General features: G+C 40.7%; 2 protein-coding genes and 1 long non-coding RNA gene across 3 annotated transcripts in view; 1 reads left to right on the top strand and 2 right to left on the bottom strand.

The window, feature by feature from the left end:
- The first annotated feature begins 223 nt into the window (after positions 1-223).
- zgc:154058 (uncharacterized protein LOC795538 homolog) lies at positions 224-47,885 on the top strand. The gene is given in 10 exon segments (XM_034184276.1): positions 224-456; positions 3,172-3,447; positions 20,792-20,839; positions 21,814-21,900; positions 23,071-23,138; positions 30,275-30,402; positions 44,350-44,373; positions 44,375-44,528; positions 47,640-47,683; positions 47,685-47,885. Coding segments are annotated over 9 exon segments (819 nt in total). The 5' UTR covers positions 224-456; positions 3,172-3,382.
- A 340-nt stretch (positions 47,886-48,225) lies between these two features.
- On the bottom strand, positions 48,226-52,204 carry LOC117522870. The gene is made up of 2 exons (XR_004564357.1): positions 49,989-52,204; positions 48,226-48,716 (listed from the first exon to the last, which is right to left on the bottom strand). It is a non-coding gene; the product is annotated as an uncharacterized LOC117522870 (long non-coding RNA).
- Positions 52,205-56,509: 4,305 nt separating this feature from the next.
- mat1a (methionine adenosyltransferase I, alpha) overlaps positions 56,510-60,948 on the bottom strand; it is a 24,318-nt gene continuing 19,879 nt past the window's right edge. Inside the window, 9 exon segments of the mRNA XM_034184277.1 lie at positions 56,510-57,341; positions 58,944-58,993; positions 58,995-59,078; positions 59,155-59,337; positions 59,422-59,496; positions 59,498-59,515; positions 59,620-59,724; positions 59,726-59,746; positions 60,519-60,662. Of these exon segments, the coding sequence (XP_034040168.1) occupies positions 57,239-57,341; positions 58,944-58,993; positions 58,995-59,078; positions 59,155-59,337; positions 59,422-59,496; positions 59,498-59,515; positions 59,620-59,724; positions 59,726-59,746; positions 60,519-60,662 (783 nt within the window). The 3' untranslated portion in view covers positions 56,510-57,238.

The following is a 60,948-nucleotide window of genomic DNA, read 5'->3' as shown; positions in this document are numbered from 1 at the left end:
CGTAACCCCCAACCCTTAAAACAGCAAAACACAACAAACCTTTTGAGTGCGTCTCAGAAAAGAACGGGGGACATAAAATCCAGTTCCCGTTTATGCCGTTTCATAAACGGGAAAGGTTTGACGTGCCGGTCCCGCCCCTTCGGTATGCAGTGAAGACTAAATGCAGCGGACACGCAGCGGCGGGGGCTGTTCGGGGGCGGAGTCGGAGTGAACAGCTGGACTGTCTCGAGGCGCCGACAGATTTTCAGATTGACTGCATATGAGCACGAGCCGACCCCCACCCGGAGTCCAGACCTGTTAACGGGATATTAATGTGGAAGAGAGGGGGAAAAAGGCGTTTTTTTGGCGTAAAAACAGGAGATAACACGAAGATAGCGGGGAGGATTCGGGCGACCAAAGGTGGACGCTGAAATACGGAAAAACAAACAAACTTGTGCATCAATGAAGCAGTAGAAAGTGAGTACAGGTTTGCTGCTGCTGTTGTTGTTACCTCACAACATTGTTTAACCGTCTAGGTGTAAAATAATTAAAAACCCGTTATGTGGGACCGCTTAATATTAAGGGCAACTAACAAAGTTTTTTTTTTTCTTTAAAAAAAAAAGAAAGAAAGAAACTCGCCTCTTAGGAGGTTCACAAAACAGTTTTTCTGATTGTTTTTGCAGGTGTTGTTTTCAAAGTAACCACATGGACCTTGTCCATTCAGCTAATCTGAATGTCACCTAAGACTGTTTACCTTTGATGGATGATTGTGTTCAAAACATTAGTCAGCTGACAGAAAATTAATATTGTTTTCTTTCTTTTTTTAAATAACTAATCATTCAGATCAGATGTTTTATTGAGTAGTTCTGCTCAAATTTTGTGGTTGCAACTGCCCAGGGGCGTAGCTAGGATTGTTTGTTTGTTTGTTTGTTTTAAAGAGGAGATCTCAGGAAGAACACCCCATACAGACCTTCACATTAGCTGCACAGGAGCTGTTATGATCCTTTTTGTGCCCCACACCTGCCTCAAAAAGAAATGGACTCAACCAACTTTTTATATTCATTAGACAGCCTCAAAAACGTGCTCAGGATGTTTGGCCTCCAAGCTAGATATTCAACATTGTGTCCAAAAGGGATGCAAAAAATATTATATTATTTCCATTGTTTGTTGCTGTTCTGTGCAGGATGATGTGGGAATTTTATTATTTTATTTTTTTAAGCTCTCATTTCTGCCCACCATTTCTGGAAGGGTGCAGGATATGGAAGTAAATCTGTGCCATCAGAGTTTGAATTTGAATTTTTAAGGTTGAATGTTTCCAGTATCAAAATATTCAGCCTAAAAAACTTCAACCCCCAAAAAAGTAACCTAAAAAAAATAAATTCAACCTAAAAAAATTTCAACCTCAAAAAAATTCAATGTCAAAAAATGGAAAAGCAGGGAGAACCAGTCAATCTCTGTCTCAATCATCCAACGTCACAGATTTACTTCCATAAACGTTGGATGATTGAGACAGGGATTGATTGCTTCTCCCTGTTTTTCTATTTTTTGAGGTTGAATTTTTTTTTTTTAAGGTTGAATTTTTTTTAGATTGAAGTTTTTGAGGCTTAATATTTGATGCTAAACAAATTAAACCTTAGAAATTCAACTTCAAACTCTTAGTTTAGTTTATTCCAAGCCAGCAATATAAAAAACAAAACAAGCTATCATATACATCATATACAATATTCACACTTATAGCAGTAGCGAGAGGAAAACGAAAGAAAAAAAAAACAGCTTGGAAGGGAGTGGGATGAAGACAAGCTTATTTACTCCCACCCCCAATCCCACTCTGATTTTGATGCTAAAACAATTCAACCTTAAAAATTCAAATTCAAACTGATGGCACAGATTTTCTTCCATAGCAGTGCCCTTCCGGTTTCAGAAAGAGACTCTCAGCTGCCGTGCAACCTTGCATATTCTTTGATCTCAAATAGTTTAGGGTTAGGATTAGGGCTATAGTTTAATATTTGTGAAATGCATAAAATGTTTGGAAATTTGAATCAGTTTTCTTTTGAGACCACTGCTTGGAAGTCTTGCGCAGTAGCAGAAAACTTATGCTGCGTTCACATGTTGGCTATAAGCAGCAGATGGTAAACCGGATGTTGCATTGCATTCAATTCAAGGTTGATGGAAAATTCATGCCACATTTGATTGTGGATGCAGCAATTTCAAAGTTTTCAGCTGTTGTCGCTTACCGCTTAACATTACTGAGGAAAGACTCATAGCAAGAGATGGATTATTTAAGTGCATAGACTTACTTGGTTTTAATGAGGTAAACATGAATAATTTGTGATATTGCAGAGAGGAATTAATATGTAACCTCATGAAAAATGAACCTTTTAAGCTGCCATCAGAGCCAGAGCTTTCTGTTTTTAATAGAACACTGTGCAAAATGTTTTTAAAGCTCCATATCTTTCAGTTAAGTAAATAATTATCCATGTCATTGGCAGCGTGGTAGCCAAGCGGTTAGTGTGCTTGATTCCAGAGCAGAAGGCAAGTAAGATTAATAAATGTTGAACTATCCACTAATCCAAACTCAACAGCCCAGTTCTATTATTGGTGTTTGACAGCAAGGATAACGTTGCTTGAGAAGATGCCATTGCAAAGTAGTGTTAGGTAAACATTACCTGTCAGTTGCTTTCACTAGTGTTGTCTGACATTTCTGGGTGCTTGTTGTGAAATGTTACATCTCTGTAACGAATATAGCAAGCTAGCTTTTTATTTGATTTCAAAAAAATGTACTTAAATATGCACCACTTTTTATTTTATTTCTTTAATGGCTTCAGTATATGCTTTTTTTTTCAATTTTGTGTTTCTTTTTTCAGTTCTGTCGAATTATCTATTTTTTGTGGTTGTGACTTTTTGCCGTGTCAACATTCATAGCTACGCAACCAGCGTCTTTATGATTTAAAATACAACTAGAGTAGATTATTGTTTAAAAGAATCCAAGGCTTTTCATAGTTCTAGACTCTTAATTTTGCTCTCAAATTGCATAGAATTGCCACATTTAATTTTAGAATCTTTTGGGGGAGAATGCCATGCACCCTTTCCTCCATAGTGTCTTAAAGATTGCAGTTTATTTTATTCTTGATGACTGTGATGATTTACATTTGCTGCTTTGTAATTTTTTCCCCTTGCTCTATCATTCATCAGCTAAAAGGGCATATTTGTGCTGCAAGAGCCCCATCTGCCATTCTTCAACTTCGTGAGAAATGAATCTTTCCATGGCAATGCAGATGTCACTTACACTCAGTTAAATGTTAATACCGCTCGAGCCTATATTGCTTGGCTGGCCAAAGAGGAAAAAGAAAAAAGTGGCTTTGGCAGGAACTGGAGGAGAGGCTGGTCACCGAACTTATCAAAGATGTCTCTCTGGATGATGCTGCCTGTTAGCCTCCCAGTGCTGACCATCACTGGGATCTGGGTGGTGTAAGTGTTAACCTTTTTATTAGCTTTGCTTACTTGAAGAATAAGGCTTGTATGGTCACTTTACATTGCATGCAGCCTAATTTTACTGTGTAATGAAATGGTGGGAGTATACATTGACATATAAAGGAACCAAGCATTGGTGTAATTGAACCTTGTACCTTCTTGCTTTGGAGCAAGTGTACTAACCACTGTACTGTGCCATGGTATGGTTGGCTACAAACCAGAATGGATTGTAGTTGGAATGTTATCCACATGACATTACATGACTGTAGTAAAATTGATCAGATGCACATGCGTATATGCGTAGCACAGTAGAACTGGATTTTCTATCTTGCAGTGGCGGCTGGTGGAAGAAAATCTTGGTGGGGCTGGTGTGCCAATAGATTTCCCTGCCTAGTTCAGTACAGGCATTGAAATGAACCTTCGGAAAATTACTACAATTCCACAATAAGCATTTAATGTCCTTCTCAAAATCAGCAGTTTCACAGATGAAGTTAACCATTTACAGCTATATTAGGCCTCATTTATACTTTGGAAAGGAACAGTATCAAATACAACACTCAAGTTCTTGAGCAAGGAGCATTTCACCATTTGACGCCAATTAAACACATAGTACACCATACTGTACTGCAGTGCCATTATCTTCAGCCAGACAGGTCTTGGGTTTCACAATGACACCCCCTTAACAGAATAGAAAATATCACCAAATGTAGACTTTCAAAATATGAAAAAATTCCTCAGTTGACAAAAGAACATTATGTACATACTACAATGTTCACATCACCTTCCAAAAAAGAGAGAGGTGGTGTGTGTGTGTGTTGGGGGGGGGGGTGGGGGGGGGGGGGGGGGGGGGGGGGGGGTTCTAAGGTGAGTGAGGGACTGTGTGTGTGTGTGTGTGTGTGTGTGTGTGTGTGTGTGTGTGTGTGTGTGTGTATGTGTATATTAGGGCTGGGAAAATTAGTGCGTTAACTTTTTGCATTATTTTTTGCATTTTAGTGCATTAAAAATAATTAACACATCGATTAAATTTACAAATAATCCCTTCTCATGGCGTACGATAACCTCCGAAGTGCACAGTGGCAACAGTGCGCCATAAACTCACAATGCGCTGCTCTAACAAAAGAAGAAGAGACACTTCCGGTCCCTGAGGCTAACATTGTAGCAACGTGAGCTAGCAATGGAAAAGAGAAAAGATACGCTTATAAATGGACAGTTTTGCTAAACTAGCACTCCTTGCACACAAGTATCTCTCTTCTCCTGCCACCACAGTGCCCTGTGAGAGATGGTTTTCCCTCTCGGGACATGTTATTCAGAAAAACAGGGCCTCTCTGTCTGCTTCTAATGTGGAGAGACTGGTGTGTCTGAGCAGTTGGCTCAGTGTGAAAGAGGTTTGTTTAAATTAAACTAGCACAGCTGAAACAGTTGTTTTTTTTTTTTTTGTTAATATTCATTGCCTATGGTCCAAATAAAATGACTGGGTTTTGATTCATAAGGAATACCTAAATAAGCTATTTGTGGCAGCTTTACAACTAATACTAATGTTCATTGTTTACATTACAGAATGGTACATCTATGTTTTGAATAACAAATGTTTTATAAAAGCTTTGAAGTTTAAAGACGTTAAATTATTTTTATTTATGTTACACAACAAGTTTAATGCACTTTATATGCGATTATAGTTAATATTTTGTAATCGATTCCAGAGAGAGAGAGAGAGAGAGAGAGAGAGCTGAGACTTGAGACTTGATCCAGAAAACTTATCTCCAAATCCTCACACCGTGTCCCCGTTACTACAGTCTTCCCACTCCGAACTATTCAGCGAAGCAGTTTGCACTTTTTTTTTTTTTTTCTCGCAGACCTGAGCGCAATGTGCGACCACACACCTCCGTTAAAAAAAACTAACTCAAACAGACTTGGCTCCATTGTAAGAAGTGAGGCTGGGAGCTGGTTTTAGTTGGCGTCTTGCTGCTTCTTTTTCACTACCTACCGAACTCTGAGCCGCCTACGTGAGCGCAGCCAGTGTGCAGCAGTTTGTGATCACTCCTTTATCTCAGGTTCCCCCCTCACCTCCCAAAAAACTGTGTCCCAAAGTTCTTCAAATTACTCCAGCAAAACACACGGAGACAAAAAAATAACGCAAATGTCGGTGGGGTTTTTGTTTCCCCCGAAACAGCACCACTTTCAGGGGTGACCCAGGCCATTAAATTTAGCAATTCTGATTGGCCAAATATTTATTTTTCCTTAGCAACCATACACAATTGGTCATTTTGCTGCACTTCAAGGGGCTCTTTGAGTGATCACCCAAGAAGAGAAATGATACGTTCTGTCAGTGGAAATACACTGTTGAATGAGAGTCATTTGGTGGAAATGTTGTTTTAATAATTCAGATTACATGTAGGCACATGCTATTAAGTAAACTAACTTACATTCATAATACTTTTTTTTTAAATATATTTTATAATTTTTCTCCTCCACATCTGGGAGGGCAGCGCCCGAGCGCCCTCTATAGGCCAGTTGCCACTGCTATCTTGTGTGAGTAAGGGCTATACTGTACTTGTGTAAAGGGCTTTGGGATGACTTATATTATGATTTGGTTTTATATAAATAAATGGAATTATTGTGAGATGCATAGAACGCAACCTTGCATTTGAATATTTTGTCTTATTTTGTTATGAAAGAGTAATTTTTAAATTTTTCAAAGCCCCAACATATAAAGTGCTAAAAGTAAAAAAAGGCAGCTATGGCGGTGGGGAAGAAAAACATCTCGCAAACAAATTTGCCTCTTCATCAAACAGTGGTGGTTCTACACTGAATTACTCCCTCGGTGAGACCCTGCCGAGTGCGCCCCCCCCCCCCCCCCCCCCACACAAAACTTTGCACAAACAGCCATTTTTCAATTTTTTTAATATTCTGGAAGTGCCCCTGAAATTGCAATTGAAATGAACAGTCTTGTATAATGTACCTCAAAGTGATACTTGAGTGAAAATACAAGTATCTTACCATAAAATTACTTTGGTAAAAGTTAAAGTCTCCTTTAAAAATATTACTTGAGTAAAAGTCTTAAAGTAGTGGACATTTATTGTACTTAACTATCAAAGTAAATTTCTTATATAAAATGCACTTTAAGCAAAAGTATTGAGTAAAAGTAAAATCCAAAACGACCGGAGAGTGAAACAGCAACACAAAAAGAAAGCCAGTGTGGTGTCTGGAGAAACCAGGAGTGGGGCTCAGCCCCTATAAAATGCTGGATCTGCCTCTGGCAGAGCATTTGGTGTTGGTGACAGGATGCGTGAGCAACAGGTGGATGTATGTAGCTGTAAATAAAGTTGTTGTTGTTTTTCCTGGAAGACCCACACACACTTTTCTGTTAAACACAACAGCCAAGCGCTTGTGAAACACAACAGCCATTTATAGCTACACAGTTGTGCCAAATTTAAGGAAAAGTAATAAACAATGCAAGTGTCACTACCACCAATCACTGCAAAGCAACCAAACGCAGCACTCTTTGTGCTCTTGAATCCAAAACACGGCGCTGCTTTTACGCAGTGCTTGTCTGCGGACATTTCAAATAAAATAAATGAAATGAAACTAAACAGCCACGTCGGCCAGTTTTGTCGCTGTGGAAAACTCCGATCGTGCGCTTGACTCCAGCAGGAGACGATCCGTGTGCATGTGTGTGTGCGTCAGCGTGCGTGTGTTTGGCGTCCAGAGTGCAGGTGGTCCCTCCACAGTCTTCCTCAGTGGGGCTTAGATTCAATCTGTCTATTTTATATATTTTTGTCTTTTAAACTTGTTTTATGTCAAACACAGCACTTGATGCTGCAGTTGGTGGAAGGCGCTGCACTCCAGCTGTAGAGGACTGTATCTCTTCCTGGCGTACATCTGTGCTGCAGCTTACTTTCACCTTTGCAAACAGACATTGCCCAATCAAGTTTCTACTTTCAGATTGTAGTAAAGAGTAACAAAGATGTTTAAGAGAAATGTATCGAAGTAAAAGTACACCTTTTATTGACAAAATATAGTGGAGTAAAAGTGAAAGTCGCCACAAATGTAAAGTACAAATACGTCAAAATTCTGCTTACGTACAGTAACAAAGTATTTCTACTTTGTTACAACACTGGCAATTAACATCAAAGACCGCAGACTACAATATAACTCTTATGCAAAACATCCATGAATTGCAAATTTGAATGAACATGCACTGCTAGCACTTAATCTAGTTCTGTCAACCAGTTCCACATACCTCGGTTGTTTAAATATTAAACAGCATATACTGTAAAATGCAATACAATTAATTGTATATTTTGTTAAATTATATTAAAGTGTTGAATTATATTAAAGTTATGTTAAAGTGTACACTGCATGCATGCAGGATACAAAAAAAGGGTTAGATTCAAGTCACTTCAGCTAGTAATGTGAATGCAGCACAAGTTCTAAACCCTCCTTACAAATGGATAGCCTGTCCTTTCTGCAAATTTTTTTCCACAAGTGGTCAGTTTGTCCTCTCCAATGAGATTCAAACCCATTGTTACACCGTGTCTCTGCTTTCCAATGCCTTTTATGTCATAAACTGGCTGCCTGCCCCATCCTTCCTTTGTTTTGACACTGGATGATCTGCAGAGAAATGTGGTGCAGAGTTCTGGTTTGGTTTCTGTGCTGCGTCCTAAGTGGACTTTGCCCTGCCAGAGGAGAAGACACTGTGGAGCCAGCAAGATCTCACTGAGCCAATGCTCCGTCCGGAGCCAAAGCGGAGCAGAGCGCCCAGGGAGGAGAGCACCTGTCCTCGGGGACAATGCAGGAAAAAACTGCGTCTCCGGCCACAGGGAGTGCCAATTTGCAAAATTCTTCACACAGTGATATGATAACCACTTTGTGGCGTAGATGATTTTTTTTTTTTTTTTTTTTTTTAATGCTGTGCCCCCCCCAATGTGTCATGAAACAGTGCCGCCCCAGGCAGCTGCCATACCAGTTGCGTGTAAAAGACAGCAAATAAAATCCTAACATCCTCACTAGTAATTATTTTCATTATTACTCTGATTACTACAAATTCTGGACTATGTGTCACACCTGCATGGCTAAATCTGTCCAGAAATGCATTATGAAGGTGAAAAAAACATAAGATATGCTAGTCTGTAAGTCACATTTATTTTGAAATGTGGTGTTGCTGCTTTATGCAAAAAGAAGTACAATTAAATTAATTGGTGCTTTATTTATAATGGGCTAATTAATGTTACAGTACAAGACACAAAGAACTCTGGGAAATTGCTTTCTGAACAGATGAAAATGTTTGTTCAGAGCTTAACCTGCATGATTAGTTCTCTAAATGTAATTCAAGACTTTAATTTTTTTTAAAACATTGAAATTAGTCTAGCTGTCCTACTCCCTGTTGCTGTTCTATAAAGTGGAAACATTGAAGTGCTGAGTATTATGAAGGTTATTTCTTCTGTTAATTCAAGGGTGTGGTCTTTCAGTTGGAGAGCATGATTTATTAATTTCACTCATTCTCTGAGAGCCAGCACATCCTTCTTATTTAGATAGTCTTCGTGTTTTATGATGGTTTGACATCCAGCTTAATAGTGTATTACTACCACATTCTGCTCTAGAGTGTGAATTGCAGTTCCTCAGTCAGATCAGTATACAGGAGCAGCTTGTCATACGTGTAGCCCGTGACACCTCATGGCATAGATGATAATGCAGAATTTTTTTCATATGCCACTTTGACTTGTAAGTTGCAGGACAATCCAAAGAAGTAAAAAAATAAATAAATAAAAAATAAAAATTGTGTGTTTTGGCATAAAGGACACAGAAAATATTCACATTTAAGAGGCTCAAATAAGAGAATTTGGACACTGAAAAGGAAGACTCAAAACAATGAATCAATGACCGAAATAATTGGTGATTAATTTAATAATCAATTAATGGTTGCAGCTCTAGATCAGTTGAGAGATCAGATGTCTCTGTTCAGATTCACAATCATTGAGGTCATTTATGGGCTATTAGGGTCCGTGTAAATGTACAAAGTGCCACTTAAAAAAACAAACAAACAAAAACATCAAAATTCACTGTCTTAAGTGTGTAACTACAAACCTAAAGAAAACAAAATGGTTCAAAATCATAACTCTGTCCACCGCCTGTACCAGGGACAAAGCAAACACTTTATCTTGAGATTTACTTAAAAATGTCAAACATTGATTGAATACTTTTATCACATGTAATGCTTATAGTGTCACGCAAGTCTGTTGTGTATAGTAAAGCAAAAACCCATCGATGCATTAGCCTCCCGTCTCTAAAGTAGATCAGCACTGCATATTTGCCCTGAATTCCCGGGAGCCATGGAAATGGCATGCGGATTAGCACTCTCGAGGAAGTCTGAGATTATACCCTTTCACTTAAATTGGTCAGACACATATCTTAATAATCAGCAGTGCAGTGTCTGAGGAGATGCACCACACAGAATGGTACCTTTTATGTTTGAACTGACAGATCTCCTTTTTGCTGTACTGCTCTTGAAGGAGGAATGCAAACCCCCAGGGAAGAGACAGATGGCTCAATTCCAAGTTGTCATAGTACTATATCTAGGCTGTGTGCTACATTTATGATTGGTCGCATGGGGAGCAGGCATCCTCTTCTTGCCAAAGCTGGGACTTGGTGGTGATTAGTTTCTGAACCAGGCAGCTTCACAGTCCAACCAGCTGTGTGTATTCAGGTGTACAGGGAAGCAGCAGGAAAGAAGGGCCTCAACTACAAATGCTGCTGCAGCATGATGAAGGTGCTGAAGGTGCAAGTGAAGATCAAAGGAAAAATGTGTGTGTGTATTCCTAAGATGAAACATAACTCAAAATCTTTGTCAGACATGTTTATCTGGTTTATTTACAGTTACCTTGATATGATTGTATTGGTTTCAGTGGTTTTTCTGAAGATGGAGATGTGGAATGTGTGATCATTAGTTACGTGGGCACTGGGTAAGTAGTTGGAGGGTTGTAAGGGAATACATGCAGGGCTTTCATGTAGCAGTTTATGGACCTACCCAGTGCCCACCTGAGCCAGAGGAAAGCATAGGCTTGTGCCCACCCAGGAGTCTTGGCTTAAATTCCTCCACTGGGCTTTATGGGTTTAGCATTCATTTTCAGTGGTGTCAAAAGTACACACATTTGTTACTTAAGTAGAAGTATAGATACTGCAGTTTAAAAACACTCTGGTAAAAGTTGAAGTATCAACTTGACCTCTTTACTCAAGTAAAAGTGAAAAAGTATGTGCTCCAAAACCTATTTAAAGTATAAAAGTATAAAGTAACCTTAAAAAAAAAAAAAAAAAAGGGGGTAGATGCCACTATATGAATTGAAAGCTTAATTTAAAAACTGATTCGTTCTACATGTGGCCCAAGACCCAAAACCCAAAATTACCCCCCAACACCACCTGCATGAAAATGTTTCAATTCTGGAAGCTCTGAAATGCAATCTGGGACTATTCCAGACAATAAACTGCACTGAGTGCAGCATCCATTTAGTAAAGAAAAAAACAAACAACTTATTCAAATTCATTCCAGTAGTATTCTGCTCTTACAAGGATGCAGCAGTTTTCTAGTTTGGCAGATAGTTCTGGAGGAAATCACTGAAGAAATTAACACATTGAAAATATGGTTTGACCAAAACAAACTGTCATTAAATGAGACAGGGATGAAGTGGAGGTGTAAGAGTCACTAGGTGTTCACAGGAATTATGTATGTTCATTGTTAGTTGCTTTTATATTTTCTGTTGTGTTTCTATTCAGGTTCTTTTTGCCTCTTTCTCTAAAATTGTATATAATAATCATTAGATTATTAATATGTAAACAAAAATAAATTTAAGAAATATTACAATTTGAAAACAAATGCACCCGAACGTGATGAGAGCTGCAATTGCTTAATGCTAACTTTTAACATTAAAAATGCCATAGACATGCTAACGCGTTAGCGTCACTCCCGTTTTTAAGTTATAAAATACATCTATCAACTGTTTCAGAAGACCATAACAGGTTGGTTTAACATAGAAAAGGTAAATAATACTCACAGAAGTATGCTCTTTAGGGTTTTAGCGGCGGAAAATTAAGCGAAAGAAAGAAAGAATAAACAAAGCAATAGGTCGAAGCGTTGCTTCAATCTGTGAACCACTGCTTCGATTGGTTCACGGTTCAAAGCAAAGCCGTGCTGCAGAAAAGTTGATTACAGGCGCACATGACGTGAAATATATATATATATATATACATATATATATATATATATATATATATATACGAGGTCTGTCCATAAAGTATAGGTCCTTTTTATTTTTTCAAAAACTATATGGATTTCATTCATATGTTTTTATGTCAGACATGCTTGAACCCTCGTGCGCATGCGTGAGTTTTTCCACGCCTGTCGGTGACGTCATTCGTCTGTGAGCACTCCTTGTGGGAGGAGTCGTCCAGCCCCTCGTCGGAATTCCTTTGTCTGAGAAGTTGCTGAGAGACTGGCGCTTTGTTTGATCAAAATTTTTTCTAAACCTGTGAGACACATCGAAGTGGACACGGTTCGAAAAATTAAGCTGGTTTTCGGTAAAAATTTTAACAGCTGATGAGAGATTTTGAGGTGATACTGTCGCTTTAAGGACTTCCCACGGTGCGAGACGTCGCGCTGTGCTCTCAGGCGGCGTCATCAGCCTGTTTCAAGCTTAAAACCCCCACATTTCAGGCTCTATTGATCCAGGACGTCGTGAGAGAACAGAGAAGTTTCAGAAGAAGTCGGTTTCAGCATTTTATCCGGATATTCCACTGTTAAAGGAGATTTTTTTAATGAAAGACGTGCGGACGGGTCCGCGCGTCGGGACGCAGCCGACGCAGTGCGGCGGCACAGGAAAAACACCTCCGTGTTGATAACCATTTGTAAAATCCAGGCGGCTTTTGATGGCTTTCAGTGGAGTGAGTATATGAGAAATTGTTTAACAGCTGGACATGTTCCAACTTGTCCTTAAGGCTTCCAACAGAGGTGTTTTTCTTGTGGCGGAGCGTCGCGGCGGCTGCGAGCCGACGCTGCAATCCGCCCGCATATCTTTCATTAAAAAAATCTCATTTAACAGTGGAATATCCGGATAAAATGCTGAAACCGACTTCTTCTGAAACTTCTCTGTTCTCTCACGACGTCCTGGATCAATAGAGCCTGAAATGTGGAGGTTTTAAGCTTGAAACAGGCTGATGACGGCGCCTGAGAGCGCTGCACGACGTCTCGCTCCGTGGGAAGTCCTTAAAGCGACAGTATCACCTCAAAATCTCTCATCAGCTGTTAAAATTTTTACCGAAAAACCAGCTTAATTTTTCGAACCATGTCCACTTCGATGTGTCTCACAGGTTTAGAAAAAATTTTGATCAAACAAAGCGCCAGTCTCTCAGCAGCTTCTCAGACAAAGGAATTCCGACGAGGGGCTGGACGACTCCTCCCACAAGGAGTGCTCACAGGCGAATGACGTCACCGACAGGCGTGGAAAAACTCACGCATGCGCACGAGGGTTCAAGCATGTCTGACGTAAAAACATATGAATGAAATCCATATAGTTTTTGAAAAAAAATAAAAAGGACCTATACTTTATGGACAGCCCTCGTGTGTATATATATATATATATATATATATATATATATATATATATATATATATAAAACATTAAACTGAAACCAAGAGTAACGAGGCTGTTTGTTTTAAAAATGTAAGGAATAGAAAGTAGAGATACTTGTGTGAAAATGTAATGAGTAGAAGTCAGACGTAGGTAGAAAAATAAGTAAAGGAGTAAAGTATAGATACCTAAAAACTGTACTTAAGTACAGTAACAAAGTATTTGTACTTCATTACTTGACACCTCTGTTCATTTTGAAGGAGCCATTATACCTATAAGTGGTACTTGCTGCTCTTGAGATTTTAAATATTTTTCTAAGTACATGTATTATTTTGAGTTTTACAACAGCTTTTAATGGATTACTACAGTAGACTGTGTGTATATATACTGGACAAAGGATGTGTGATCTCACCCATAGGTTTTCTATAGAGACCTGGAACAGCTGATATGAAGCCCGTAGCTGAGCGTCGCCATGTTAGCCGCGCTTCTTCACAGTGAACTTTTTAATGCATAAAGGGGTGGAGCATGGGTGTCTCAGTGTGTGATGAAAGAAGCCTCATCATGTCTTTGTCAATGTATGTCAACCACCTTAGCTAACAGGCTATCCCGTTTGGACCCCCCTCCCCCCCCCCATACAGTTCTCATGGAAGGGAAACTATCTATGGAGAGCAAAACCATTTTTTTTTTGTTGTTGTACACCGCACTGTTTATTTCTGCTCTAACGTTGCACATTTTAACATGTACTTCTATGAAAATAGGCTCTGTTTTGTAGCCAGCCTCAAGAGGCCAGTCAAGGAATTACAACTCTTTCCTCTTCCGGTAGGGCTTTATCTGAGGCAAACCAAGCTTCTTGCATGGTTACAACACCCAGCCAAAAATGCTACTAAGTGGAGTTCAACCATTGCTGCCAAAATTAACTTAGTGTATAACGTACAAATGGCTCTCTTCTGTTTCAGCTATGATTTATAGTTTTTTCATAGCTTGTATTCAAATATATTTTTGTTTATGATTCTTTAACTTTTAAGTTATACTTGAAAACTAGACCTGTATGATATGAGGAAAACCTACAGTGTGCAATATTGCTGTTCAATGTTGATGATAATATGACTTGCAATAAATGAACAAATGTCATTTCAGGCTTTTTCATTTCCCCTGACACATGTCAGTTTAACCAAAACACAAATGTTTAAGTCCTACCTCTTTCCCACTGTTCTCAATGGGAAAAACATTGAGGGCCTGATTTACTAAGTACGAGTGCCATTTGGGCAGTCTGGACTTCAGCATGTTGGGGTGGAGCGTGTACAGACATGTATGTGCCTCATTCCACATAGATAGCTGTGTGTGCTGAGTCTGAAGGATGAGGTACAGCTGTCTCACACACAGGTAGCTGTACACAGTGATGGAACACACAGACAGCTGCCAGCAGAACCCACAACTCTGTGAGCACAGTGCTCACAGACATGGATGCATTGGCCACATAGACCCTGCAATGTGCGTGTGTGTTTTATGTGTGTGGCGTAATTGTAAGTCCCTTCGGGTGCTCCCTTGTTTTTTCACCTGGGGTCACCACAGCAGATCCAAGGTGGATTTGCATGTTAATTTTATGCCTTCTTCCACAATACATGGGATTTTAACCTCAAACCTTCCGCACTGAAACCAAGTGCACTAATTACTTGGCCACCACCCCTGCCTGCTAAATTTCCTTCTGACCTTGATGTGGCATGTGCAAGCATCCCCTATTTGCATGTTCCCTGCCAGAATTTTGCACTCTCATGTGGACAAACCCCAAATTGTAGATTATTAAAGGCAAATGCGCAAAACTGACAATACGTGCTATTTGGCACATTTCACAGATGCAATCCTTGTTGCGCGCTATAAATCAGTATGCGAAAATTTAGCAAATTAGGCCCCAAGTGTCAGAACTTTAGGGTCAAATCCTACCTCTTGTCATGACGTGCAAATAAAATTACTTTTATTTTATTCATTGCATCTTAGGCAGTCTTTTGTAATGTGTTTATTGTGTGTCCTTATATCTGGATGACTGTGGAAAATGTGATTTATTATGCAGCACTACTAACAGTCCATTTGTGTGTGTGTATACGCATGCATGTATGTACATAGTTGCGTAACCACTGCTGAATCTTTACGTTTTGTAAACAAACTGATATAAGCAGTCTATTTCCAGCCCATAATGCACTTCTTCAGTTTCACTCAGTTAACAAGAAAGATGAAGATTGGGGGAAAAAAATGTTAAAGTGAAACTGGTGTTTACTGAATGTTGTTGTATTGAGCTCACGTGTTCCATATCTACATTTATTAATTAACTTTTTTGTGCTGTTGGTGATTAAAAGCCTCAAAACTGCAGTTTTACCCACGCCATCGGGTTTCCTCTGCATTATGCAAGAGCAGTATGCGTTAGTGGCAATATGTCCACCATCTGCTTTACATGACTTTCACATAGGAACTCGGATAGAGTAATGCCAACCAATAAACTGCTTACCAAATGGTCCTTTTCACTACTGTATGTCAGTAGCAGACACTCATTTTTGTCTGTCAGATTGTTGGAATTAGTTGTACTGATAAAGTGTCTATATGATGCACACAAAGTTTTTATAGATATTGAATTTCAGAATGATCAGATGAGAGGTTCCCTAATTATTTTCAAATGGTAAACAGCAACTGTTGCATAAAAAGTATGTTTCATGTTGTTTATTTTGGAAAGTTTGGGATTTAAAACTATACTTCTGTCTACCCCACTCCTGTCCCAAAGGTCGGAAGATAAATGTGAATGGTTGCCTTTTTTTCGGCTTTACTACTGCTTGCAGGAATATGAAGTACTTTGTATTTCAATTAAAATGTGCCATTGAAAAACATGTATCCTTGCACACGTGTGCTCCTTGTTTTCTGTAGGGTAGTAGCAGGTATGTGTGTGTCTGTTTAAAGGCTGTGACTTGTGATTACTAGGATACTGTGCTGGTCCTGGAAACATGCTTAATTGGTACTTACCCTATTGCTGACCTATGACTGGGCACTCACATACTGTATTAGGAGGAACAGTTTCTCAAAGCCTGGTTCTCTCCTGTCTCAGTTTTACATCTTTTCATAAGTTGATAATATTGTTTGTATCAGTGTTTGAGAATGGGAAGGGGGGATGATTTGAGAGACAATGAGCACCATAGCTTCTTTATCCATCTTGGGTTTCACTACCCAGTAATTAATAAAAAATTCTGTCTGGATTTTACCAAATACAGAGATTGACCTCAATTTATACTGCTCTTCCTTTTTCTGTACTTTACATCGTGGGCGTTGCATTGGGCTGTTGCCACTTAATATGCATCATTCAGCATATTAGTTTAAGGGGTGGGACCAAGTGGTTAGTACGCTTGGTTGCAGTGCAGAAGGTTCCCGGTTCAAACCCTGCCCCTGCTACATTTTTCCATGTAATGTGGAGTTGCGTCAGGAAGGGCATCTGGCATAAAACATGTGCCAATGCATCATGCAGATCTACCTGGGATCTGCTGTGGCAACCACGAGTGAAAAATGAGGGAGCAGCCAAAGGGATTTACTTACAGCATATTAGTTTAATTTAAGCTGCGTTTATACATAACAGCGGCAAGGCATGAATGCCACGAAGTATACATTCTTGGACGCTGATCACGAATGTGATGATTTTGGGCAGAGGCGTCAGGTGTCCTCAGGAACTGCTGCAACCTGTTACCACGCATTACGACTAATGGCACGTGTTGCTGGAGAATTAACAGGAACATTACGCACAGTCAAGAATAATGTTCCGCTCTGTTGCTCGCTATTGCGCGTAACGGCGCATTGTTAAGTTCTGTCACATTGTGAATGAGGTGAATTGTCTCCACACACACAGCATATTCATCTAACCATCAGTTGCTGAACAATTCAGATCGCTCCAGTTTGCTCCTCAAAATCCACAGCAGAAGAACTTTGTGACTGCGTGCTTATATGGCCCAAGCAGAGGGTCACCCCTTTGAGTCTGGTCTGCTTGAGGTTTCTTTCTCAGAGGGAGTTTTTCCCTTACCACTGTTGCTCTGGGGGTTGGTAAGGTTAGACCTTATCTGTGTGAAGCGCTTTGAGGCAACTCTGTTGTGATTTGGCGCTATATAAATGAAAATAAATTGAAATTAAATTGAAATTGAAATGCTTAGTTGGGCTCTGTGCCGTGGAGTGGCACAGAGAGGAGGAGGAGACGGGGAGAGCCAGATGTGTGGCTCCACATGGCTCTCGTCTCGCTCATTTTCCCAAACATCAGGCACATGCAACAGGTGGAACACCTGCAGGAGCGCACTGAGGAGCATTGAAACAAAACTTTTAGCCGACTTGGCATCACTGTCCTTCTTCAGCATACTGCAGCAATGAAACTGAATGTGGTACAGCAGGGTTTAATTGTGCACATGTCAGAGAAGAACGCTGTCACGCTCTATTAAGGATCACCACTAATCAAGCCGGATCAACACGCTCAGTTGCGACCTCCATGACATGAGGCGAAATGAGGGTGGTGTGTGACATTGGTGGAAGATTTTTTTTGACAGCTAAAAACATGCTCCACGAAAATCACGAATATCACGCACCAACACGCACTACTAAGAAACCTATTCAGATGCGTTAAGTCACATTAAGAATGTCAGGAATGTGCCAAGAATGATGCAAATATGACATTTGTGATGCGTCTTGCCTATGTGTAAATGCACCATAACATCCAGTGTTCATGTGACTTGGCCATGCATGAAAATCTCTTTTCTGAGCATGCTGAATGTATGAAAGTAAACCATTAGCTAGTAAATAATCATCAAAGTGTCCTATTGTTCCACTTATCTAAAAATATAATGGCTACTTGTAAACCCCAAGCTGTATGTTCATGTGACTTAAATCTAGATAACAATTGCAGGTGGTTGGGAGGTCAATAAGCAGCCATTAGGTCTTTATGGCTCTTTCATTTGTATGGTAACATACGAGGTCTGTGAGAAAACTATCTGACCTTTTTATTTTTTTCAAAAACTATATGGATTTGAATCATGTGCACTTGCATCAGACAAGCTTGAACCTTCGTGCGCATGCCTGAGTTTTTCCACGCCTGTCGGTTGCGTCATTCGCCTGTGGGCAGGCTTTGAGTCAGCACTGGTCCACCCCTCCCGTCGGATTTCTTTTGTCTGAGAACTTGCTGAGAGGCTGCCGCTTTGCTCCATGAATTTTTTTTCAGAAACTGTTAGAGACAGCCATTTGGAAACCATTCGAAAGATTCAGATGGATTTCGGTGAAGATTCTGTCGGCGTCACATGATTTAAGGACTGTTAAAACCTTTTTAAAGACAGCCCACAGCGGCGGAGGGCGCGCGGCGCTCCGAGCGGCCATCGACAGGCTGGAACAACCAGATCATTTCTAAACTGAACGCTGTGTTGATCCGGGACGTCGTGTGACTACCACAGAAATGGCAAGAGAGCTGGATATAGCACTTTTGTGGCACATTCCACTGTTACAGGAGATTTTGTAATGAAAGACGTGCGGAGGATTTCATGCATCGGCACAGAGCTGTTCATTGCGCGCAACAAAAAAAACACCTCCGTGTTGGAAACCATTCAGAAGATTCAGATGGCTTTTGATGGCTTTTCAGTCGAGTGAGTATCCGAGAAATTGTTTAACAGCTGGGCATGTTCCAACTTGTCCTGTGAGACTTCCAACACGGAGGTGTTGTTTGTCCAGCGGCTGTGAGCGGCTGCGTCCTGACGTGCGAATCCGTCCGCACGTCTTTCATTACAAAATCTCCTTTAACAGTGGAATGTGCCAATGAAGTGCTGATCCCAACCTCTTCTGAAACTTCTCTGCTAATCACACAACGTCCTGCATCAACAGAGCCTTAAATTTGGAAGTGATCTGCTCGTTCCAGCCTGTCGATGGCCGCTCGGGGTGTGGTGCGCCCTCCGCCGCCGTGGGCCGTTTTAATCCAGTTTTAATGGTCCTTAATCCGTGTGATACCGACAGAATCTTCACCGAAATCCATCTGAATCTTTCGAATGGTTTCCAACTGGCTGTCTCTAACAGTTTCTGAAAAAAAAATTCATGGAGCAAAGCGGCAGCCTCTCAGCCATTTCCCTGACAATAAAAATCCGACGAGGGGGGTGGACCAGTGCTCACTCAAAGCCTGCCCACAGGCAAATGACGCAACCGACAGGCGTGAAAAAACTTGCGCATGCTCACGAAGGTTCAAGCTTGTCTGATGCAAGCGCACCTTATTCAAATCCATATAGTTTTTGAAAAAAATAAAAAGGTCGGATACTTTTCTCACAGACCTCGTACAAGCTGCAAATCACTTCTTGGGTATACAAGCTATATGAAGGGATTCATTTACCCGCATTATTCTTGTTTAGAATGTGTATGGTGGCAGATGTAAAACACCCTTAAAAATTCTGTCAGTGCAACTGCCAAAAACTAGGAAGACTTAGTGCTTGTTTGCACTGATTTAATCGAGCACTGTTGACCTGAATTCTGTGACTGTAATGGGGTTTTAAGGGCCACAAAGAAATGCAGCCATGGGCCCCATGGTCACTATAATCTGCCCCTGACCACAACTCTGTATGAAAATGTTCATGTCCACCTACCACACAGACTATCATAAGGAGTTTAGACAGTCTGAGTGAGATACAAAGTCACTGACAGGCTGCAGTGCAGAGTGTGAACCAGCACTAAAAGCACAATAGTTGTTTTTAAGCTGTAGTGCTGTTTAGGATTTTTTTTTTTTTTTTTTAATAGGGTTATCGACTTCCCATGTGGATAATTGAAATTGTCACAAATAGGCCACTGTGGCTAACAGTTTTTAATCCCCAGAGAGAACACTGGTTAATGTAAAAATGTATTTTTCACACTTCATCAACTTTTTTTTTTTTTGTTAACTGTTCCAACGGCCCTTGTGTCTAAAGACCCTGGTCAGTGGCTCACTGGTAACTTGCGTTTTAGAGCTGTTGTAGTGGACAATACACAGAATGTTCTTCATGTCTAAAGATTACCTGGCCACTGAGCACTTTTCTTCCTCTTGGTTAAATGGTGAAATATCTGGTTGCTTGAATCGATAGAATGAACCAGTAGTTGTATTTGAGATAAGTGAAGGTGGCCACTTAAAAACGCAGGCTTTTGAAATGAATCTATTACAGACCGAAAAAGAAAAAAGGTCACCATTTCAGGCCCACCCATGCCCCATTCTCTTTGGACAGCTAAAGCTGAACCAGGAAGGCATTCTGGCATAAAAACCTGTGCCCAGTCAACAATGTGGATCCATAATTGATCCACTGTGGCCACCACAAGCAGAACAGGAGAAGCTTTGCCTTCATGGCTTGAATGTCAGCCAATTATGTATGTGTGACTTCAAAAAGTATCCACGCTGTTGCCATTATGGCCCATTTTTATGCATTACTTCCTTGGTAACTTTGAGGTCATTATTAGGATACTGGATCAGCTATAGTGTAATTACTACACTGCCTGTTGTTGAATCCTTCACATATGTTGTCTGTAAAGTTGGTAATTTATTAAACATTATTTTTATTACATTACATTTTGCATTATTATTATTATTTCTCAGTGAGCCACAATGATGTCACCTGAATATACAAATTGAATTTTAGCAGTTAGAAAGTTGTGTGTGGGGGGGGGGGGGGGGGGTGCAGAAAGTAACTTCTTTTTTGCTCATAATTATTATTCTCTTTCAGGTATGCAATGGCCCTGTACAACCAGCATGTCTGCCCTGTGAATAACTGGTATGTTGCTCAATGCAATCGGTGTACTAAATGGCACATAAGCTCATTTGTACTCAGGTGTCACTTAAATGGTCAAAAGAGAGAATACCAAATGAAAACATTGTAAATCATGTGGACATTTCTAGTGCTTCTAAACCCATGTGGTATCAGTAAGTGTTTTTTTTTTTAAGCGAGGTCTTTGCCATTTAAACACAAAAGCGAGTTTGTCAACCAGCAGATCTACTATTTCAGTGTTTCTCTGCCTCTTTAGCTTAAACAAAATAGTCTGGTTGTGGTCCCACAATATGGCAGCTGAATGATGTACTGTACTTATTTTGAATTCCTGCATGTGCTTAAATTCAATTTATTTCATTTATATAGCGCCAAATCACAACAAAGCTGCCTCAAGGCGTTTCACACAAGTAAGGTCTAACCTTACTAACCCCTTTACTTTAGTTGACCTATGAAAAATGTATTGCAGGTATTGTAATTGTATGTAACAAGACAAAATTGTTTATAGGAAATTGAAATTTGTTTATACTTTTTTACATCCTCCAAGGATGTGATAAAATCATTGGAGTTTATTTATTTATTCATTTGCCTGGCTGTTAGCAGGATTACGTCAAAACTACTGCAGAGATTTTGATGAAGTTTTCACCACAAATAGATATTGGGCCTATGGAAGACACCATTAAATTTTGGAGGTGATCTGGATTCTGGCTCAAGATTTCACTTTATATAGGCTTTGAAGGATTATGTCAAACTACTAAACAGATTCTCACCAAATTTGCACCATACATAGATATTAGGGCATGGAAGACTCCACTGAATTTTGGAGGTGATCTGGATCTGGATTGGTGGACGTCAAAAATCTCTGTTGGCTCTTTTGTGAATTGTTCCACTGTGATTGAAGTTGGGCTGTTATTTTATCAGTATTCATCTAAATGTGTTTTGGGTAACATTGAGCTGTTTTGTGTGTATACATGGTGTTCCAGGTTATACAACCAGTCATGTGAAGAGGAACTATATTTGCAGAGTGGACCAACTTTGTGCTGCACTCTGGACAATGTACCTCTCATCAGGTTTGTGAGCTCCCCACCCTAAACCTAGCTCTACCTCAGTCTCATTGTACTTTGTGCCTGACTGTTAAAAACAGGAACAGTGTTCCATTGTTGTTGCTGACCCCTGTCACAACATTGTTGATAGAAAGTAAATGTGCTTGAAGGAGACAGTTACATGAGAGAGTCTGCATTCTGAAAATAGCTTGGGTCTGAAATATCCTGTCTGGCACTGTGGCATTTGGGTTGAGAGGCATAGCATGGGTCTGTGTTTATCCATATAAACACACACACTCCATTTTCTATTTGGGGGGAAGGATGACACCCTTCCCGTTTGTTTGTTTATTTGTTTTTAACTCTCATGAAGTCTTGCTGCAAAATAAGAGCTGTTGTTTACTGAAAAAGCTGAAGAAAAATGTAGTATTTTTGTCTAATCACAGAGATACCTAGAAATAATATGTGACTGACTTCTCAGATTGCTATATTGTGAAATCCTTATGTTGCAAATGTAATCTTGGCTAATGTAGCATTGTTGCTGTTGTAATAATCCACAGGGAAGACTTGGTGCAAGAGATGTACCTGTTTTGTAGTCACCAAGGAGCTTAATGACTTTGTCTCTACTCATCTGTCATGTTTATATATTTATTTTAAATGAAATATGCTTTAAATATTGTTTTGTCCACAAAGCAGGGAAAACATGTTTATGATCTGATTGGATCCAGGTGGTAATGCTTATTTTTGTAAATATTGTGAAGTATTTTTGACATTTTGGAGAGCTTTGTGTTCAAAGGCACTTGTTAAAGGTTTTGTTTGTAAATATTCTACATTGTTTGAGTCATTTGAACGATATGAAAAATCCAAAATTATGAGTCTGCTGTGTTTTGGGCTTTTGTTTATGCACAGAGGAATGTCAGCTGAGCAGGCTTTGGTTTTGTAGGCAGTGGGAGCACAGGAACAGACGGCTTGTGTCGGTCGGCTGTCTCCGGCTCTCTCCCCCTACAAACACTTCCCACTCCTAGGAGAGAGGCAGTGCATATTCGGTGAAAGTTCAAAGGTTAAATCATGGGATGAGAGAAAACAATCTCAACCCTCTAAGTGTCTGTTTCAAAAAAAGTAGGAGTGGCATGGTAGTGTCACTGTGTCTCTTGATTTATAGAATTCCTGTGATTTATTATTGTATGTTGTCTTTTACAGTAAATGTGGAACTTTCCCTCCTGAAAGCTGCTTTTTCAGTCTCATTTGCAGCACGGGCTCATTCATGGGTAAGAAATTGCACTTACAAAATACTGTAATCGTGGATGCTATCTTTCCCAATCTTTGTGTTGTGAGATAACGCACTACGAAAAAAATATTTTTTTTTGAGTGGATAAATAAGTTTAAGTCCCACTCTTCACTATCAACTGTAAAATCATAATTTTGTCCTTTGTGTTTCCTTATTAGTAGGTGCTAGGGATGGGTTCCCAAACCTGGGACTAAACAGGCCCCGGGGGTAAATCATTAAACAAAGGAGTATTTATAAGTGCCACCCCTTAACTGTACTGCTTTCGGTACTGGAGAAATAAAGGACATAAATTTATTATTGCTATGTAGTGGAGAGCTCACTCTGTGCCTTTTTCACTGGCACCTGTGTGTGTACAGAGAGCAAAGCCAGCTGTTCTTGTCGGCCTGTCTGTCTGTCTCTCGCTCTCTCTGGTGTTCTATCACAAGCAATGATGACAGAGAGAATTAAATGCTCAAAAGTGTGGGTGTACTTGATTAATTTAAATTGTATATAGAAAATAAAGCAATGTTGAGTCTGTTTTTAATTTAATAATCCCCCCCCTCCAAAAAGTGTCAATAAGAATGCCGTTCAAGTACTAAATCAGTAAGCAGTACCATCATGAGTAATAATACCGTTAAACTCTTAACTATACCCATCCCTAGTAGGCACCAAATGTTGCTTTTTTTGAACAGTAGTTTTAATGTTCTGGGTAAAATGGGAGCAGAGTGTTCAGTTTACACCCTGTGCACACTGTGTATCCATACTGACTTACATCTAGCTGAAACCTTGCATGTGGTAATTTGAAAAGAAGGCCAAAGTAAAAATGTCAGATTTTGACTGATAATGGTGCCTCGAAATGTACATAAATATGTATTTAGGCATACAATTACAAATTATCTATGTACATGGGTAACATCAATGACATAAGGAATGAGGTTCCACGGTTTGTTTGTTAGCAGGATGGGGGTACTTCTGGCTGCCCTAATCTGGTTAATGTTTCCCAGGTGTTGTTTAGATGTGTACTCTGCACGTGTGGGTGATTGTGTATGAGAATTTTTTGTGTCCTATTTTTGTTTTCATTACGAGGCACCATGCCTTTAGCAGTTCTTTAAAACCTGCATGTTTGTCTGACTCTTGTTCCATGTTGCACTGAAGAGGAGATCCAAGTTGTTACATGTGTATTTGCCCATTTGGAGAGGCAAAGACCCCACATATACTGTGCATCACTTGACATAGATTATTGCTGTTCAACTGACATTCTGCTCAGGTAGCAGTGAACGTCTACCCTGTTTCTTACCAGTAGTTTTGGTAAACACTGTCTTTTGAACCTTAAAAAGGCTGTCTGTTGACACATGTTTGGTGAGAGTGGAGAGGACTGGCTAAAATGCATTTAATTTACTGTGAAATGCAACAAACAAACAAAAAGTTGACAAATGGTTCACAATTTGGTAAACAAATGAAGACAGCAAGCTATTCGGCACCCTGGAACTTAAGTTCAGCAAAAACAACATTATTGATTTGTATCCTCCTCTGGTGTCACCATTGCTCAACTATGTCTGACTCAGGTTAACCAGCCTTTTATATGCAATTCTGTTGCAAGCTTCTCAGACACAGTAGTTGTATACAGAGTGATGCTCTTTTTACCTCTTGCACAGAGCACCTGAAATTAAGCTATTAAGTAAAGCCCAACTGATATATCGCTTGGCTAGTAATATCAGCTGATACGAGCCTTTCATAAACATCTGTATCAGCATCATTTTTGCCAGTTATGAAAACTTTTATTTTTACAGAATAAATGTTCCAGGAAAAAAACTGCCTCCTGGAAATCGTGTCATTACAGAGTTTGTCCAACAGCTATTTATTGTTAATCTCAGGGTCTTGCTGGGTTAGACCTGCTTGTAATTGTCCTGCCCGAAAGTATATTAAGTTGATATGGTGACATGCCTCACAACAGTGAATGTCTGCATTCAGCTCCTTAGCCTTTTTATTTGTGTCTTACTGTGTGAATTAGTCCTGTAAGGTTCACTCCTGTGTGGTATAATGTGGACCAAACTTTGCTTATTCCTCTCATTGTTTTTCTAATCCCCACTTTTACTCCATTGTGTGTGCATGCCGTTCTTCACAGAAAGAAGTGATGATACAGCAGTGTGTCTGGGTAGAATTCAAATCCTTTTGTGGGAGCAGCAGTTACATAATTTTGAAGTTTTATGTGCCTGTGACTTCTATATGTGCATGTATAGGGTAGAATAGTCTTTATTGTCATTGTACTCTGGGAGGGTATAACGAAATTAGGGGTGCTCCTGCAGAGCTGCTGTATGCCACAAAAATGTTTAAGAGCAAGAAGAACAAGATCACAGGGGAAGAAGGTGTTCTCTTAAAACACACTTGAAGAGTGTAGATATATTATACATTATTATCACTTTACTGAGGCGTTGCTAGGCCAGTAGCGTAGATTACATCAACGCTACCTGGCTATACCCACCCGCAGTAGTGAACGAGTATCAGCATACCCGCCCGCTGTGTGTAAACAAATTACGTCATAGTTGGGCGCGCAGCCCAGCAACTGTCCACAGAGGAAAAGATGAAAAGGTGAGAAGTGTGTGTTGGTCCCAATATGGATAGTCCGGATGATTTTCTTATGGCTAGCATGACAATGAACAGCAGCCAAAGCAGCCAGCTTGATGAGGACGCCCTGCCGAATTTGGAGAGCAGCGCACCCCAGCCGACACGACAAAAGTTAAAGTGAGCCAACTTTTTATGTCCGCGTTTGCTGGGTGTCGTGCATTTTGAAATTACATTAAATATTGTTAATGTGATTCCACGTGTTGTGTATCTCAGTAAGTGATAATAATGCAAATAACATTCTGTTGTCGTGCGGTATGCGTTTTCTGAGTCCCTCCGTCCATGCCGTCGCCCGCAATGACAGATATTGCTTGTAGAGAATGCCTCTGGAAAATGTTTTTCACTGCCAAATATTTCAGAATAACTGACACTGCCAAAGGCTATACTTGGGTAATTTCAATGATGGAAAAGTAATCTGAATGGGGGTAGAGTTGCAGCCAGACAGTCTGCAGTAATCGGACAGATGCCATAATCTAATGCAATAACCTGTCTCTTTCACGATGTGTTGATATGTTATTGCAATCATAAATGAATACAACAACTCTGGGGCCTAATTTTTTACTAAGCATGTACATTGTGGTTTTTCCATGCTAGTAATAGTCACAAGAAAGAAAGTAGCTCACATGTCTTCATGATATAAACAGAAATGATGTTGGAGAATATTTTTTTCCCTTAATTTTATGAGATCATTCAATAAAATGATTTACCATGTTAAATGGAGGGATATTTTTAAAAATGCATTAAATTGTTAATTTCATGTGTGATATATTGATAAGGTGTGTTTAACCTAAGTCATCGTTATAGTAAACTACTTTGCATAAGGTCTCTTTTTTTGAGGAGTCTAGAAACAGGACACCTTCACGTCAGCATGCTTCTACTTTTTTTCTACTTCATTTACCTTGTGGGTTGCACTTTGCATAGTAGTATCCATCACACAGTCAGTTTTTTTTTTATAAGAATATCTACCATCGTGATGTGGGTAGATCTAATGAGATGGTGGTAATGAGAGTGTTGAATCAGTACCACAGGGCCTCCCAGCCACAGCAAGCACTACAGTTACCAAGGGAGAGGGCACATATTACAAAGGGACCAGTATCCACTTCTGCCAGGAGACAAAGACTATGGGGAACGCAGTCCAGCCACCACAAAAAGAGGTGCACTTAACCACCGTGCCTGCTGTAGCAGACAGGCCCTGTGAACATGATATGCAATCACAGATCCAGAGCCAATGGGAGGGTGTTCCCCAGTTCTTGGTGCCAAGCTTGCACCCGCACTAACCATCAAGATTGTGACCCCCCCCCCCCCCACACACACACACACACACACACACACGCTCGGCCCCACCCCATTGCTGGAGAATGCTTTGTATAGGAAAGTATATTTAAGAATGTGTAGTCACTCCTGTTGAAGTGTTTGGTTGTGATATGTGGTTTGCCATAAAGACAGGCAAGGTGTTGGCATTTAGCCAGAGATGTCCAAACTCATCCAATAACTGACTAGAAAAGACAAGGTTTTAGTTTTGCATACCCCCACCCTCAGTTGTGCATTAGTTCTGTTCACAACTTAGCTCTCTTAAATCCTGACTTGTCAGAGAGGTTGTAACAGACTTAAGACAGTAGCTCAATCTCTAGGATGATGTACAGCAGGGGGGTTTCTAAACCCGGAAATGGGGGCACTTTGCCCCGTTGTTTTGGTTGCGCGCCCCCTTGCCAAAATGCCGATTTTAGTTTTAATTTTTTTTAACCATTATTCCTAGCATACAGCCTTCCCCTCTGCGATTAATTCTTCCAGAAATACATAACATTGATACCAGGAAATAGCTAGCCCATTTGTAATAAACATTTTTTTTTTCCAAAAATACCACATATGTGGCAAAATGACAGTAAGAATGCATAAACATGTCCTATTTCATGCAGCTTCCACACTCTGGTACAAAAATCAACGTGTGATGTTCCTGTGTTTTTTTTCTGATGACCATTTTAGGATAAATGAACCTGTTCCTCTTCACTCATCTCTGTGTGGTGTTGGAGTGAACAGACACACACAGCTCTCTCTGTCTCACTTTCTCAGCTGCAGTTGGTCTCAAATTTCAAAGTTGAACAAAGAGGAAAAAGTCTGAGAAACAGCAGTGATTAAAAGAATAAATCCTCCAGTGTCCATAACTGCACATTGCGTGTGTTGACGGCGTGGTTTAAAACGACTGCTGCACGGGGAGGAGGGGGCGGGAGGAGGAGGATAATAATTTTTAACATCTATTTTTAACATTATTTGTGACCTATGCGTAACATCAAATTACATGAAATATGACATTTACATTGTATTTAACATAAATTGGCATATGTTGTAGCTCTTACTACACTGTAGTAGTAGTAGATGGTTTTAGTGTTAGGACACCGGTGTTGCCGACCGAACAGTCCTCTCTAAAAATTGGTCCGCCCTGCCTTCACTGCGCATACGTCTGAGACTGACTGAGTCTGACTCTCTTCACCCAAAGAGATCAAAGGGCAGAATGTGATTATTAACCATCAGATGACAAATTAAAACCTCTTAAATCATTCTAAAGTCAGTTTTAAGCATAAACAAGGCGATAATCTGTGAATCGCTACTGACGCTCTGAAATGATGTAGGTGCAGCAGCAGCATGTTGGACTGAGACATGCTGCTGTGGCACTCTGATTGGTCCCCCATATTATATTATGAAATAATGCTGAATTTATGTGGAAATGATTGTTGTACAAAAGCTTCTGATATCTGTCACTGAGACAGATGATGACTGGAGAGCAGTTTTAAGCAGGAATAAGATGATAATCAGTGAATTGCTGCTGACACTCAGCTATGACACTGCTGATGCTCCAAAATGACGCATGCACAGTGAAAGCAGGGTGGACCGATTTTTAGGGGGGACCGTTCAGTCGACGACACAGTTGTCCTGAAAGAAAAAAAAAACAAATTTTCCTTGTCCACACGGTAAAGGCATGATAACATTGTGTTGAGTGATGACATAATCGAAAACAAGTTTAAATGGTCATGATTGGAGGAAAAGGATGAACTCGGACATTATTTCTTTTTATTCACCTCTTTTTGCTCTGTATGCACCACTCTGCTTTTAATCATTGGTGATTGATCTCTGCTCTCTTCCACAGCATGTCTTTTTCCTGATTCTCTCCCCTCAGCCCCAACCAGTCCCAGCAGAAGACTGCCCCTCCCTGAGCCTGGTTCTGCTGGAGGTTTCTTCCTGTTAAAAGGGAGTTTTCCTTCCCACTGTCGCCAAGTGCTTGCTCATAGGGGGTCGTTTTGACCGTTGGGGTTTTTCTGTAATTATTGTATGGCTTTTGCCTTACAATATAAAGCACCTTGGGGCGACTGTTTGTTGTGATTTGGCGCTATATAAATAAAATTGATTTGATTTGATATTTCTCAGACTACATGAGGAAACTGAATGCTTTTGGTGTAGGCTTCATCAGGAAAACATTTCCTCTGTCACCATGACAAAACGGTGGAAAAACAGTTTTCATAAAGTCTGTGCAATCAACACAGTGATGTGACTCGCCACAAAGAAGGCTATCAATGGTTAGTTCTTTGTAAAAATTGATTCTTGAGAAAATATTATTTCCTGAATTTCTTCTGTTCATGAAGTGGTGGTTTTCCTCTTGACACTGGGTTTTTGATTGTGAAGGTTCAGTGATGTTCTGTGTCTGTAATAACTTGCCCATATGAGTTACTTGCCCTTACCTACTGAGTCACTATACTGGTCCTTCAAGAAGCCTCCAAATGCCCCAATTTGACATCAAATTTTCAAGTGCTCCTTGTCACAGAAGGGTATTGCACCATCCCCCCACTCGGTTGCTTTGGTCCTTCGCATCTGGTCCCTTTTTGCTGTATTTTCCTAGGAAGAAAAAAAAAACCCTGTACAGGTCAAGACATAAGGTTGTCTTTGCTGTGTGCCTTTATGGTAGAGCCCCCAACCGCTTTCCCTCTTCCATAAAGCTATCAAAGCTCCAGCCACGACAAGTAAGCACAGAGAAACCAAGCAGCCACCCCAAAATCAGTCGGGTCCACAGCATTTTAGCAATACTCCAGCCACAGCCAATCAGCCTGTTCACCATCATCTGTCTCACATACAGTACTTCTGCCTTCAGTTTAATCTTACGCAGGACTTGACTTGACCCCCACCCGTGTGTCTTGCTCATGTTCTCGCTGTTTCCTCCTCTGATTCCTGCTTCTGTAGTATTGAAATGTGTCTTCCTGTAATACTCAGTCAGCTTCCGAGAAATCTTGTGTGTTTTTTGGCAAAATAAAGTGTGGGAGTGTTTGCATTAAATTGAAACCAGGCACTGTGAAAAAACAAGCGCATGTGTGGTACTTTTCCAGAATAAACAGCAATCAGTCTGTTTCAACCAGAAGCCTTTGTGAGGGCACTTAATTCATAGGCGCACTGACTTTTAAGTACTTTATATGCTGACTAACATTCTATAACTGAATCTTCCACACTGTGTTTCTCTCGATTTTCCTGTAGTTATGGTGATTGTGCTGCTCCGCTATGCCCACGTTATTGAGAAGCACCAAAACTGTGTTCTCAACACCGCGAGTCTCTCCACGGGCTGGATCTGTGCTGCTGGGCTTGTCATGGTCGGAAACTTTCAGGTACACTACAAAGAATGCTCAGGGTTTAGCTTTATTTGCACTATTAAACACATTATGAGAGGTACATCCAAACTTACAATAATGGACAAAGAATAGGTACAGAATAAGGCAAATAACACTGTTTGTAATATTAAAAAAAATGTGGGGCAAGTGGGGGCGTCAGAATATGTTTTCACTGGGAAATATAAACCAGAGCTACATTGCTGTGTGGAGTTTGAGGGTAAATATGCTGTCGCACACGTTAACACTGAATGCATTAAAGGCTTATTAGTACTTCACTGATGCAGACTTATACACTACTTTTGGTAGTTTGGTGTTAAAATGTCAGCAGCAAGTGAAGAATTCAAAAGTGATTTTCTTTCCTGTACATGTCTGTTCGTTTTGGAAAGAATTTCCTCAAGTTTAAATATTTAGAACTCTGGCTGGATGCCTAGACTGTGTGTGTGTGTGTGTGTGTGTGTGTGTGGTGTGTGTGTGTGTGTGTGTGTGTGTGTGTGTGTGTGTGTGTGTGTGTGTGTGTGTGTGTGGCTTTAATGAGACCTCCTTGACTTTTTTTTTCCTCTTCCTGACAGACTCATTGTCGCTCGGGTTTCAGATATAAAGCTAGATGCTGGTTTAATCCCTCTGTTTTAGAAGCTTATTGAACATCCGCACATGTCATTTTTGTTTTTGAGCCACAAGTGTATGTAGCTGGAACCATTTTTAAATCATAAAAGTAAATGTAAAGTATGATTACCTTCCTTTCCTGGTTGTCACTGGCTTTCAGCTAGTTATCGTGTTAACGAAGGGTGCAAATTGAACTTTGAAGCGCAGGCACAAGCACACTGAAAGTTGGTCAAAAACAGTTTAAACATCAAAAAGGAAGCAAAATCCTGGGTATAAAAAATTAACGAGTCCATCATGTGAAGCCCAAGATCAGCTGGGCAGAAGGGCAGGGCAGAGAAGAACCAGGGCAAATGAGACAAGATAGACAACATTTTAATCTGGTAAATGGTGAAACGAAACCAGGAGCTTGAACAGTGAGGTCAACTAATCAGTGGAGGAGTATGCCTAATCAGCAGAATGAGCAGTCCCCGTGTAAACACTAAAGAAGTCAAAGTGACATGGCCACACCCAGGAACACATAGAGACAGAGTGACAGGGGTGGAAATCAAACTGAAGTTCAACTGCAAGTGCAGAATAACATAAGCTCAAATCAATTTTATTTATATAGCGCCAAATCACAACAAACAGTTGCCCCAAGGCGCTTTATATTGTAAGTCAAAAGCCATACAATAATTACAGAAAAACCCCAACGGTCAAAACGACCCCCTATGAGAAAGCACTTGGCGACAGTGGGAAGGAAAACTCCCTTTTAACAGGAAGAAACCTCCAGCAGAACCAGGCTCAGGGAGGGGCAGTCTTCTGCTGGGACTGGTTGGGGCTGAGGGGAGAGAATCAGGAAAAAGACATGCTGTGGAAGAGAGCAGAGGTCAATCACTAATGATTAAATGCAGAGTGGTGCATACAGAGCAAAACGAGAAAGAAACACTCAGTACATCATGGGAACCCCCCAGCAGTCTAAGTGTATAGCAGCATAACTAAGGGATGGTTCAGGGTCACCTGATCCAGCCCTAACTATAAGCTTTAGCAAAAAGGAAAGTTTTAAGCCTAATCTTAAAAGTAGAGAGGTTGTCTGTCTCCCTGATCCGAATTGGAAGCTGGTTCCACAGGAGAGGAGCCTGAAAGCTGAAGGCTCTGCCTCCCATTCTACTCTTACAAACCCTAGGAACTACAAGTAAGCCTGCAGTCTGAGAGCGAAGCGCTCTGTTGGGGTGATATGGTACTATGAGGTCCCTAAGATAAGATGGGACCTGATTATTCAAAACCTTATAAGTAAGAAGAAGAATTTTAAATTCTATTCTAGAATTAACAGGAAGCCAATGAAGAGATGCCATTATGGGTGAAAGACAAACGCATAACACGAACAACTGGCAAAAATTAAAAAACAAAACACATGAAGACGTACATAAGGCCAGTGCACAAAATGGAAGCGGAACTCAAAAATGGCTTACGTATAACAAGAACAGTGATCAAAAACCCACAACAATTAACAAACAGCACAAAATTGGGACAAGGGGCGGATTGTAACATAGCATAACAATAAAATTGCTGATACTTGAAATTAGGTTTGTGTCAATTCATTTGAAATAATTTGAGTTCTCTCCCCCATTGCAGGTATTTTAGGTATTATTTATCTTGGAAGTTGTACCTGACAGAAAATGCCCTAAATTGCACCTTTTTCCAATATTATCAGTTCTTTAATTTAGAATTATTTTGCATTGGTTTAGAGTGCTTTTTATTATTAGGATTATTTGAGTTTAAGTACTTTGATTCCTGGGAAACCCTAAAAAAATTATTATAGTGATTATTATAAAAACAAAACAACCAAACTTGTGATTTCTCTGTATACATGTTGCACTGGGGTATAAGTCGCAGGATCTCTGAGTCTAATAAAAAAAAAATCAGTAAATCATGTTTAGGGATGGTATCGGGAACCAGTTCTTTTCGAGAATTGTTAAGAAATGATTCAATTCACCGACATCGATAGCCTTTTTCCTTAACGATTCCCTATCAGTCCTTCAGAGCGACCCTTGTTTTTGAAGGTGTTTGTCGGGAAAATGATCATTTCTTTACATTGATTACAGACCCTGCAGCAGGTCTGTAATCAACCGCTTCTGTAACGGCTCCGCTTTGAAGCTTGAACCAACGAAACAGTGCTCCGATCCGCTGCTTCGTTGGTTCTCTGCTTCACTACTTTTCGGAAGTGGAAAAAGACCCTTTCTTAACCCCTCTCTAAGCCATTAAAATATGTCAATTATGGGTCACGTTTGTGCGGATTAAAGTAAAGCCCCTTTCACACCCGGGCTGCTTCGAGTTGCGTCGGGTGTAGTCATGACGACACCACATGGAAGCAACCCAGTGCCGAGACGATGCAGCGTGACGCCACAATAGCATGAGGGACACAAAGGAGCCAAAAAGTAAATGTTTAATTTTTTTTCTGTCCTGTGCTCGACGCAGAAATTAAGTGGTTTCAGCGCAAGTCAGAGCAACAGGACGGTACTCAACGTAACTTAAAGCCACACCCTCACAAAACAACGTTACCCGACGCCAATTTATGATTCCTGCTGTGTTCCATTGTTCCTGAAGTATAAATCACGCAGGATTGTTTTTATACCATGTACACAATGCAGTGAGACTACACACTCAAAAAAGAGCACAGAAAAAAAAAATGCTGATTGCAGCTGCTGCAGCTCCAGCTCCTTGCTCTTGTCTCACAAAAGTGTTTAAATAAAATCCATAAAAGTCCTGCTCACAGACTGATTGCCAGAGACAGGACATGTCCACATCCAGTAAAAAGTCCGGACATCTCCAGTCCACTCACGGACGATTCATTTGCATGTACACATGTGAACAACCCTTACCAAAATAGTACTGATAAGTATATAAAAAGTAAACTGGAAGTATACTTGAAACATACTTGCATGTACTACTTTTTGGTAAGGGAATAAAAAAAACTGTCTGGCTGCAGGCAGTTAGTGCCTTGTTCTCCCCTCAAACTCTCTCATCACTGTCTTAAAAAGAAAGGCATAAGTCCTGCTCACAGACTGATTGCCAGACACAGGACATGTCCACATTAAGTATAACTCCAGACATCTCCACATTTGCTCATGGATGGTTCGTTCGCACGCGCGAGCATCTCGCGGTCAAAGGAGGAAAGATAAGCTATAACACAACTCAGAGTGCAGACCTGTAGCTCAGCACAAGAATAAATATAAACTAAAAGAGAACCTGCAGGCTGCATTCTCACCTCCTCTCTGCCCCCTGCTGCACTCACCTGATGCAGATATTCCTGCATCATCATGACGCAACAGGAAACAACTCGAAGTGGACCCGGTGTGAAAGGGACTTAACTAACTCACTGGGACTCTTGTCTTGCAAGAAACGAGAATCATCCTCTGTTCCGTTTGCACAACTCCAAATGCTGCGCCGCTCTCTGCCGCGTCAAGTTAGAGTCCAGCCGGAATGAATAGCTTGAAAGCGAATCACTGTTTTAAATAAAATGACACCTCTTTCCAAACATTGTAATACAAACAATAAACTCCAATCGACCAAAACATTTTTTTCCTCCCAAAATGAGACGTCCTGCATTCTTTATGAATTACATTGATGTTGACTTGCAGTGCAGCCGGCTGAGCTCAATTCAGAGTTATGGAGTTACTGAAAGGAAATGGTTTTGACAAAACTACAGATTTTGTTTATTTTTATTTATGTCCAGAGATCAAGGATCCAGTGACCAGTTTCATATTTATTTACTTTAAGACTTAATAAAATGTTGTTGACATAGAAAACCTGTAAAGCCTACTTTTAGTACACAGAAAATTCACAGGTATTGGTAAGGGAATCGATAAGGAATCGGATCGATAAGGGGAATCAATAATGGCATGATATCGATAAAATCTTATCAATATCCATCCCTAGTCATGTTTCTCTTCAGTATGATTAATTAGGAGGACTGAGCAGCCATTCATGGGGTGCCTTGAGTAGTGTGATTGAGTTTGTGGTGGAGATGGGATGGATCCATGTGATTACTTGTCTAAATATTTTCATCAGTGATTGTGATGGCATGGAAAATGTTTGCAATCAAAGTCAGCATGAAGAACATCGCGTGTGGAACAGATGTGCTGTGTCTGTGTCCGAGACCGCACAAAGGTAGTCCCCACTCTTTTTTAGTGTTTAATTTTTTTTTCCCCCTGCATCTTCTCCAGGGTCTCTGTTCTGGAGATCTGTGAGGAATTTTATGGAAAGAGCCAAGGGGAAGTGAGTCATCATGTTTGGCCATGCGTGGAGAGGAGTTGGGCAGAGAGGGTGGTGGCTCCAAAGGGCCATGTTTATAACCAATCACAGGCCTGATACTGGGTGCTTGCTCTTGGATTCTCATCTCAAACAGTTGAGGACATTCCAGGAAGATGGAAATACGGTACAGATGATGAATAAGAATAACACATGGGAAACCATATGGTCAAAGGAAATTCTGGTACAAAATGAAATGCAGAACATCAAGTCCCAGGCCCGCAGACATGAGGAGACAACAGTACTTGACCTTCTGAAGGGGGCTGGAATAAAAAAAAAACAAAAAGGTTCAGGGGTCTGAATTACATCCTCTCCACCCATCCACACACTTACCCAGAACCCCCCCCCCCCCCCCAAAAAAAAACCTGTGACCACCAAACCACAATCTAAGTATTGCAGCAATATTTTCCACAGGAACTACCACTTCTGTTTCTAGTCGTGTATTGCATAACACTTTCACAGGACAGCTGTGGTATGACCAGTGGGGCTTTTCCGTTAGGATAATTGAGGATTTGGGCAGAGAAACATGTCATTGCCATATGAGTTGGAGTGTGGCTTGTTGGAAACTTACAACCCCAATTCCAATGAAGTTGGGACGTTGTGTGAAATGTAAATAAAAACAGAATTCAATGATTTCCAAATCCTCTTCAACCTATATTCAATTGAATACACAACAAAGACAAGATATTTAATGTTCAAACGATAGTCTTTTTTGTTTTTGTGCAAATATTTGCTCATTTTGAAATGATGCCTGCAAACACATTTCAAAAAGATGGGACAGGGGCAACAAAAAACCAGGAAGTTGATGAATGCTTAAAGAAACACTGTTTGGAACATTCCACAGGTGAACAGGTTAATTGGAAACAGGTGAGTGTCATGATTGGGTATAAAAGGAGCATCCCCAAAAGGCTCAGCCATTCACAAGCAAAGATGGGGCAGGGTCACCACTTTGTGAACAACTGCGTGGAAAACAAAATAGTCAACATCTTAAGAACACTGTTTTCTCAACATTCAGTTGCAAGGAATTTAGGCGATTCCATCATCGACAGTCCATAATATAATCAGAAGATTCAGAGAATCTGGAGAACTTTCTACACATAAGCGGCAAGGTCGAAAACCACATTGAATGTCCGTGACCTTCGATCCCTCAGGCGACACTGCATTAAAAACCGACATCATTGTGTAAAGGATCTTACCACGTGGGCTCAGGAACACTTCAGAAAACCATTGTAAGTTAACACAGTTCAACGTTACATCTACAAGTGCAAGTAAAACTCTACCATGCAAAGCGAAAGCCATACATCGGGGTGGGCAACTCGTTCCAGAAAGGGCTAAGAGGGTGCAGGTTTTTCTTTGCAGCCACGACTCCACCAGGTGATTTCACTGATTAACTGATTCCACCTGCTCAAAGTGATAATAACTGAAATCACCTGGTGGAGTCAGTGGCTGCAAAGAAACCTGCACCCTCTTAGCCCTTTCTGGAACAAGTTGCCCTCCCCTGCCTTATACATCAACATCCAGAAACACCGCTACCTTCTCTGGGCCCGAGCTCATTTGAAATGGACATACGCAAAGTGGAAAAGTGTGCTGTGGTCTGATGAGTCCACATTTCAGATAGTGTTTGGAAATCATGGACGTCGTATCCTCCGGACGAAAGAGTAAAAAGACCATCCAGATTGTTACCAGTGCAAAGTTAAAAAGCCAGGATCTGTGATGGTATGGGGGTGTGTTGGTGCACATGGCATGAGCAACTTACACATCTGTGATGGCGCCATCAATGCTGAAAGGTACATCCAGGTTTTGGAGCAACACATGCTGCCATCCAAGTAACGTCTTTTTCAGGGACGTCCCTGCTTATTTCAGCAAGATAATGCCAAGCCACATTCTGCACGTGTTACAACAGCGTGGCTTCGTAGTAAAAGAGTGCGGGTACTAGACTGGCCTGCCTGCTGTCCAGACCTGTCGCCCATTGAAAATGTGTGGTATATTATGAAGTGCAAAATACGACAACGGAGACCCCGGACTGTTGAACAACTGAAGTCATGAATGACTTGAATGGGAAAGGAATTCCACCTACAAAGCTTCAGCAATTAGTGTCTTCAGTTCCCAAACGCTTATTGAGTGTTGTTAGAAGGAAAGGTGATGTAACACAGTGGTAAACATACCACTGTCCCAGCTTTTTGAAACATGTTGCAGGCATCCATTTCAAAATGAGCAAATATTTGCGCAAAAACAATAAAGCTTGAGTTTGAACATTAAATATCTTGTCTTTGTGGTATATTCAATTGAATATAGGTTGAAGAGGATTTGCAAATAATTGTATTTATTTACATTTACACGTCCTAACTTCACTGGAATTGGGGTTGTACCTTCAGAGATGGAACAAAGAAGAGAAAGATCACTTAAACAGCTGCCAAGGACTGTAATCTGTATCTGAGCATATTGAACATGCTTAATAGTTGATGACAGTCATCACTAGTTTTAAGTATTATTATAAAATATGTGTCTCTGTGTTGCTGAGAATGTGGTCTGTATGTTGTTTTTTATTTTTATTTATTTATTTTTTATAGTAACAATCCTTAACGAATCTGGAACAAAATATTATGCTATTGTAGTTATTTTTCTGTCTTTGAACTACTCCTTGTGTGTGTGCATTTTGAAGCTTTCATGTTCTCCTTTTGTTTCATTCACCCCACCCCCTTCTCCACATTTACCACCACCTTGGCAGGAAAGCATGCTTGTGTTAGAAAGAGGAGTTTGAGCCCAGAACCTTGAGTACAAGTTGTTTGTGAACAGCCATGTGTAACAATCTGTCAAGTGATTTGCTATTCTTTAACTCATTGCTCAAAGTTGATGCTCAGTTCCAGTAAGATTATCCTTCTAACATAAAGTTTAAGCTTGACTTTTAGTTACAATGGGAGGGGAGATTGCAGTAGTCTGAAAAAGTAAGAAGTTAAATGTGCTGCTTTGTGTGTAATCCAAAAAGAAAATTGGTTGCCATTTCCCAGGCCTTGTCATCCCAGGAGTAATCAAACCATCAAAGTGAGAAAAACTAAAAGGTGACTCTGAGCACATACCTCCGCCAAGCTCAAACAGTCCTCTATTTTCTGTTGTTATTTTCCTTTTATGTAAGAGGGTCGTCTCTTTGGTGTCTTGTAAAAGTCATGGATTGTGATTGCTGACCTGTCTTCCTTCTTTGATCTGAGACATTCATTTTTTGATCATCATTCATCTTTCATCTTGACTGCTTCTCTTTGAACTTGTCTTGTCCTTCTTTGATCCTGTAATTAGGGCAGGTCCTAACCTTTGCTCCTTTCAGTTGAACTTGGATTTTGAGTTTCTTATTATTTTACGTGCGCGCGCGAGCGAATCGTCCATGGAGATTATTTTACTTATTAACTACACAGATGTATAATAAAACAAATGGGTGACTGATTTCTAAACACAATTATGACAGAGTTTTGGGGGGAAGAGCAAGCTGCAATCCATAGCAGGCAGCAGAGTTTCTTTTTTTTTTATTGTTTACAGTTGGTCCTCAAACTGGGGCCCACAGAGGCGGAAGGACCGCTGAAAGCGCCGTCATCCAGACGCAGCTCCTGCAGCAAATAATGATACTCTCTGTATTGGGAGCTTACCACAACAACTCACTCCGTGTGATCAAGGTCCGTCATGTTAACTTGACTGACAACCGGAGCCGGCAAGCGGAATGGAAGCTCCTCGGGTCGCGGGGGCAGCAGCTCAAGCAAAACCGCCCAGACCTCCCGATCCACACACACCTCCCCCAGCTCCTCCGGGGGAACCCCAAGGCGTTCCTAAGCCAGCCGAGAGATGTAGTCCCTCCAGCGTGTCCCGGGTCTTCCCCGGGGCCTCCTCCCAGTGGGACGTGCCCGGAACACCTCTCCAGCGAGGCGTCCAGGGGGCATCCGGAAAAGATGCCCGAGCTACCTCAACTGACTCCTTTCGACGTGTAGGAGCAGCGGCTCGACTCCGAGCTCCTCCCTAGTGACCCGAGCTCCTCACCCTATCTCTAAGGGAGCGCCCAGCCACCCTGCGGAGGAAACTCATCTCGGCCGCTTGTACTCGCGATCTCATTCTTTCGGTCATGAGCCAAATCTCATGACCATAGGTAAGGATCGGAACGTAGATCGATCGGTAAATCAAGAGCTTTGCCCCCCTACTCAGCTCTCTCCTCACACGCCGGTCCGATACAGCGACCGCATCACTGCAGATGCTGCACCGATCCGTCTATCAATCTCCACGCTCCATCCGTCCCTCACTCGTGAACAAGACCCCGAGATACTTAAACTCCTCCACTTGAGGCAAGGACACTCCACCAACCTGAAGAGGGCAAAGCACCTTTTTCCGGTCGAGAACCATGGCCTCGGATTTGGAGGTGCTGATTTTCATCCCGGACGCTTCACACTCGGCTGCAAACTGAGTGTGATTGTCATTTAAATAAATGAAAATCATCTATTTTTGGCATTCTGCTCCTGCCCGCTCCCGTTCATTTTTTTTTTTCCCGTCCCATCCCAGTCACGGGATTGATAAAATTTTGACTCCCATCCTGCGGGAATCCCGCAGGAATCACGTGACCCACGGGAATTCCCGAAAAATGTCATCCTCTAGGTGGAACCGAGAGAGAGCAGGTAATCTCCAGGAGCAGGGTTGCATATAGTACGTAGACCATCTGAAATTGTCTGTTTTTATTCTATTTCCTACCTTAATCAGTTACTGCCCATCCACACATAAACACACACATGCTCTGTCTTAACAGACCATCTGTTACAGACAGATCTGTAAATGCTCTGCCAAGGACACAAATAATGCTGAATTGTGATTACTGGAGATTGTTACCGCTCCCTCAGCACGTTGCGGGATTGCAAGTGACTTAAAGCATGGTTGTCTGCCATGTGTGTCAGTGCAATATGATGTCGTGTAGCGACAGCTGGTGAACACTTTGATTGATCTTATTTAAGCTTCCTGAAAATCTACAAGTCTGTTTTGGAATTTGTTTCCCTTTCAAGTATTGTTGCAAAGTTGAAACATTACAATTCAGGTAGTAATTATTTGGGGTCCAGCTGCAATGGAAAACCTATTTCAAATTTAACTTGACATGACGGTGTTGGACCCTTTGCCAGTCTAAAAGTGTCTTATGATCAGAATAAATTTATAATGGATGGTGGTGATGAAATGTTCAGTTAGAGGTTTGTTTTTGATGGCATAATAATCCTTGGTGACTGTTTGGTTTCACTTCTTCCCTTTACCTTAAGGACGTGGTTACAGTTATGAGAGATGTAACCTTTAATCTTGGGGGTATGCTTACGACAGTGTTAGACATATTTGTGTGTTTAATTATTGTCTTCTTTATTTTCTTTGGTATTTAAAGTAGTTGTTTTACTTCAGATTGTATCCTTAGTTGAATATCCTTTTCTCTGTTCTCTCTTGGAATGTTGCATGTCGAACTGGATTTAACCAGTTTTACCACTTAGGACAAGCGATTCAGATTACATTATAAATATACAGTCCCGTTATTGCGTGGGTCAGTGGCAGGGGGTGGGACCTTCCTCGAATGCCCACGCTGACCAATAAGGGAGGATTTTGCAAAATAAGGTCCACCTTTGTTGCGCCCATGAAGAGTTTTATAAAACTGCGTTGCGTCCATTGTTCTTGGTTCTGAAAGGTCGGATCTCGTCTGTGAGAGAAGTTCTTCGGAAACCAGTCCTGATTTTCATTGTGACTTTTAATAAATTTAAAGTGCAGAATAGTCTTTATGTGGGACAATATTACAGAAAAGAGCCGGGGGGAAATGACAACAGCCTCCATAATTGATGTTCTGTGACTCTGTGCTAGTTGCTAACTCCTTGTTAGTCCAGTGATGAGTGTCTCCACTTGTCATGCAGGAGACCGGGGTTCGATTCTCCGATGGGGAGAGCAAGACATTGTTTTTTTTTCACTCACTTTATATCGACCAACATTTCTTGTTTCAGTTATTCTTTTGGGTCATCTTTCTCTGGAAGGTTGGGCTATTTGGACTATTAGGGTTAGGGCGTCACGTGACTGCCATAATCAACACATACTCATGATTACCATAACAATAATCATGGCCTTCCCCTAAATGGAATTGAAACATACAGAACTTATGTGTCACTCTTTGCCCTTTACTGTTAATGTTCTTTATACCATGGTCAGTGAGAATTCCATGTCTAACTGGCGTGCATTATTTTCGTGTATACGCACACGTAGTTCGGCGAGTTAAGTCACTGTTATAATCACTCCACTCTGGTCGTCACCATAGCAACGCGCAAATCAGTTGGCACAGATCAGCTGTGTTTTGACAAGTGAATGACAGAAACGCAATAAAACATGGATTTCCAAGTGAATTTTAATATTTTCTGGCCAAAATAAAACATTTGAGGAATGGAAAGAGGTGGAGAGCAAACAAGAAGAAAAGCAAAGCAACGGCATAAAGATTTAACATCGGACGAACTGGACAAGATTGAAGAAGAAGAGGAACGGTTCTATCCTTGCCGGCTGCCGAGCGCTCCGCATCAAAACAGCGAGCGTAGTTTCTGGACCGTAGTTTGTCAGAGTTTGCCACAGCTCCACAACAGCAGAGAGTGAGGGCGGTGTGAGTGGCCCACTGCGGCGTGAGCCCGCAGACTCGGTAAGCGCATCGGAGACAAAACATAAAATAATCCCAGATACTCACACATTTTAATCAAGTTCTGTTAACTTAAATAAATATGTGTGTTAGCTCACTGTGTGGGACCATGGGTATAAGTGGATTTAAACAACGAGAAGCCGTGCATTATACGGTTTGAATGCACTTAGACTCCGCGTCGTGCATTCAAACCGTATAATGCACGACATAACCTTGCGCAATGCATAAAGAAAATTCTGCTTTTTTGGTGGGGGAGGGGGTCGGGTAGTATACAACACAACATATTATTTATATTATTATTATTATTATTATGCTTTAATTTAAGGAATAGTGGGAAATGTGATCTTTGCTTATTCCACATTGCATGTCAAAATTTATCCGATGCTGCAGAGCTTCTGATTATCAGATGCTGCAGAGCTTCTGATTAATAACTGCATACAGGAACTCATTTCAAGCTGATCTTGCTTGATTAAGTTGAAGTTGCATTAATTTGTGCACACAATTCGAAGGGTAATCTGTAAAAGCTGCAGGATGACTGAAGCAATCCGTCATACATATTTGTTTCTTTTTTGTGTGGTATAATATGCGCCTGCTTGCAAAATACTTGATTTTTTCACATCCTATTTCTAGCAAAAATCCTTCTCTGTCCCACTCTACCATGATGCTGTATAACTGGTGGTACAACAAAGTTGCACTGTACACAGTTCCCCAGTCAACACCCACAGAAGCCTAAAACCCCCTCTCAGAGTTGTTTTTGCTGTCTTGTTGGCTGCTTACTCAAGACAAATTAACATGCACTACCCTACTGTTTGTATTACCTGGGGCATCTGTGGCTGTGTGAGGACCTCCTAGGAAAAAAAAATCCCTTCTTGTATTTAAGAGCACGGTGGAAAAGATCAATGAATTGAGCCAAGGCATCCAGAAATATTATGGATTGCTACAAGTCAGATTCTTCTTATAGAGCAGTCTCTAAAGGTTTTAGAGTAGCATACCCAGATATACAATTTATTTTACAAGCACACAAGAAGCTTGGGATCCCAAAGACTTCACATCATTGAAGAAGATGGCCAACAATTAATACCCCCGAAAGTGACTGAACTCTGGTTTATAAAGTTCCAGCAGAACCACAGGATTGCAACTCAAAAAACAACAACAACAAACAGATTAAGGACTTTGAAACATCAGGCAGAAATGTGATATCATCCACCATCAAGAGAGCACTCAGTTCAACCAATCACTGTGACTAAAAGGCTAACCGCTAAAGAGGAAGAATTTACCTTTTAAGTCAACCTTGGTACACCTGGAACCAGTCATCAGAGCTCTAGTCGAACAGATTTAAATAAAGAAGTTAGGGAATAGAGAAAATCAGGCTTCGCCTTGGTCACTTTATTCCAGAAGGTGCCATGCTGAAACTCTTCTCTATTTCCATCCCTGGATTTGTCAGAAGCAAGATACAAGAATATATAGCTATTTATACTTTTTAAATACTGAGCTTCCTTGAAGTCATTGCTAGTTAAGGATTAGCGTACAGGCACAATAATGTTTCAAATGCACCAGCTGATCAGTGAACAAAATAGCTGAGAAGTTCTCATTGCTTTAAGGTCTTGTGCAATTACAATATGGGGAGTAGGGAAACTGTCATTCTTAGCATTGTAGCCTTAAGCACTTCCGTTTAAATTTATTCATCCTTGCATGAATGTTGGTCCTCTGCTGAATCTCTTATCTGTTCTGATCGGTACATCTGAGCTGTGTGTGTGGGGAGGCTGGAGTCACGTGCTTCTTTTGTGTATTGTTTCTTATTGTGCTTGTGACTAGCAAAGAGGGAGGCATTCTGTGACTTTGACTTTCTAGATGTCACGTTTGCCGTTTAATTTGAATGCCAACACCGATTTGTTGATGTTGCACATTTTTTTAGTGTAACATTCACAAAGAAATAAATCACTGAATCTTGAGTGTTACGTTAGCAAAGCCACATAAACTAGCTGAAGCTGTAACTCGGCTAGAGATGGTGAAATTTGTAGAGTATGGGATATGTCACTCAAATCACATTCCCAGGAATCTGGCAGATATTGGATATTGGAGAATTTATGAAAGTGACCCAAATCTGCGATGATTTAATTGGATTTGTCATGTCCACACTATTCAGAAAACCATCAGACCTACTGGGTCTGTAAAAGGTTTGCTAAAAACTCTTCAGAAACATAAGCTGATAGGACATTTTCATACAGAAAACCATCAGATTTTCTCACCAGATGACACTTACCAAATGTGTTCAGTTAGTGTTGTCGGCTTCTGAATGTGTTTCTGTGAAATTAGCATTTACTGTAGTCCTATTCCATTATATTGCATTGTTCTGTCTCTCTTTCATTTTCTTTGTTTTGTTTTTATAACAGGTGGATAATGCCAAAGTTCTCCACATATGTTGGAGCAGGCATTGCTTTCCCCACCGGTATGCTGTTTGTTTGCCTGCAGTCGGCGTTGACATACCGTTTGGCAAGACTCGGGGAGAGTACAAACGTGGCCCACCTACGACTAACCATGACCCTAATGGCTTTTGTAGCCCTGGTGCTCAGTATCCTTATTTTAAAAATATGCAGACTGTCTGCTGATGTGGAAGAGAGTGTTATAATGTGACACCTTTGTAATTACATGACAGCAGGATTTCTCTCCAGTATTCAGCTTTAATACTAATGTCTATGCTGAATATCATTTTGATGTATAGCGTAGATATTTTAAATCTACGAGGTCTATTAGAAAAGTATCCGACCTATTATTTTTTTCAAAAACCCATATGGATTTGAATCACGTGTGATTGCATCAGACAAGCTTGAACCCTCGTGTGCATGCATGAGTTTTTCCACGCCTGTCGGTTGCGTCATTCGCTGTGAGCAGGCTTTGAGTGAGGAGTGGTCCACCCCCTCTGCGGATTTTCATTGTCAGGAAATGGCGGAATGATTTGGGCTTTTTTCCATCAGAATTTTTTCAGAAACTGTTAGAGACTGGCAGCTGGAAACCATTAGAAAATTTATCTGAACGACCATTTCATTTCTAAACCGATGGCTGTCTGGATCCGTGACCATCGTGTGCCATTTCTCTGGTTATCACAAGAGCTGGACATCAACCATTTTCCGGCAGATTTCACTTTTACAAGAGATTTTGTCATGGAAAGGCGAGCGGAGGCTTCGCGCGTCACGATGGATTCGCTACTGGAGCGAGACAAAACCACCTCCGTTTTGGTCTCACAGGACGGCTTTGAGATGGCGTTCAGACAGCTGTCTGTGGTTTTTCCATCAAGTGATTATCCAAGAAATTGTGGATGTGCCTGGACATGCCAGAACATGTCCCGTGAGGCTTCATCATGGCATTGATGTGCGCCATGCGGCACCGCCGCGACGCGCGGAATTCCTCCGCACGTCTGTCTCAATGTGCCGAAAAAGTGCTGATGTCCATATCTTTTCACAATTCCTGTGCTAGTCAGACGACGTCCCGGATAAAACACAGCGTCCAGTTTGGAAATGAATGGCACATTCCACTGTTACAGGAGTTTTTGTCATGGAAAGAGGAGCGGAGGCTTCACGCGTCGCGGCGGTGCCTCATGGCGCACAGCAACACCGTGATGAAGCCTCACGGGACATGTTCTGGCATGTCCAGGCACATCCACAAGCCGAGGGGGCTGGACCACTCCTCACTCAAAGCCTGCTCACAGGCGAATGACGCAACCGACAGGCGTGGAAAAACTCATGCATGCGCACGTGGGTTCAAGCTTGTCTGACGCAATCACACGTGATTCAAATCCATATGGTTTTTGAAAAAATAATAAGGTCAGATACTTTTCTAATAGACCTCGTACTCTTTCTCCTTGTTGGCAGGGCCATCTTAACCTCACCTGACCCTCACACGGCACTAACGAAGGACACCGAAGCCAAAACGAAAATCTGGACTTGCGTTGACTTTCGGAGACATCATTTAACATCGTCCAGTTCGTTCCTGCAGCTGGTGCTTCGTCAGAATTTTCAAACTGTTCAAAAATGTGAACGAATCCTGACGACAACTTCAATTCGTCCGTATTCCGTTTTGCTTCTGTCTTGACGGTCTTCATCGTTTATGTAGCTCCCGTACCATCAGTGTGCTGTTTGACTGTCGTCCAACTTTGTCCAACCTCCCAGTCTTGCACGAACATTGACGATATCTGAACACATAAATAACTAAAGATCTAACAAGCTGAACGTGACTCATCCATGTGGGGACGAAACCAACATGTCATACAGAAACAATAGCAGCAAGACCATTTTATCAACTACTTTATCTATTTACGCACATCCAGCGCCTGTGCTGGAGAGGCTGTACACACAGCCACAAACGGCTGTGCGTACGTTCCCATGCTGTCTGTGGCTGGAACGTGCATGCATGTGCGCACACGTTGTTCTGAAGACAAACTTGTTGTCAAGACAACAGATCGCGCACCTGCAGGTGCTGTGGAGAGCACAGGCTGGCTGCAGAAATGATCACAGGCTGGCGCTGGTCTGATACCCACTGTCAAGTCACGTCATCATGAATGTTTTGTTTTGATTTTGTTTTAAAGCGTCAAGGTTGGCGTTCGCTTTGTTTCTTTTGTTAGTTTCGGTTTTGTTTTGTTCTTTTATGTGCTCCGGACTCGCAGGCTTTTCTTTGGGAGAAGTACAGGCTCATTCGTCCACTTTTTCTTGAATAATTTATGACTTTTTTTTTTTTCTTTCGTTCAGCTATTGCCGTGTGATGGGGTCTTAAACATCATTCAAACTGTATTCAGCCCTGCCCACTTTTCTTTTTTTCTTTTTCTACCCCCACTTCATGTTGAATATGCTCCAGAATTTAAAACGTTAAGTGAAATTTTCATAAATCAACAAAAACATTGGTAAAATGGCAGCATTTCCATTGAGTGATGGAATGTGACTGCTGGGTTTTGTCCTCACGTGGTAACTGTTGTTCTAGCAAGGCTCTTTGGAGAACTATAATTCCAATAGTAATGGTGACACAAGGGTGAGTCCTGCTAAATGTTACAATTTTGTTCTTTTTTTTTAACCCAATATTGCTGTAATCTTATAACATTTAACAAGTCTCTTCCTGTCTACATGTACTGTCGTGTTTTAGAATTTCATGTGACTTTCTGTAAGCGATGTGAAAAGGAAAGTCTTTCATTGCAGTTTTTTGAAATCAGGCTTTTTTTAAATCACCTGAAAAACTACCTCACAGAAGTGTAAAAAATTTTTTTTTCAAACTTCTTTCAACATATACACATTTCCATTAAGTATATTAACAGTTCACTACTTCAGATTGCAGTTTGAAGGGTAATGGGAACACACCTTGAGATATTAGATGATTTTGCTGCCAACAGTAACACAGACAGTCAGGGCTGTTCACAGCAGCTCTCACTTGACTCACTCGAGTATTTTACATAAATGCTTGCCCCAGTGGTCCGCCATACCTACATAATGGTAGGGCAAACCCTCTACATGGTCAACATTTACACTTGACAACATTCGTTTTCTATTTTTTTCTGGCACTTTATCCTAAGTTTGGCAATATTTGAGATGTACTCTATTAGGTTTGCGCCGAGGGTGAATTTGCAAATGTTAGATTATCTGCATACAGTATGTGTACGTTAATGTGGCTTTACCAGCGCTGTCCTTAACCACACATTCAGGTGCCATATTTTTTGTTCAGAAGAGCTTTGTTCTCCAGCACGCCGTCAGCCAATCTTTGAATGGGGTTCTGCATCATCGTCATGCTGTTCTATGGGACATTTGCCTTTGAGTTTGCCAACGTGTCAGGAGACACTATGGTGGTGCTGGCTGGAGGAGGAGCCCGGTTTCCTGCTGGGACGGATCACAAAGTGGAAGCACTTGGCGGAGCCATTCCTCACTCACCTGAAAGCATGTCCATATTGTAGCCTACTAAAACATCTTCCCAGCTCACAGTGGCTCATGGACTCTTCAAACTTTGGATGTTAATGATTTTAGTTATTCACCTTTCATCTGCACCTGTCTGAAGCTTTGACATGAACCAGGCTGGGTACAGCAGCAGAGCTTACTCTGCTATATCAACCCCAGAGGTCTGGAGCTGCTGCCGCAATGGCGATAACTGCCTTGTATTTTTCCTATAACTTTGAGCTTTGTCTCTTGAGGTATTCCTTTGAATTTTGCACATTGCACAAGAATGAAACCAAAATTTGTCCCATTAATTTCTGGCTTTAGTGACCAGCAGAGAAGGTTTATGAAAATGTTTCCTTACTGCTAACATTATGTAACCTATCTAAAGACTTCACCAGTGACCTCGGACCATTTCCTCTTCAGCTCATGAGGTATTTTCATTCTGTGAGCGAGCTCACTGTGTAGGAGTGAAGGCTGCTGGACAGCCGACTGGACAGTATTAGTGATGATAGTGGGGCTGTGCTGTATGGAGGCAAGGAAACCAGAAGTTTGTTTACTTGTGACAGGATGGATGAATGCAATACATTTATTTTCTCTCCATTTTGGAGATTTGAAAATATGGGGCAAAACTCTGCTTTTCACAATCATTTAGTACTGCACCATGTTGTCTGTGATTTTTTTTTTTATTTTTTTATTTTTTTTTTTTTTTTTTTTGTAATGAAAATGGGTTCTGTGTAACATTCAGCTCTTTCATAGCTGTTGTTATCATGTTTAAATTATTTGGCCCACATACTTTTAATTTATAGAAAAAAAATAAAAAACTGACAAGCTGGGTGTATGTTACCTGCATACTTAATGGCCCCTTCACACGTAGTGTGAAGTTTGGATGAAAATGGCGAAACAGTTCAAAATTAGCGCACCACGAAACATCGCGCCGACACACAGTGTGAGAGTTCGTGCATGCACCGGTGTCTTTCGGGCAGAAACACAGTGCCAGCTGCGGCACATTGCCCTCTTTTATGGAGGAAATATTAAAAAAAACAGCCGGTACCTGTGGAACCACATCGCACCGCTTATGTGGGGGGGACAACAACAACAAAAACATACGACCCACTGGACACGAACCAAAAGCGTCCAAAAGCTCTGATTGCCAGTCAGAGACTTTTCCACTGAGCTACGGAGCTGTTCTTTGAAAGCTGCAGTGATCTGCCTCATATCAGGAAGGACATGGAAGTATTATTAAAAAAAAAAATTAAAATCACACCATATAAAACACTGCATTTATCAAGCGAGCAATACAAATATGATCCGTTCTGTTCTTCTGTAAATGACCCATGGTCACAGACATACAATCATGGAATGACCTGACGTGATGTGAGAAGCAGATCGCTTGTCTCATTCATGTCCACATCTGCTGGAGCATCTCCAACCGGCCGCGGCGCATCTTGTGGATGACGTGCCGCAGGACACTGCGTCATGTGGAACAGAGCTCACATGGGTGACGTGACCATGAGATCGCCTGCTACGTGTTATCTGACGGTCCGTTTCAACCTGGGAGCAGCCTGTCCATGTGCGCACGCATGCTCGCTCGCTCACTGCAGCACGTCTCTACAGTGATATCTTTTTATTTATGTCCACTTGATAACAGCAAACAGACACGCGCACATCACAGTGTGCAGTTGTTTGTCCATGTCTGTCCAAAAACGTACATGGTGTCCAGCTAGAATGTCCAGATCCACAGATTTCCATAGCTGCTTCAGTGGGAGGACACATCTGTCATTTCATCGCTCAGCCCAAAGCCACACTCGTGTGGGACTTAGACGAATTCCTCTGCGAGTACAAAAGTGATTGTGTGCAGTCTGTTGTCGTGCCAAGAGTGTGACTGACCACACATTTTCTAAGTGCCATGTGAGCCGGTGTTAGATGTCGTCACCTGGAATTTGGCCGGCACCTGCCGTGAGAGTACGATGGGTTCACACAGCGCACTCTTTGTCTTTCAGGCGCTTGTGTGTGCATATAGTTGTAGCAACAGGTATGCGAGGTGTTGGCGGCAGGGACGGCATTTTACGGTTTTCACACGAAGTATGCATGTCATCCAAACTTCGCACTGTGTGTGAAGGGACCCTAAATAATGTAGCAACACAAAGTAGCCCGGTGTCAAAGAAAGCTGAAGCTGTACCAAGGTAAACCCCTGATAGTTTTCTTGGGAGTTGGTAAACCAAACCAAATCAAAGCAAAATATTTGTATATTAGTACAGTTATTCAGGTGACAGTAATTTGGCTCTGACTGCCTTTTGCGTAAGTAGGCCTTAGTTCACAGCTCGCCATAACAACTGATAATCCAGTGCTGAATGAGTATTTGTTTATGTGGTTGTTTTGTTAGTTAACTTTAAGATGTGCTTACTGACCATTTATTAGGTTCACCTGGCTACTACTGGGTTAGATCCCATCTTGGTCTTAGGACTGCTTTAATTTTCTTTGTGGCATAAATTCAACAAGGCGCTGAAACAAATGGCTGAGATTTTGGTCCATAATGACCTAATGCATAGCGAATTTGCTCCACCATTACACCACCAGCAACAGCCTGGATTTTTGATACACAGTTCAAGCTTTCATTCTGCAATTTTGGAGAGCTTGTGCCTACTAAAAGTGCAGTTTGGCTGATTAGAAATTTCCTTTAATCAGCAGTTGAACAGATGTACCTAATGACCTGACCAGTAGGTTGCAGCTGCTACTGTTTCAGTAGCATCTTGTTAGAGTATGCTGCAACACTCAATATCAGTCAATATGCTATCAAATGTTGTGGTCACTCAGCATCGTGTTCAAATTTCCGTTAACGTAGCTCTTTCACCAAAAAAGATGAAGATAGTGTCACCAGCTAATTCAAGCAGGGACTTGTTGATAGTGATGATGGGATCTTGGATGGAGTCCTGTGTCTCATTGTCCTACAACAAGGAACCACAAATTATTGCTTCATTTTTATTCTAAATCTCAAAGCTAGAACTTATTTAGTCTTTCCCTCATCAGGAGTTCTTCAGTATTACCAGTGACATAACAGCGTTTCAGTGTTCTGCTCTTTGTGCTGTAAATGTGCTAAATATCACATTGCTGTTGCAATCAGGGCTGAAACACAAACTGGCTTATCCTGTCATTTTCCCCTGAGAATGTCATTGGCAATTATTGACTTATGTAAGCATAAGATGGAAACTATAGCAGAGGAGCAGGCACAGATGGTTTTATATCAAGGCCTGTTAGTCTCAGAAATAAACATTCCAAAGCAAATATTTTGAAGAATGTTTTCAGGCATTTTAAATTGCAACAAAGCATAATATCCTTCCTGTCAATGCCTGCAGAGTTGGTAGATGCTTGTCTTCCCGGTTGCAATCATTAACAGATTTTTTTTTTTTTTTTTTGAGAGTTTTTCAGTACATGTAACCACATTGCATGTAAACAGACTGTTGCATCACAAAATGTGTTGAAAGTTTTCAGTGTCTGCATAATATTAACGCACTCTAGTAGATCCTCTAGTCCCACTACAGTAGGCCTCGGTGAACAGACGCCGTCTTACCAAACCACATTCTGGCCTGATATTTGTTGCTGTCTGTATTTTGGGTGACTACGGTTAAGTCATAGTTTTACAGAAAATGTTTGTTCCTGCTGCACCACTGATCACTTACTTCTCCTGCTGGTCAAAGGGATTATTGCAAAGCATTGTGATGCAGAATTATAGTTCTTTTACAGGGCAGGCTGGATTTTGTCTCAGAGGAATTGTCCTCAGATGTGTGCCAAAGCTTTTGTTTCTGCTGTGATTCGTCACAGTTTTTCCGTCTAAAATGTGGCCTTACAACTAATCACCACAGTAGTAACATTGCAGTTCAGAATAGTTTGAGATCTGATTGTAATTTGTTTTTGTTTTTTATAATTTTGGTGCTACTCCTGCTGCTCCAGCAGTACACGCATAATATGCAAAATTAACGACATTACCAGGCATGAAAAAATACTACAAAAGCCAGTTTGAAAGTGAAAACATTCACTTCCTCTTAGCATCATCATTCACAAGTGGTCACTTTCTGTCCTTTTTTCTGGTCTTTGATCTTTGCACTCAGGAAAACATGTTGCATCGTCAGCTTGCATCACTTTATTCTGTTTTGCGTCCGCTGTTGAGGTCTTTGTTTTTGTATGTATGAAGTGTATTCTCCAGATGAATATTTGTTTTGCATAAAATAAGTGTGATTGCTTTTACATCTGTAGGACTGATGTTAGCCGTGACAGAATATAATATTTTTGTAATTAAAGAATGTGCAAAGCTTTAAAATACCACTTCATCTACAGTTAGTGTGTGAGAATGCTTCTGCTGCTCTGTTAATATCTGCAAGCAAACTAGTTTATGCAAGCAAGTAGTGATTGGTGACAGCGTTCTGACAAATTAACTAGTGTCCTTAACCTCAGAAATTTGTGTACTCAAGCAAATAATGCATTAATGCTCCCTATGTGCCTTATGTATATTATTTTGATAAATACCAAAGAAGTTTAAGTTAACTGATATTTTGATGAAAAAATAGTATGATTGTACTTGTATGCCTCATTGTTCAACAAGTGAAAACTGTTTAAATAAAAGCAAACAATTGCAATTTACTGTTCATCACTCTTTAGTGTTGTGTTCAAATAATTACATCTTCACATGATATTGAATATTGAGATTTACTTTAATTGCTGTCCATTATTTACATTCTCCACTTTCTCTGTCAGATACAGACAACATAAATTAATACAGTCACTGAATATCCATGGGATTAAACTGTTTTCATGTTTATTTACTGCATTTTTTAAAATATTGGTTAATCCCATAAATATTCTCAATAACAAGCAAAAAAAAAAAAAAGGCTGTGGTGGACACTTGATTGAAATCCTAAACCAGTAGCATGTTTTAAGGTGAACACAGCCTCTGTCAGAAATGCACAGGTGAAGAATTAACAGATAATCAGTGACTGGCTTCTTTTTGAAAGTCATTCGCTGTTCCGCATGCTGTAGACGAATAACATATTTTAAAAACCCTGGTCTCCTGGTTGTGCAGAGAAAGGTTTAGTGTGTGTGTGCATGCAAAATTGTACACTAAAAAAGAAATGTTTGCCCAAATGCTTCAATTGGTATCGCTTAATTGAATTAAGTTGATCTAAAATTAAAAACAAGAAAAATGTTAATCTGAACAAACTTAATTCATTTGAGTGTTAGCACATAGAGCAATTTAATAAGATTTAATTATTTTTTTATTCTGTGTGTTTGTGTCCCCCCATGTAACGTGTACAAAACTGACATTGTGCCCCTTGTGTCAATAGTTTTTTTTTTTCTCTCTCTCTCTCTCTCTCTCTCTCCTTTTTCTGGGTGCTAATCTTTTCAATTGCTCAAAATCAGGATGCAGCCTCCAGAAAAAAAAAAGCCACATCCACACCCCCCCCCCCCCCCCAAAAAAGTGAATTGAATTTGTACTGCTGTTCCAAGCGCTCAATTCCTGATTTTTTTTTCAGAAATATATAGTGATGTCACCGTTAAAAAAAAATCTCACGTGTCGACTTTTGTTTCCCCAGTGAAACAAAAGGGAGGAAGCATTTGTGGGTGCTCTCAACGCTTTTCTGCTTGATGGAATGGACTCATGTTGGCACATTAATTCATTTACAGTTATAGATAGGGGTGCACATAACTGGTACTCGTGCTTCTCACTGGTACTCGTGTCATTGCTTTCCTCTTATGAAATGCTTCCCTTGTGTTTTCTGCTGTGCATCATTTATTTTTAGCACGCACAAGCACCATGAGTACCAGTTATGTGCACCCCTGGTCATAGAAGGGAGAAAAGCGCATGTAGTTGCTTAAATCATCCACCAGGTGAGCTGTGCAGCAAAAAAAAAAAAAAAAAATCGACTACTGTACATTGAAACAGGACCTGAAGCACGATGGACAGAACTGTTAAAACATGAGACCATGTGTTTATTTTACATTCTGTTAATTGTAAAATGCTTCTTCTGAATGACCTGTTTTCTTGTGTAGTGGTGAGTGTAATACTGCAAACACCTTCCTGTTGTGCACATTACAAAATAAGGCAGGTTGTATTCATACCCCCCCCCCCCCCCCCCCCAAAAAAAACCCTGAAATAAGAGCAAGTTCTTAAGACGATCCTTTGGTTGAGTAGTAATTACACTTCCTACATTTCTATAATATTTGTGAAATATGTGCCGTTGTTAATGGTGCTGTTTTGGAATGACGGCGCTTAGGGCCCCGTCACAATTAGCACAAATGAAGCCGAATCAACCCGAATGGGCAAAAAATCCAAAATTCGTGACGCAGTCAGGACAGACAAATATTCGGGCAGTCGTGTACGAATACCATGCAAATACCCAGAACGTGGGCTAAAGCTGCCTCGACTGATTCGCGCTCTGTATTGGCTGGTATATGTCGGTCGACCACAATCAGGTGTTTTGAATGCTGAGACTGCAGTCAGACTGCACTTCAACCACCGTTCAAACTTTCCCCACCTCGAACATACCTTGACAGTGCTGTGCATGTGCTCTACATTCGGGATGGCTACGCGAATGTGCTCGACTGTGTGGGATGTACTCAAGAATGCTGTACAAAGATTCGTGTGCGCCTCGAAATTTGCCCGAATGGAGTTCGGATTTCCATTCGTGCAGCATTCGGCCTCATTTGGCCTCTAGTGTGATAGGGAGGTGCATTCAGGCACGATCGAGACATTCGGCCAGGATTCGACATGCGTAAACATTTTGAACAGCCCCTCGAACACTCTCCGAAAGCGTTGAATAGCATTTCCATGCCATACAAATATAATGACTGCAGTCAGATTGTAGTACGACTGCACCTAGACCACTGTTCGATATGGTTTCCACCACAAGTGTGGAGTGCATGTGCTCTGGCCACGCAAATGTGCCGACTGCTGTAAGAATGCTGTATGAGGATTTCGAATGCACCTCAAATTTGCTAAAATGTGGGTTGAATCCTCATTTGTCCAGCATTCGGGCTCATTCGTGCTAAGTGTGACAGGGGTATAAGGTTTTGTTCCCTTTAGGTGGTGTAGGTCCCATTTACAACTTTTGAGACTAGCGTTGTAGAAATTTGTATTCACAGCCTCTTGTACAGTAGTGTCCAGAATAATAGTAGTGCTATGTGACTGAAAAGATTAATTCTGGTTTTGAGTATATTTCTTATTGTTACATGGGAAACAAGGTACCAGTAGATTCAGTAGATTCTCACAAACCCAACAAGACCAAGCATTCATGATATGCACACTCTTAAGGCTAAGAAATTGGGCTATTAGTAAAAAAAAAAAGTAGAAAAGGGGGTGTTCACAATAATAGTAGCATCTGCTGTTGATGCTACAAACTCAAAACTATTATGTTCAAACTGTTTTTTTAGCAATCCTGTGAATCACTAAACTAGTATTTAGTTGTATAACCACAGTTTTTCATGATTTCTTCACATCTGCGAGGCATTAATTTTGTTGGTTTGGAACCAAGATTTTGCTCGTTTACTAGTGTGCTTGGGGTCATTGTCTTGTTGAAACACCCATTTCAAGGGCATGTCCTCTTCAGCATAAGGCAACATGACCTCTTCAAGTATTTTGACATATCCAAACTAATCCATGATACCTGGTATGTGATATATAGGCCCAACACCATAGTAGGAGAAACATGCCCATATCATGATGCTTGCACCACCATGCTTCACTGTCTTCACTGTGAACTGTGGCTTGAATTCAGAGTTTGGGGGTCGTCTCACAAACTGTCTGCGGCCCTTGGACCCAAAAAGAACAATTTTCTCTCATCAGTCTACAAAATATTCCTCCATTTCTCTTTAGGCCAGTTGATGTGTTCTTTGGCAAATTGTAAGCTCTTCTGCACATCTTTTATTTAACAGAGGGACTTTGCGGGGGATTCTTGCAAATAAATTAGCTTCACACAGGCATCTTCTAACTGTCACAGCACTTACAGGTAACTCCAGAGTGTCTTTGATCATCCTGGAGCTGATCAATGGGTGAGCCTTTGCCATTCTGGTTATTCTTCTATCCATTTTGATGGTTGTTTTCCATTTTCTTCCAAGCGTCTCTGTTTTTTTTGTCCATTTTAAAGCATTGGAGATCATTGTAGATGAACAGCCTATAGTTTTTTGCACCTGTGTATAACTTTTCCCCTCTCCAATCAACTTTTTAATCAAACTACACTGTTCTTCTGAACAATGTCTTAAACGTCCCATTTTCCTCAGGCTTTCAAAGAGGAAAAGCATGTTCAACAGGTGCTGGCTTCATCCTTAAATAGGGACACCTGATTCACACCTGTTTGTTCCACAAAATTGACAAACTCACTGACTGAATGCCACACTACTATTATTGTGAACACCCCCTTTTCTACTTTTTTTTTTACTAATAGCCCAATTTCATATCCTTAAGAGTGTGCATATCATGAATGCTTGGTCTTGTTGGATTTGTGAGAATCTACTGAATCTACTGGTACCTTGTTTCCCATGTAACAATAAGAAATATACTCAAAACCTGTATTAATCTTATTATTATTATTATTTTAGTCACATACGTAGCACTACTATTATTCTGAACGCTACTGTAAATATTTGCTGTTATTCATTTTTGTCTAACTCAGGAAAATTTTGATGAGTGACTGTGCATATATTTTTAAAGCATCCATGTCTGGATGTTTTGTGAGGTAAAATTAAAGGACACATTCTCATATACACGGTTTTGACCACGACTGTCTGTGTCAAAGTTGCGATTAATCATGACCACATGCTAACACTGTGACCTTATTACAACAGCAAGGCTCCAGAAAGATTGCAGCATAAAGACTATCGTGAGTCCTGTACGGCACTGCAACATTAACAACAAACATGTAACCCTGACTTGAAATTAATTTCCAGTAATGCCCACGATTGCTTTCAAGATGGCAGCAAGATGAAACAAGACCACAGGGTGGCAGCAAGAGGACTTATAAAAGTTTTCAACAGTTTGAAACAGTCATGGCAGCATCTTGTTTAGTCATGACTTATCCAGAGTGTCCAAGACTATCCCTAGAACCTGCCACAATTTGGTAGTCGTGGTCCAAAATTATGTGTGGCAATTGGCCTAACTGAGATATCCTCTGGGATGTTTTTCTGTAACTGGAGGCTACCAACACAATACCACATCAATTATGTTGTTGCCCCAAAAACGTTGACACCAAAATCTCAAATCATGCCTGTCATATCCCTAACTTTGGCTTTTGATTTTAATAATAAAAAAGTAACCCTAGTCCTTTCAGTTGGAGTTGGCAGTTGTAGTTCATACAACAAAACTGAGTAGGACCAACGGGTGGCATAATTAGTAAATAAGCTTTTTCGGGACCTCCCAACTAAATTCTGGTCGACCAAAGTGGCCGTATGCCGCTGTCTGCTGGTAGATTGGCCTCTTCAGGTTCAGTTCCCTGAAAACAACACAACACATCATAAGGCAAATTAACACTTTTAAATTTATATAAACTCTACATTTCCTTCACATCATTCAATTTAGATAGCGCCACATCACAACATAAGTCACCCCAAGACGCTTCACATGAGTACAGTCTAACCTTACCAACCCCACTGAGCAAGCACACAGGCGTCACTGGAAAACTCCCTCTGGTAGTCTGTCTTTTTTTTGTTTTTTTGGGGGGGGCTCAACAGACCAGACTGTGAGGGAGGGGTGACCCACTGCTTAGGCCATTCTAATCAAACTTTGTTTGCTTAAGATATAAAGTCAAAATACTGTATATGTTGGCATTTACCTTTGCAGAATTAGCAAACATTTAAATATTTTACAAAAAAATAGGAGTATATTGATGTTAAAACTGTTATTTTTTGTATGCATGATCAATTGTTTATTTTCATTATAGCTTTTGATGTTGACTAAAGTCATGTCTGTCGTTTTAATTTCTAATTCATATGTTGACCCCTTAAGATACTGGCGGGTGTTGGGTGTAAATGATTTGACTGTCATTACTAGACCAAGCATTAGGTTAATGTGGGTTGCAAAAACAGCTGTTTTTTTCCTCTATATATCGGCTGACACAAACTCAGTGTACAAGTTTGTAAAGGACGCTTTTCCTTTTTTTTTTTTAACTAATTAAACGGATTTATGTAATGACATCCAAGCAAATAACAGAACTGAATGAGAAAAATACATATAATTTAATAATATTTTGATTTTAAAAAGATTACTGGCTGTACTTTTGTTTTTAGAAATTATTCACACCTTAGTTTTATGTTAAAACTAGCAATTAAAGCATAAATGTATTTAAAAATTGAGACACCAAATTAATGTAGAATCAACGCAAATATCAAACATTTTAAATAATGTAAAGGAGTAACTTAAGATTAAGTTATTGATAAATTGATATTCCACCCTCTAGTCTGAATTCGTTCCTATTCTCATGTTGAGAAAAATTAATAAACACTCAGTCTTTATTTATTTAGCTATTGGTAACTTAAGTTTTGCTTTATATTTACAGTATGTTCCGTTGAATGCTTTATTTATTTATTTATTTATTTTACTTGACTCGACATTATCACATTATAACTTTTTTCGTGGCACCAGTGTTTATTTGAGGACTCTTCCTTTAGTTCAGACAGCAGCTAATATTGAAGTTCCACATCTTAAAGTTTCTTCAAATAAACATGAGAAGCACTCAGTGTATACTTATTAAGCTAAAAAGCTCCTTCCCTTTATGGTAATATTTACGTCAGACCACAACCTTGGAGGAGCTAATGGCTCTGATGGATACCATGCACCAGAGGTGGTACGACGTCACCATCAAGTCACTCTCAAGTCATGAATCAGCAAGTCCCAAGCCAAGTCTCAAGTCAGCTTGCAAACAATTGGTGGTCATTATGACTTGAGACTTGACTTGGGACTTGCTGATTCATGACTTGAGAGTGACTTGATGGTGACATCGTACCACCTCTGCCGTGCACAGCCATACATTACATAACTTTTTTTTTCTTTTAAAGTAACATTATCTTGACTGAGGAATCAAAGGTCACATTGTTACCTTATAATAACTCCTGGCCGCAGGTCAAAGTTGGTGTTGACGATATGAAGGCAGCTCTGTCTCGCTTTTCTCTGAGGAGCCGAAGGTGAACACGGAGATGGACAAAGGCTGCGCCACTCCAATAGCGTAGGACACCTGCAACACACACAGGTGGGTTTACTGGTGACTCCATAAATTCTTTAACAGATGCAGGATGTAGCTGCTCTCTCACCTGAACCAACGCCCTCCTACACAACTTGGCTTTGACTAGCGACTTGGCCACCCAGCGAGCCGCGTAGGCAGCGGAGCGGTCCACTTTAGAGACATCTTTGCCGGAGAAAGCGCCGCCACCGTGAGCACCCCAACCTCCGTATGTGTCAACGATGATCTTCCTGCCTGTTACACCAGCGTCACCCTATTTCATACAAATTAAAGAAACAAACGTACAACAGTAGGTGCCAACTTTCTGATAAAATCTGCTAATGTTTCGTAATTCCACCTGTGGTCCTCCGATGACGAATCGGCCGCTAGGCTGGAGGTGGTAGATGGTTTTGTCGTCCAGATATTTAGCAGGGAACAACAGCGTTGATCACCTGGTAGAATCGATCAGTGTTGCATTTAAAACAATGTCACTTTTATGTTAAACTAAATGTCCACACTTTGCCAGGAGAAGGGAGGTGTGTATGTCGGGACAGACCTTCTCCTTCAGGGCCCTCTGTTGCTCCTCAAGGGTGACATTGTCGTCATGTTGGGCAGAGATCACGATGGTGTGGACTCTCTTTGGGATCACAGCTCCATCCTTTCTGTTCATAATGTACTGTCACCTGATGGACAGAAGGAAGAAGATGATGTTGACATCTTGCTGATGGAATTTCTCATGTTGTTACATGTAGTAGTAGTAGATGTTAAATAAAGTTAAATTAATGTTCAGACACGTTTCAAATTCAAATTTTGGAAGCTGTCAGATTGCCTTATGACTCCAGCAGTCAAAAACAGTAACACCACCCCCTCCCTCCCCAATGTATATACTGACACTGACTTTTTAGCGTACTCCCGTGACGAAATGAGTCAAATTTTCGTGACTTTTTTTTTAACTCACTAACCCTACAAATCCTACCCCCGACCCTAACCTTAACCATAACCTAATCTTACTCTTTCCCCCCAGCCTAACCATAACCACGCCGACCCCCTCCGCTTCACTTTTAATTTCGTGCAGCCATCATGGAATGAATTAGAATGAATTCATGCTGCCGTGACGAAAATGAGGCGCTTTTCGTCACAATATCACGAACCAATAGATTAATGTATATTTTGTGCTGCTGAATCACGACTTGCCGTGAGACCAGGTTGTAATCTGGCCAGCTGTTAAAATTAAAAGTCTTAAAATTAAGCAATCGGTAAGTAATTTGCCACAGCTTCTTAGACACGGGTTAAAAATAATTATTAGACTGGCCATCAGCGACTCTACGGTGGCCTAGATATATCTGCAGCTCCCCCCCCCAAGAATTTCAGTAGTGTAAGATGCTCTTCTTTGTGTTTTTGTTTTGTTTTTTTATGTAAATATGATTTTGTGCGGTATGTAATCCACAATCTCACCTGTGTTTTAGTGTCAGGGCGGAGCCAAGGGATGACGCCATTACGTCTGAGTTCAGCCATCTTTGCATTGAGTTTGTGCGCCAAGACGATAGTGAGAGGCATGCACTCCTCTGTCTCATCTGTCGCGTAGCCAAACATCAGACCCTGAAGATGCACCGAAACACATCATCATCAGATAAATGTGCAGGAAATGCTATTGTTGCACTGAACAACTTTTTTCAGACTTATCAATGCTATTTTATTGTATGAATACAGTTGGTCCAGCTTCCTGTACTTATACAATATCAGTGTTGTCAAGTAAGAACAGATAATGCAACAATAAATCATTTCAGGACACATTTATGAACAAAATCCCAGATAGCCCCACAATAAGTAACTACTGTAACATTAACCTCCAAAGTAAAAAGGAAAAGGTTAAATATTTTAGGCA

The sequence above is a fragment of the Thalassophryne amazonica genome, chromosome 13, assembly GCF_902500255.1.
Source record: "Thalassophryne amazonica chromosome 13, fThaAma1.1, whole genome shotgun sequence".
NCBI lineage: Eukaryota > Metazoa > Chordata > Actinopteri > Batrachoidiformes > Batrachoididae > Thalassophryne > Thalassophryne amazonica.
This window is presented reverse-complemented; position numbering and strand designations above follow the sequence as displayed.